At 43.6% G+C, this 72089-nt stretch overlaps 2 long non-coding RNA genes across 3 annotated transcripts; both read left to right on the top strand.

The window, feature by feature from the left end:
• Positions 1–32407: 32407 nt before the first annotated feature.
• On the top strand, positions 32408–39792 carry LOC309338118. Of its 2 annotated transcripts, none has more exons than XR_014154727.1 (4): positions 32408–32503; positions 32779–32877; positions 33796–33927; positions 39773–39792. It is a non-coding gene; the product is annotated as an uncharacterized lncRNA (long non-coding RNA). The 2 variants fall into 2 exon arrangements; XR_014154728.1 differs by having other exon boundaries at positions 39757–39783.
• Positions 39793–44943: 5151 nt separating this feature from the next.
• Positions 44944–46485, top strand: LOC309338666. Its single transcript, XR_014155001.1, has 3 exons — positions 44944–45039; positions 45316–45414; positions 46348–46485. It is a non-coding gene; the product is annotated as an uncharacterized lncRNA (long non-coding RNA).
• Positions 46486–72089: the final 25604 nt, after the last annotated feature.

Below are 72089 nucleotides of genomic sequence, written 5' to 3'. Positions count from 1 at the left end.
ATGCCCACCGTGGGGTGGATCACCAAGAGGTGGACTAGGCCTTGTAAAAGAGGACCAAGAGAACCAAGAACCATTATTACTATTAATTAACTTGGTTTTGTTGTTGTTTAGTCATGTCCGACTCTTCATGACCCCATGGACCAGAGCATGCCAGGCACTCCTGTCTTCCACTGCCTTCCGCAGTTTGGTCAAACTCATGCTAGTAGCTTCGAGAACAGGAATATTGCTGTCTAACCTGAGATCCCTTTTGAGCATCAGCTATGAAGGTTCAATGGCTTCTCCTTGCTGTCTTTTCAGGCCTATGCCTGGTTTCTGCTGGTAAGACATACATCTGTTTTTGAAACATTCAGACATAACTTATAGGATGGGGTGGTCAAGAGGTGGTCCTCCAGAGCTTAGAGGACTTCAACTCTCATCATCCCCATCAGCATTGTCAATGACCAGGGATGATGGGACAAAATGTAGAGGGCTAATCATTAGCCAGCAATGTTGTTGTTGTTGTTTAGTCGTTTAGTCTTATCCGACTCTTCGTGACCCCATGGACCAGAGCAGGCCAGGCACTCCTGTCTTCCACTGCCTCCTGCAGTTTGGTCAAACTCATGCTGGTAGCTTTGAGAACACTATCCAACCATCTCGTCCTCTGTTTTCCCCTTCTCCTTGTGCCCTCCATCTTTTCCAACATCAGGGTCTTTTACAGGGAGTCCTCTCTTCTCATGAGGTGGCCAAAGTATTGGAGCCTCATCTTCAGGATCTTTCCATACAGTCAGCACTCAGGGCTGATTTCCTTCAGAATGGAAAGCTTTGGTCTTCTTGCAGTCCATGGGACTCTCAAGAGTCTCCTCCAGCACCATAATTCAAAAGCATCGATTCTTCAGCGATCAGACTTCTTTCTGGTCCAGCTCTCACTTCCATACATCACTACTGGGAAAACCATAGCTTTAACTATATGGACCTTTGTTGGCAACAATGTCTCTGCTTTTTAGCCAGCCATGATACAGATGTTTAAAGCAATGGGCTTGAAGGAGTGACAAGTTCACATTTGGGGAGTAATCTATCCATTATGTTGAGTTCCATACCTCATTCTGCTACATTTTGGATTCAATGTATATCATCTCTCTGTGGGGGCTTCTCTCTACCATTACAGCTAACAGCCCCTGATAGATTGATTACTAAGAGATAGCATGGGTTTCTCAAAAAGAAGCCATACCAGATGAATATTATTTCTATAGAGAGTTTCACGCTTGGTGGATCAGGGGAATGCTATGTCATAGTATATCTTGATTTCAGCAAGGCTTTTGATGGCTTTCTGCATGATATTCTTGTGGAGAAGCTGGTAAGATGAGGTTCCCCATCGTCCTAGAAGAAAGTGACAAGTCAGGTTCTGCAGGGTTCACTCCTGAGCCTGTTATTGTACAATGTCTTTATGAACGACTTGGATGAAGGAATTGCGGGGATGCTCAACAAATTTGCACTTGACACCAAACTGGGAGGATAACTAATGCTACAGAAGACTGAATCAAGATTCAATATGGCCGTAACAGATTGGGACAAGTGTAAGGTTCTACTGTTAGGGAGGAATGATCAACTGCACCAATATCAGATGAGGGGCACTTGGTTTGTCAGTAGTACATGCGGAAAGCATCTAGGGATCTTAGTAGACCACAAGATAAACATGAGTCAGTAGTGGGATGCAGAGGTATAACATAATGTTATTCCAGGCTGCATTAACAGAAGTATAGTGTCCAGATCAAGAGAACTAATAGTGCCGCTCTATTCTGACTTGGTCAGACCCCAGCTGGTGTACTATGTCCAGTTCTGGTCGCCACAGTTTAAGAAGGATATTGACAATCTGGAACCTGTGCAGAGAAGGGTGACCAAGATGATCAGTGGTCTGCAAACCAAGCCTTATGAGGAACAGTTGAAGGAGTTTGGTATGTTTAACCTGGTAAAGAAGACTGAGTGGAGATATGATAGCTATTCTTCCACCACAGGCCGTGCTTATGCATCAGTGCTTAGGCATCATTTATAAGAGAGCTGAATAAATGAGAGGACTTTTAGCCTTACAGAAGACACAGAAGACACAGAACTGTCACAGAGTTGTGTTGTCATTTTCCTGTGCAGAGAAGGCTGACCAAGGTAATCAAGCTTCTGGGACAAAGCCTTACAATAACTGGTTGAAGGAGCTGTGTATGTTTAGGCTGGAATAGAGGAAACGTAAAGGAGATATGATAGCCATCTTCAAATATATCAAGGGCTGTCATATGGAAGAGGGAACAAGCTTGTTTTCTCCTGCTCTGGAGAATTGTTCCCATTTTCTTCCCATGTAGCAAAACTTATGAGATTTCAACTTGTACCCATTGCTTTCAGGGCATACAGCCCAATGGGTTTCTCTTAGTGTGAGAGGGAAGGTAATGTGTAATTCAATGTATATTGCCTAGGACTCCAACCAATGAAGATTTTGTAATGCCCAGAAGGGTATAACAAAATACCCTTCTGGGCAGAATAAAATTGGACTTTTCTGCAGTTGAAAGTGTCTGTGTGTGCTTCTTCCCTTTCTACTCATTTTACTTATTGCTCTTATAACTAACTATCTAGCTAAGGGACAATCATGTTTTGCGTTGAGAACAAATAACGTTATAAGGTATAAGGAAAGCTTGGATGGAGAATGGACTTTCCTGCTAGTTCAATGATTCTGTGAAGCATATCAGCTACATCAGCTCACTCCATACCTAATCCAAGATCAGGACAAGAGGTTCAACTCTGCATGGCAGCTATGACATTGCTCCAATAAATTCCCATAACCACTCCCCAAATTAGTAAATTCGAGATATGGTCTGCTCACGCATGGGATCCCTGTGCCTTGCAGGAATGTTGATCTTACCAGCACACGCTCCCTCTGCATCACTGAATCTGCTCCCTACTATAGATGTTGCAAGTTGCATTGGGTTGCCTAGAGCAAAATAAATTGACTAACAGATTGGAGAAGATCAGTCTACATCCCAATCCCAAAGAAGGGCAGTGTCAAAGAATGCTCCAACTACTGCACAATTGCACTCATTTCACACGCTAGCAAGGTTATGCTTAAAATTCTACAAGGCAGGCTTAAGCAGTATGTGGACCGAGAACTCCCAGAAGTGCAGGCTAGATTTTGTTTTTGTTTTTTTTTAAAAAATATATTTTTTATTGGTTTTACAGATCATAGAAAAACAGCTAGAAAAACAGATAAGAAGAAAAAAAAAGAGCATATACAATTTCCACTTTTCCATAATCCTTTTTTCCCATATCTACTGGACTTCCCCACATCCTCCCGACCCTGCATTATTTATAATACTAACTTCAGCAATTTGTTAACTTATTTTCAACCTTAATGTATCTTTCATTTATCATGTTACCTCGTTTCTTGTATCCTGTAACCCAATTTTTGTATGTTTTAATTTTAACACAATAAAGTTGTTTCATTTTCTATCTCTGACTTCTTGCGCCTTAATTTCCATTTCATTAATTTACTGTTTCTGAAGCTGGGCTTTCCTAAAAAAATGCATTTTTTAACATTCATACAGCTTAAAGTATTTTTGCAAATAGTCCTTAAATTTTTTCCAGTCCTCCTCGATTGTTTCTTCGCCCGTGTCTCGGATTCTGCCAGTCATCTCGGCCAGTTCCATATAGTCCATCAACTGCGTCTGCCATTCCTCCAGCGTGGGCAAATCTTGTGTCTTCCAATATTTTGCTAACAAAATCCTTGCTGCTGCAGTGGCGTACATAAAGAAAGTCTTATCCTTTTTTAACACTCTCTGGTCCACAATGCCCAGAAGGAAGGCCTCCGGTTTCTTAGGTAAGGTAAATCTAAGTACCTTTTTTAATTCATTATGGATCATCTCCCAGAAGGCCTTTACCTTCGGACATGTCCACCAGGGGTGAAAAAATGTCCCTTCCGCCTCTTTACATTTCCAACACTTATTGTCAGACAGGTGATATATCTTAGCTAGCTTGACTGGGGTCATGTACCACCGGTATATCATTTTCATAATATTTTCTTTCAAGGCGCTACACGCCGTGAATTTCATTCCGGTGTTCCATAACCTTTCCCAGTCTTCAAACATGATGTTATGCCCAACATCCTGTGCCCATTTTATCATGGCGGATTTGACTGTTTCGTCCTGTGTATTCCACTTAAGCAGCAGGTTATACATTCTCGAAAGTAGTTTATCTTTTGGTTCTAATAATTCTGTCTCTAATTTCGATTTTTCCACCTGGAACCCAACTTTTTTATCCACTTTAAATACCTCCTGAATTTGAGCATAGTGTAACCAGTCTCGCACCTTGTTGTTTATTTTGTCCAGACTCTGCAACCTCCAATTGTCACCAATTTTTTCAATTATTTCCCAATATTTGGGCCAGTAGGCCTCCATGTTAAGTCTCTTGCGTGCCTTGGCCTCCACCGGTGAAAGCCACCTAGGAGTCTTGCTCTCTAATAAATCCTTATACTTTAACCAGACCTTCAAAATTGCCCTCCTGACAATATGGTTTTTGAACAATTTGTGAACTTTAACCTTGTCATACCACAAATATGCATGCCACCCAAAAGCATTATCAAACCCTTCCAGATCTAGGACGTCAGTGTTCTCAAGCAAAATCCAATCCTTCAACCAGCAGAAGGCTGCCGATTCATAATATAGTTTCAAGTCTGGCAGGGCAAATCCCCCTCTTTCTTTCGCATCTGTTAAGATTTTAAACTTTATTCGGGGCTTTTTGCCCTGCCAGACAAACTTGGAAATATCCTTCTGCCATTTTCCAAAACATTCCACCTTGTCCACGATCTGTAAGGCCTGGAACAAAAACAACATTTTAGGCAATACATTCATCTTTATAGCTGCTATTCTCCCCAACAAGGAAAGTTTCAGTCTTGACCATGTTTCCAAGTCTCTTTTAATTTCTACCCAACATTTCTCATAATTGTCTTTAAACAAATTCAAATTTTTGGAGGTCAGATACACCCCTAGGTATTTAACTTTTTTAACCACATTTAGTTCTGTTTCTTTCTGGAACTCATCTGTTTCTATAGTTGTCAAGTTCTTTGCTAGAACCTTAGTCTTTTGTTTGTTTAATTTAAATCCCGCCACCCGACCAAAATCAGAGATTAATTCTAACGCTCTTTTCGTACTAGATACTGGCTCCTGTAATGTTAATACCAAATCATCTGCAAATGCTTTCAGTTTATATTGTTTCACTCCGACCTCAATTCCTTGCACCAACCGGTCCTTTCTAATCATACTCAATAGCACCTCCAGGACTGAAATAAACAATAGGGGGGATAGGGGGCACCCCTGACGTGTCCCTTTTTCAATATTGAACTCCTCTGTCACCACATTGTTTACTATCAGTTTGGCTTTTTGTTCTGAATAAATTGCTTCTATTCCATTTTCAAACCCCCGCCCCACTCCCATCCCTTCCAAATTTTTCTTCATAAACGTCCAAGAAATGTTGTCGAAGGCTTTCTCCGCATCAATAAAAATTAGAGCCGCTTTAGTATTAAGATTTGTTTGAAGAAGCTCCAATATATCAATAATATTTCTTGTGTTATCAAACAAATGCCTACCAGGGAGAAAGCCAGCCTGGTCCTTATGAATCACTTCGTTTAGAACTTTTTTAAACCTACTTGCCAAAATATCTGCAAAAATTTTGTAATCCACGTTTAGGAGTGAGATGGGGCGGTAGTTCTTGAGTTGCGTCTTTTCAGTTTCTGATTTAGGTATCAATGTGATGAAGGCTTCTTTCCACGTTTCGGGTGCCTTCCTCCCCTCCATAATCAAATTACAAACCTCCAACATAGGTTGTATCAAATATTCCTTCAAAACCTTATAATATTTGGAGGTAAGTCCATCAGGGCCCGGAGATTTGCCTAATTGAAGATTCTGAATGGCACTTTCAATTTCTTGCCGTGTGATTTTATCATTCAGGATTGTTCGCATGTCCTGGGGTATTTTTTGTAATCCATTGGTTTTAACAAATTGTTCCACCTCCGAGTCTTTCTGTGGCCCTTGTGCATAAAGTTCTTTGAAATATCTCTGGAAACACCTTCTAATTTCCTCGGGTTTCTGAATCGTTTTCCCTTCAATCTCTAGGTTTGTAACTGTATTAAATTTTTGTCTCTTTTTCAACTGCCATGCTAGCAGTTTCCCACATTTATTAGCTGATTCAAAGGATCTTTGTTTCATTTGTTTAATTCTCCATTCCACCTCCTGATTTATCAGTTTCGCATATTGTGCCTGGAAAAATTTTACTTCTCTCAATACCTCCTTCGACTTGGGCCTAGACCTCAGTTTTTTCTCTCCTTCTCTTATTTTCTCCAAAATCTTCTCCTTCTTTTCATTCCAGAGCCTTTTCTTAATAGTATTTTGTTGGATTAGAAACCCTCTCATAACTGCTTTACTTGCGTCCCAGATTATTCTTTTTTCCAAAGTAGTGTTTAAATTTATATCAAAGTAGTCCTTTAAAGTTTTTTGGGCCTTCTTAACAATCTCCTGATCTCTTAATAAGGTGTCATTCATTTTCCATCTAAAGGATCCGGTTGTGTTTAATCTCAGTTCCACTTTCAAAGCATTGTGGTCGGAGCAGGTTTTTGGGCAGATTTCCACTTTTCTAGTCTTGGGGGCCAGTCCTCTAGATGTCCATATTTGGTCAATTCGTGTCCATGTCAGATGAGCTTCAGAAAAGAAAGTTCCTTCTTTCCCTAGAGGGTTCTTAACCCTCCATATGTCAATTATATCCATATTGTCAGTCATTTCGAAAAAAGTTTTAGGTAGTCTGCCATCTTTCGATACGTTGGCACTTTGCGATTTGTCCATGTTTACAGACACGATCCCATTCATGTCACCCAACATAATGATGTTATTGTAGTGTAAGTATTCCAACATAGCCTCATGCAGTTTCTTGAAGAATTCGGATTTTCCCTCGTTTGGAGCATATATTCCTAATATCAGAAATTTTTCTCCTTGTGTCTGAATTTCAATCGCCAAAATACGGCCATATTCATCTTTAAATAAAAGTTTCGGTGACAGGCTCTCTTTTGCATAAATCACTACTCCTCGTTTCTTAACTTTGTCTGAAGAAATAAATTCTTGGCCTAGCCTTTTATTAATTAGCACTTTTCTGTGGAGCCTTGTCACATGTGTTTCTTGTAGGCAAATAACGTCCAATTGTTCTTTTTTCAAAATATGGAAAACCCTTCTTCTTTTTTCCGGGGAATTTCCGCCATTTATATTCCAACTAAAGAGCTGCAGAGACATCTTGGTTCAATTAGCGGGTTCTACGATGGGGTGTCTAGTTTTCCCTCCAATCCCGGAGGTGGTAATGCTGGTCCAGCTCCCGAAGGTGTAGCTTTTAAAGGTGATCCCGATGGTGGTGGTGGCCAAGAAGCTGCGGCTCCTTTTTGAAGATCCTCCTCGTGGTCGTGTAGGAACTTCTGCTGGTCCTCAGGTGATTTAATTTTGATTTTCCTTCCTTTATATGTGAACGATAATCCTTGTGGAAACTCCCACCTATAGGGGATTGCGTTGTGTCTCAGCAGTTTGGTCAAATCTATATATGTAATCCTAAGGTCCAATAAGTGTTTGGGTATATCCCTATAAATTTCAGCTCTTTTGCCTTCTATCTCCAAGGATTTTTTAAAATGTAGGCCTAGTATCTTATCTCTTTCCTCTCTTGATCTCAAGATGACCAAACAGTCCCTGGGCCTGTCTTTCTTTGTTAGTCTCCCCAGTCTGAAGGCTGTCACTATTTTAAAATCTTTATCTTCCTCAATTCCCCAGAATTTGGAGAATAGAAGTGTCAAGAATCCCTCAAGATTTCCTTCCTCCAATTCTGGGATAGCCCTCAGCCTCAGGTTGTTTTCCTTACTTTTCAATTCCACCAATGACATATAGGCTTGTTGTTCCCCTACTTGTCTTTTCAAGGGCCTTACTTCCTCCTTGACTTCCTCAACTTTTTTATCAGCCTGCTCTGCTTTCAAATTGGCTTCCGCAGCTAATTTATAGTTTTCAGCCGTAGCTCCTTGCAATTTTTCAATTGCCTGAGTATGCTGCGAAACCTGATCGGTTAATTTGCCAATGGAGGATGTGGCTTGATCAATTTTTAATGATTGAGAGTCTACCTTTTGGTTTAGAATTGCCAGTTGTTCCAGAATTTGTTTCAAAACTGGTTCAGATCCTCCTGTTGCCATATCTTCTACTGCAGGCTGTTCTGCTTCCTCCTGTGTTTTGAAGGGGCAGAGGAACCAGAGACCAAATTGCAAACATGCGCTGGATTATGGAGAAAGCTAGAGAGTTCCAAAAAGGCATCTACTTCTGCTTCATTGACTATGCAAAGGCCTTTGACTGTGTCAACCATAGCAAACTATGTCAAGTTCTTAAAGAAATGGGAGTGCCTGATCACCTCATCTGTCTCCTGATAAACTCCTCAATGCCTTCTTTGCCTCAGTCTTCTCCGATAAAGAAAACAATGCCCGACCGGAAGAATTTGGAGCAAATGATTCAGCAGAGGAAACACAGCCCAGAATAACTAAGGAGATAGTACAAGAATACTTGGCTAGTTTAGATGTATTCAAGTCTCCAGGGCCAGATGAACTGCATCCAAGAGTATTAAAAGAACTGGCAGATGTGATCTCAGAACCACTGGCAGTCATCTTTGAGAATTCCTGGAGAACAGGCGAAGTCCCGGCAGACTAGAGGAGGGCAAATGTTGTCCCTATTTTCAAAAAGGGGGAAAGAGAGGACCCAAATGATTACCGCCCAGTCAGTCTGACCTCAATACCAGGGAAGATTCTGGAGCAGATCATTAAGCAAACTGTGAGCACCTAGAAAGGAATGCTGTGATACCAATAGTCAGCATGGATTTCTGAAAAATAAGTCATGTCAGACTAACCTGATCTCATTTTTTGACAGAATTACAAGCCTGGTAGATGAAGGGAACGCAGTGGATATAGCCTACCTTGATCTCAGCAAGGCATTTGACAAGGTGCCCCATGATATTCTTGTAAAGAAGCTGGTAAAATGCGGACTTGACTATGCTACCACTCAGTGGATTTGTAGCTGGCTGACTGACCGAACCCAAAAGGTGCTCATCAATGGTTCCTCTTCATCCTGGAGAAGAGTGACTAGTGGGGTGCCACAGGGTTCTGTCTTATTCAACATCTTTATCAATGACTTGGGTGATCGACTCAAGGGCATCCTGATCAAATTTGCAGATGACACCAAACTGGGACGGGTGGCTAGCACCCCAGAGGACAGGATCACAGTTCAAAATGACCTTGACAGATTAGAGAACTGGGCCAAAACAAACAAGATGAATTTTAACAGGGAGAAATGTAAAATATTGCACTTGGGCAAAAAAAATGAGAGGCACATATACAAGATGGGTGACACCTGGCTTGAGAGCAGTACATGTGAAAAGGATCTAGGAGTCTTGGTTGACCACAAACTTGACATGAGCCAACAGTGTGACGCGGCAGCTAAATAAGCCAATGCAATTCTGGGCTGCATCAATAGGAGTATAGCATCTAGATCAAGGGAAGTAATAGTGCCACTGTATTCTGCTCTGGTCAGACCTCACCTGGAGTACTGTGTCCAGTTCTGGGCACCACAGTTCAAGAAGGACACTGACAAACTGGAACGTGTGCAGAGGAGGGCAACCAAAATGGTCAAAGGCCTGGAAACGATGCCTTATGAGGAACGGCTAAGGGAGCTGGGCATGTTTAGCCTGGAGAAGAGGAGGTTAAGGGGTGATATGATAGCCATGTTCAAACATATAAAAGGATGTCACAAAGAGGAGGGAGAAAGGTTGTTTTCTGCTGCTCCAGAGAAGCGGACACGGAGCAATGGTTCCAAACTACAAGAAAAAAGATTCCACCTAAACATTAGGAAGAACTTCCTGACAGTAAGAGCTGTTCGACAGTGGAATTTGCTGCCAAGGAGTGTGGTGGAGTCTCCTTCTTTGGAGGTCTTTAAGCAGAGGCTTGACAACCATATGTCAGGAGTGCTCTGATGGTGTTTCCTGCTTGGCAGGGGGTTGGACTCGATGGCCCTTGTGGTCTCTTCCAACTCTATGATTCTATGTTTCTATGTTTCTATGATTTTATGATATCTCTATGAGTTAGAACTGGATATGGAACAACTGATTGGTTCAAAATCGGGAAAGGAGTACGGCAAGGCTGTTTGGTCAAATTTGAAGCTTTTCCTTGTTGGGTCAAATCGCAGTTATAAAAATGAATGTACTGCCTAGAATGTTGTTTTTGTTTCAAACATTGCAAATTGTGGACAAAATGGACTGTTTCAAGAAGTGGCAGAAAGATATCTCTAGATTTGTCTGGCAGGGCAAAAAACCCAGAATAAAATTTAAGATAATATACTGGTGGTGACATTTAGATCTGGTTGCAATAATAGCATTTGCATGACTAGCTTCATTTTCCTGTGTGCATAATTGTTCTCTCATAATGCTTTGATACCTTCCTGCTGAAAGTAGTTGTTGCCGGTGTCCACTAGACTTAGTAAGGCAGCTTGCAAAGATACTGTGATAATTTAAGAAATTGCATTTGCCCTGCCAGACTTTAAACTTTACTACGAATCAGCAACATTTTGCTGGCTGAAAGAATGGCTACTCCTTGAGAATACAGACATTTTGGATTTAGAAGGTTTTAACAAAGTTTTTGGGAGGCATGCATATTTGTGGTATGACAAGGTTAAAGCACATAAAGCATTTAAAAACCATATTGTCAGGAAAGCATTGTTTAATGTTTGGATGAGATATAAAAACTTATTGGAAAACAAAACCCCAATGTGATTGTCGCCAATGGAAGCAAAGGCTTTGAAAAAACTCAATATGGAGTCCAAATGGCCCAAATATTGGGAAATTTTGGAGCAAGAAGGTGATGAATTGAAATTGCAGAGCTTTGAGAAATTAAAAGATAAAGTGCGAGACTGGCTTCATTACCATCAGATAATGGAGGCTTTTAAACTGGATAGGAAAATTGGCTTCCAGATGGAAAAATCAAAACTGGAAACAAAATTGTTAGATCCTAAAACCAAGAATTTGTCAAGGATGTATAACTTGCTGTTGAAATGGAATACTCAAGATGAAACTGTAAATTCTGCTATTATTAAATGGGCACAAGATGTTGGTCATAACATTATGTTTGCTGACTGGGAACAGTTGTGGACCACAGGTATGAAATTTACGGCATGTAATGCCTTAAGAGAGAATATAATGAAAATGATATATAGGTGGTACATAACCCCAGTCAAGCTTGCAAAAATTTATCACTTGCCCGATAATAAATGTTGGAAATGTAAAGAGACTGAAGGTACATTCTTTCACCTTTGGTGGACGTGCCCAAAGATTAAGGCTTTCTGGGAAATGATCTATAATGAACTGAAAAAGGTATTTAAATATACCTTCCTTAAGAAACCAGAGGCCTTTCTCCTGGGCATGGTCAGCCAATTGGTGCCAAAGAAAGACAGAACATTTCCTATGTATGCAACAATAGCAGCAAGAATACTCATTGTGAAGTACTGGATGACACAAGATCTACCCAGTCTGGAAGAATGGCAGAAGGTGATAGACTATATGGGACTAGCAGAAATGACCAGCAGAATCCGAGACCAGGGAAAAGAGTCGGTGGAAGATGACTGGAAGAAATTTAAAGACTATCTGCAGAGGCATTGTAAAATTAATGGACATTAGAGTGATGTTGGACAGAAATTGAGTGGTTACCAGCTGTAATGTAAAGGTTGAGCAATAAGTTATAATAAGTTACAATAAGGATTTGCTGAGTTAAGAATTTGAACTGGAATACAAAAGGGGGACGTGAGAGGAGGTCTGGGAAACAAGTTAATGGAAATAAGTAATGGAAATTGTATTTGTTTTAACTGTTTTTTAATTTTGTATTTTTGTATTTTTGTTATTTTTTGTGTATTTTTGTTTTTGTATTAATTTGGAAACTTTAATAAATATTATTTAAAAAAAGAAGTACGGCAAGGCTGTATATTGTCTCCCTGCTCATTTAACTTATATGCAGAATTCACCATGCGAAAGGCTGGGCAGGATGAATCTCAAGCCAGAAATAAGATTGCCATAAGAAATATCAACAACATCAGATATGCAGATGACACATATGACCTTGATGGCAGAAAGTGAGGAGGAATTAAATAACCTTTTAATGAGGGTGAAAAAGGAGAGTGAAAAATATGGTCTGAAGCTCAACATTAAAAAAAAATCCAAGATCATGGCCACTGGTCCCATCACCTCCTGGCAAATAGAAGGGGAAGAAATGGAGGCAATGAGAGATTTTACTTTCTTGGGCTCCATGATGGTGACTGCAGTCATGAAATTAAAAGACGCCTGCTTCTTGAGAGGAAAGTGATGACAAACCTAGGCAGCATCTTAAAAAGCAGAGACATCACCTTGCCAACAAAGGTCCATATAGTTAAAGCTATGGTTTTCTCAGTAGTGATGTATGGAAGTGAGAGCTGGACCATAAAGAAGGCTGATCGCCGAAGAATTGATGCTTTTGAATTATGGTGCTGGAGGAGACTCTTGAGAGTCCATTGGACTGCAAGAAGATCAAACCTATCCATTCTGAGCGAAATCAGCCCCGAGAGCTCACTGGAAGGACAGATCCTTTTTTTTTTTTTTTAAATATTTTTATTGGATTTTCAAAATTTTTTAAACAAACACAAACATATATCATAAACACAAAACACAAAACAGAATATCTGTAGTTTCATACCCTTACAATCATTACCCTCTTTCAGTGACTTCCCCCCACCCCCCCCAGCCACCTTCCCATTTCATTAAATATCTCAGCAAGTTATTTGTTCAAATCTCTTAAATATTATTCATATCTTTTCTTATAATTTATCCTTTATCCATTTTTACTTTAAATCCCATTATACATATTCAGTTGTTTCTCTAAGGTCGGCCTAATTTCTCTCCCACAAATTCCTTACTCTTTATATTAAATCAAAAAACAATAATATTTCTATTCTAAACCCCAGACTTTTACCACTCTGCACTCCCCTCCCCCTCTGTCCCGGTATTTGCCCCTTCCCACATTAATTTCCCAAAGAAAAAAAAGACAGATTTAACCCGGATTTCTCACATCAGAGGCCCTTAGGCCCCCGTTAATCACTCTCCAGCAATTTTGTTTATAGTCCTTTTTATTGATCTTCTCTTCTCGAAGGAATTCTGTCACCAGTTCCTCATATTTTTCAAACAAAAACAGTCTTTGTCCAGGATCAACAGATCTCCCATGTTGCAGCTTAAAGAAGAAGTCTCCATCATACTTATTCGTTCTTTCGTAGCTTAATGTTTCAGTTGTTCCAGGGACTTCCATCTTTCTCTCTCTTTGCAGGTTTATGATCCATTGGTTGTCTTTTTCACTTCTTTTCCTCCCAAAAGTTACAGATATTTGATTGCTCTCTTCCTCCTGAACTCCTTCTTCTTTTTCTTCTTTTTCCCCCAGTTCTGAAGTTGTCTCTTTTTCTGCAGCTGCAGATTCTTTTTCCATCCGGTTAGCTCCACCAACAGATTTGTTTAGTTTAAGATTGAAGGTCATCAGTTGATCTCTCATGGCTAAGCTCTGCTCTTGCAGAGCTCCCACCAGGGAAAACATTTTTTTTATCTCTGCCAGTAGTTTTCCTTCCGCAGCCATTGCAATGTCTTTAGTTCCCTCCAGGGGGATTTCCATCATAGTTCTTTTCCAACAGTTCGTTACTTTGTTATTCAGAATTTGGAAGGACAGATCCTGAAGCTGAGGCTCCAATACTTTGGCCACCTCATGAGAAGAGAAGACTCCCTGGAAAAGACCCTGATGTTGGGAAAGATGGAGGGCACAATGAGAAGGGGACAACAGAGGACAAGATGGTTGGACAGTGTTCTCGAAGCTACTAGCATGAGTTTGACCAAACTGCGGAAGGCAGTGGAAGACAGGAGTGCCTGGCATGCTCTGGTCCATGGGGTCATGAAGAGTCGGACATGACTAAACAACAACAAAACCAAGTTAATTAATAGTAATAATGGTTCTTGGTTCTCTTGGTCCTCTTTTACAAGGCCTAGTCCACCTCTTGGTGATCCACCCCACGGTGGGCATTCTCCCTATTCACTCCTTTCTACAAGCTGATTTAACATTCAGGTCATATGTCTATCATCAATCACAATGTAAATATTTTCTATCAAGTGGGAGCTCTTAGAGCGGGAGTTAATCTGTCAATTCTTCTCCCAGAAGTGTATATCTCTCATGGACTGGTTGGATGCAGAAGAAGGGGGGGGGGACCAGCTGTGGAACCCACAAGGGATGAAACATGGATCAGTGGCTATGATGAATAAGTAATGCTTCAGGGGATATGATACCATTTTCCCAATTCAGTGAATCTTGAATGCATCATGAGGTTAATGTACTGTACAGAACTTCTTGAACAGCAAGGAAAAACCAGCAAATCAGTGTTGCTTGACAAGGATCTTGGTTATTAGTGGGATCTGAACCACATTGAAACCATATTTCCAACTGGGTGAATTGTGAATGCATTGCCAGATTAATGTACTCTGCCACAATTTCCTCTCTCTGGAATACCACAGCCTCTGGAAGGGTAACACAGGGAAGGCATTTTGTAATCCATTGTGTAATGCCTAGGGCTCCAATCACTGGAGAGTTTGTAATCCCTAGAAGGGTGCACATTGCCTCTTCATTACGTCTCAGGTTGGGGTACAAGGAGCATCCACCTTGACCTTCTCAGAGCTATGAAGACCATATAGTTTTTCAATGTTGTGCTTGCTCTGCTAGTCATTCCCAATCCAGGCAAGAAATTACTTGAGGAGAGGAATGAATCATATCACCGTGTAGGGCCAAAACGTATCCCAGATTCTTCGCCTCTTCCATTTTTGTTTCCAAGTTCTGCCTTTCCAATTTCCATATGCAGTAGCTTTGCACCTCATGTAGGTGCTTGCTTCCAAGGGTAAAGCACATGTGCAAAATTTTGCATATCGACAAAATTAGGTTATCTTTTGATTCTGCCCTCAGCTACCTAACCTGCCTTCCATAAGGTGGCTTATGAAGCGGGGAGAACCCGACACACTGCAGGTTGAAAATGCCTTTCCAGGGAAGCAAGGTGAAGAGCTCAAAAGCTGTTTTTACACTGGTCTGCTTGGGTTTACTTGCTGCGAAGTAACCACTCAGCTTTAAGCAAAGGCCTATCATCATGCAGCTCTGGGACAGGTAGGGATGCTCTTATATGGTGTCACAGGATAAACTGACTTCCTGTTACATCTCACAACAGCATCCTCACCTTGCCCTTTACAACTGAAACTGCACAGGTTAAATGCACATGTCATGCAATTTTCAACAATGGCAGAGGCCTGAGTACACTGGGTACCAGTGGTAGGTTTGTGTAGGGATTGTGGTAGCTTAAAGTTGGGTTTCAGTACAGCAAGAAGGAGTCTGTTGTATTCCTTTTCTTTCACTGCGCAGTGATCCCTCTTGTTGTTCTGGCTTCTGAGATTCAAAATATTTTTTTTTTCTTGTTTTCCTCCTCCAAAAACTAGGTGCGTCTTATGGCCTGGTGTGTCTTATAGAGCGAAAAATACGGTATATATTTTAACTTATAGTGTTATTTCTTAGATTCTATTTTCCTAACCATCCAGCTTGAAGTCTCATGAAGGTGGAGAGGATGGATGTTTCCAAAGGGTGATGCTTGGGTAATATTGGCCAGGCGGTACTGGGTGTCAAGAGCTGAGGTGGCCTCAGAGTACACAAGTGGGTGAGGGAGCCCAGCCAGCCAGCCAGTTTGCCTGCCCTTGGTGTTGGGAAAGGGCATACAAGTAGGAGGCTGGGCAGACAGGCAGTTGCCACGCTGGCCTTTCTTGTCCTTGTCTGGTAGCTGAGTGGCCAGTGCCAAAGGGGAGCCATTCTGCCACACAGGCCTGGTGGCACCAGCTGCTGCCTCCCAAGGTGAATAAGGAACTGGCCTCATGTTCACCTTTGGCCACTCTCCGTTGGGACACTAGGGCTGGGCGCATCCTCTTCCTAGGCCTCTGTGGGGTGGCATGCTGAGGCACCTCTCTTTGGGGTGGGCAGGAGACCAAGGCTGTGGATGCCCAGAGTAGACCCAAGGAGAAAAGAGAGGAAGCTGACCTATATAGCCTTAAATGCCTTTAAATGACTCAGGACTGCAATACCTCAAACACTGCCTCTCCCCATATCAACCGACCCAAAGGCTGCCAACTTCCTCTTACGTCCTCCTTTGTCTGCCTCCTCCACAAGAGGGTGGTAACATAAGAACAGGTCTTTTCTAGGGTGAATTCCCATTTATGGAAGGCTCTCCCCAGGCAAAATAGATGTGTCTTTATGAAAAGGTCTTTGGCTGATAAAATCATATGTGACATTTGAAATAAGTTTGAGAGAATGGGTTCTGTTTTTTATTATTGGTTTTGTATTCTCATTTTATATTTTTATGTTGTAAACCACTCTGTGATCTTCAGATAAAAAATGGCATACACAAGTAGTAAATAGATGGCTTCAATTTAATTTAATTGACTATTAAAACCTAAACAGAGTTTCGTACTAACAGCAAGAAATAAAACCCACTCCTCCCTTGTAGAGTAGAAATTTGCCTCTGAGTAATATACCACTTCTGTCCAGTTCTAAGTTTTCACAAAGGTTACCAAAATATTTGCCATTGCAAAATGTCATTTCAAAAGGATAAGAATGGGAAATGCAGAACATGAAAGAAAGCGAAATGGATAAAACAGTAAATCCTTGCTCAAAGCTGAAGTTACCAATATTATTGCCTGCTGGACCTCTACTGGTACCCAGAAAGTCTTTGAAGACCACACTCTCTGCCCCTTCATCAAGAGTAAACATCCCACCTGGAAGTTTAAGTGAGGAAGAAGTGGATTGAGCCCTTAAATTTACAAATACTCTTCTGCTAGATAACTTTTGCTAAATCAACGTAGAATAAGAAATATTGGTTTAGTGTGTTAGATTCAGATGGCATTTAACCTGCGTTCACATATCAAACTGAATGAGAGAGCGAGCGATGGAATGAAGACTTGTGCAATATATTTTTTCTCTCTGGGTTTATCTGCAGGACAAGATCTTGTAAGAAATGAAGGGCAATGTAGGAGGAAAAAGGTGTTATGTTTCAAAACCCGATGCAATGAGCATTACCGTCCTATTGGAAAATGTGCAAAGAATGTTGAATGCTGCCGCTTAATGTAAGTATACACCTCCTAGACATTGGGGGGGGGGGGTTTGGACCTGATGACCCTTGGCATACCCCAGCTGTTCGATTCTATGATACTATGAAAAATACTTGGTATTTAACGTATTAATTCGCTTACAGGTGAATTGAAGATGGTGCGTTTGAAATATTCTTGCTGGCGGCTTGCACACACATTACACTTGCCCCAGATATTGTCAAGGCAGACAGGTCCAGCAGGTGGTTGTTCCTGCATTTGTTGTTGTGAATTATAATATCAATATCAATAATACTTTATTTTATAAATATAACAGCACAAAGTACCAACAGATGGAGTAGTGTGGTTGTTCAAGGGCCAGAGGTTAAATTTGACTTTGTCTTTCTTCTTCTTTTTATTCCTATTCTCTCACAGAGCAATAGGCTGAAGGACGTATCTACATTTGCTCTTACACTCCTGCTCACTGGAATGCAGAATAAAATTGTACCTGTCTGCAGCGAAAGTATCTGTGTGTGCTTTTTCCCTTTCTGCTCATTTTACTTATTTCTCTTAAAAGCCCCGTTCCATGCCCAATAAGCATGGGGCACCTTTGCCTGGAGGCACTGTGGCCCATAAATTGCAGCAAAATCTCCTCTGTGTAATGGGCTTATGGGAAAAAGCTGTCCCTGAGCAATGCCAGATTTACATATAAGCTAAACAAGCCATAGCTTAGGGCCCCACTTTCTTGGGGGCCCCCAAAAAAATTAAAGGGGAAAAAAACCGGATGTACATTTCCAATACAGTGGTACCTCGGGTTAAGAACTTAATTCGTTCTGGAGGTCTGTTCTTAACCTGAAGCACCACTTTAGCTAATGGGGCCTCCTGCTTTTGCTGCGCCGCCAGGGCACGATTTCTGTTGTGATCCTGAAGCAAAGTTCTTAACCTGAGGTACTATTTCTGGGTTAATGGAGTCTGTAACCTGAAGCATATGTAACCTGAAGCATATGTAAACTGAGGTACCACTGTATATAAGATAAAAAATAAATAAAATAAAACCTACATGCAGCAACAGTGTTTTGTCTTGGGTAGGCTCCATATTAGTTCCATAAATTACCATATAGCATATATTCAACACAAAAAACAGTGACAATTTATTGTTGACAAACGACAGCTGGACATATAAAGGGCCCCATTACCTTCATTAGCTTAGGGCCTCATGAAATCTAAATTCAGCCCTGTGCATGAGCCTTTGCTGTGGAGGGGAAGGGAAATCCTATGTAGGACTGCTTCCCCTGGAGCTCACAGCCATTTTGCTTTGAGAATTTCCCTCTCACCTACCCTCAAATTAGAGCCTTTACAGAGCAATTTTGGGATGATAGTTGACAGGGCCAGAAATGATTTTTCTCTCTAAAACTGAGACACTAGGTTATTGTTGTTTTGCCTTTCCCTCAGTGAAACTATGCCTTTCGTTTGTTAGGTGGAAGAACATTGTTTGTATGAGGGCGGAAATGGCCTTGTGTAGGATCAACATAGTATAGGGGAGAACCTATAAGGGGTCTGAGGGGTGGATAGACCACAGCAAACCCAAGCGTGGGTTCGGTATCTGCTTGCTTGGAGTCTGCACCCTGGTCTCCCAGTGAGACCTCACTTGCCTGGCTTGCACCACAGCAAACCTCAAAACCTTCAAACCCAGCAGAACCATTCCACCAACACGGAGCTTGTGGGATGATGTACTGATACTTTGAGCCAATGCCATGCCTACCCTTGCCCTGCCTGCTGCTGTCAAGAAATATTTGGCCTGACTTTAATCCCATCACCATTGCATCATCTGGTGATTTGCCTGCTCTCATGGGTCACATCATTTTTTTTTTGTTTTGTTTTTGTGTGTGTGTTTTTTATAAATATTTATTAAATTTTCCACAACAAATCCAAATCACAAACAATAAACAGAATAGAACAACACACAAAAAAAACAAAAAAATACAAAAAAAGAAAAATTGTTGCTTGTATTATTATCTTCATGACCCTCTTTTCTTGACTTCCTCACATCTCCCTTTTCTGTGTTCCCCTTTACACAATCAATTTAAGCAATTTCCTACCCTCTTTCCAATCTTATTCAATATTGTATATTTCAACCTATTATGCAATTAATTTCCTTCTCTTTTAAAAACTTTTATCACATATTCTTTACCAGTTAATCCTTTATGTCATTTGTTTAGTCTCAACATAATAATATTCTGATCTTACCCCTTCTTTTCCACATCTTTTAACCAAATCCCTAATGCCATATTATTTTTATATCCAACAACAATTTAACATTCAAACATTTTACAATGTTTTTGTAGGTATTCTTTGAATTTCTTCCAGTCCTCTTCCACCGATTCTTCTCCCCGGTCTCGGATTCTGCCAGTCATTTCTGCCAACTCCATATAGTCAATCACTTGCATCTGCCATTCTTCCAAGGTGGGCAAATCTTGTGTCTTCCAATGCTTTGCGATAAGTATTCTTGCTGCAGTTGTTGCATACATAAAGAGTGTTCTATCTTTCTTTAACACCGCTTGGCCGACAATGCCCAAAAGGAAGGCCTCTGGTTTCTTAGGGAAGGTATATTTAAATACCTTTTTTAGTTCATTATATATCATTTCCCAGAAGGCCTTAACCCTTGGGCAGGTCCACTAAAGGTGAAAGAATGTTCCCTCAGTTTCCTTACATTTCCAACATTTGTTATCAGGCAAATGATAAATTTTTGCCAGCTTGACTGGGGTCATGTACCACCTATATATCATTTTCATAATATTTTCTCTTAGGGCATTACATGCCGTAAACTTCATATCGGTGGTCCACAACTTTTCCCAGTCAGCAAACATGATGTTATAACCAATGTCCTGAGCCCATTTAATCATGGCTGATTTAACTGTTTCATCCTGAGTGTTCCATTTCAGCAGCAAGTTATACATTCCTGACAAATTCTTAGTTTTAGGTTCTAACAATTCTGACTTCCCCTCGTTTGGTGCATAAATTCCTAAAATCAAAAATTTTTCTCCTTGTAATTTAATTTCGATTGCCAAAATTCTCCCTTGTTCATCTTTGAATAAAAATTTTGGTGATAGGCTTTCCTTTGCATAAATGACAACTCCTCTCTTCTTCACTCTGTCCGATGAGATAAATTCTTGGCCTAATCTTTTATTAATTAAAACTTTCCTGTGTAGCCTAATCACATGCGTTTCCTGTAAACAAATTATGTCTAATTGTTCCTTTTTTAATATATGAAAGATCCTCTTCCTCTTCTGAGGGGAGTTGCAACCATGAATGTTCCAGCTTAGGAGTTGCAGAGACATGTTGAAGTACGTCTATTCTCCTCCAACTGCTCCCAAGAGTTCTTCTTTTGACGGTGGTATCACTTTCTCCGGTTCGTCAAGACCCAAGGGTGTGAGTAAAGAGCTCAGTGGGCCAGATCCTAAGGCTCTTAGTTCTTTTTCAATCTCTTTCTGAAGGTCTTCTCCGTGATCACTCAAAATTTTTTCCTTGTCTTCAACTGTTCTGATTTTAACTTTTTCCCCTCTAAAGTTAAAAGATAGTCCCTGGGGGAACTCCCATCTGAAAATAATTCTGTTACCTCTCAATAGCTTAACCAAATTTCCGTAGTTCGATCTCAAGTCCAAAAGGTGTTTCAGGATATCCTTGTAAATTTCCACTCTAAAATCGTGAATCTCCAAGGCCTTCTGAAAATGTGCACCCAGTATCTTGTCTCTTTCTTCCTTTGTTCTGAGGGAGATCAGGCAATCCCTTGACCTGACCTTCCTCCCACCTTTTCCAAGTCTGAATGCACTTGTGATTTTAAAATCTTTTTCCTCTTCCAAAGGCCAATATTTTGCAAATTCTTTTGTCAAAAACTCAATTAAATTCTCACTCTCAAGTTCTGGGACTGACCTCAATTTTAAGTTATTTTCCCTAGATTTCAATTCTAACATAGACAGATATGCCTGGTGTTCGCCAATCTGTTTACGCATAGGTTTAATTTCCTCTTGCACGGCCTCTACTTTCTGTCTGTTCTCCTCAGCTGTTTTGCAATTCACTGTAGTAGCCTCAAATAATTTCCCAATAGATTCTGCATTTGACCTGACTTGTTCGGTCAAGTTATTTACACTGGCTGTGTCTTGGTCAAGTTTAGCTGATTGTTCAGTCACTTGTTTGCTCAGGCCGTCTAGTTTTTCAAAAATTTTGTCTAAAGCTGCAGTAAGGTCTCCTCCTGTGGCCATTCCTTCAGGCCTTATTTGCTCTAAATCCTCCTCTTGTGCCACAGGAATAATAGGAACAGATGATCTGCGCAGCTGTGAGATTATGCTAGGCTGTTGTGTTTTGGCTTTACTTGATCTTGTCCTCCCTCTCATTCCACTGCTGTCTACGTGTCAAGGTCAGTCACACAATTTGTAATTCCCATGGAAAATCCCCAAGTTCAGAGATGGAAAAAAAACCCCAGTGCCTACACAGCTTCAATCTTCCACTAGAGGGACACAATGTTTATAACCAAAATCTTAACTGAGATCTTTTCAAAGTCTTTTAAACTTTACAAAATGTCCCTTCAAAAATTTGTAACAGTTTCCAATATCCAAGGAAGGCTCAAATCTTTTAACTTGCAGAGTAAATCATAAAAAGGTTACAATGTCCCCAAAAGTGCGAATTGCAGTGTAACAGTTCCTGCAGCCTGGCAGCTCAAAAGGTCTGGCAGCCCGGTCTCCGGGGATTCAATAGGGTTCAACAAAATTTTGTAAATCCACACAAGAAGAGGGAAAGCCAAATTCTTCCTCTTTCACCTTAAAACAAGGTGAGATTCTGTGTCCGATGTTCAGATAGTTATCTTTTGCAACATAGTTCAAAGCAAAGGTATCTTAAATGTCATTGCTTTAAATCCTTAAACAGAGCTGAGAGACGGACTTCCTGGTTGCGTCTCCTGCTTCAGTGTCCAAATTAGTAATTGTTTTTTCAAAAGTCCAAATTTCTTAAACTTCACCTACTCACGGTGGTTGTTTCTTAGCCGAATTGTCCCAGGAAAAAGGTCAGCGCTCACCGACAGCAGCTTCGTGGCTTCACTCCGCAGAAAGAGTGATCGACTCTCAGCACCGCGCCACCCCTGTCACCTTCCGGAGCCCCTTACGGGGTTCCTTTCCAGTTCTGGGGAGCGCTTAAGGTGCCCGCTGAGTCCCACGGCCACAGGCTTTCGCTGCCTGTGGGTTTCCAGAAGGGGTCTCCGCTTCGCCGCAGCGGACGACCCGTTTCCACGGAGCTCCCTCTTCCCGGTTAGAAGAGGGCAGCCATTGCCACTCGCGCCGCCTCCGGAAGTCTCATGGGTCACATCATGCTCTTGCCTGGGCAACTAACTACCTCTATGAGGAACATTCTTTTTTTTAATGGCAGAGGCCTTAGTACACTGGCTACCAGTGGCAGGTTTGTGTGGGGATTGTGGGTTAAAGTTTAAAGTTGGGTTAAAGCTTAAAGTTGGGTATACGTACAGCAAGAAGGGAGGTGGAAGGAGTCTGCCATATTCCTTTTTTGATGTGTTCTTCTGTGTTACACCCATCTCTGCTATTTCTTCTTGTTAGAATAGGTGTTTGCCTGCCTGCTTGCTTGTTTTTTAAAAAAACATCCACCCGAGTTTCTCTGCATTCTCTGAACTATTTTTTGCTGATATTGTTATTTATTAGATTTTATCATACCCACCATTTTACTTGAATTCTCTTGTAAGTGGATAGGTAGCTAAAGGTCATTTGCTGCTCTGTTACTACAGGATTCACTGGTGTTTCAGATGAAGAATCTTGCATGTATGGCGATCGGCCAGGGCACTGTGTGTTGAAGGAATGCATTCGTGGCTATGAAGACATTGGAAGTTGTGGAGAAAAGCTTCGCTGCTGTTTTTACCGTAAGAATAAAGACCCTATAACCGGATCTGATTTCCGTCCCAGTTTGTAATTTAGATTGTGCCTGATTCTGGACCAACCCAGCCCATCCTGTATCCATGAAATTAAAAACTTTGGCAGCCCTATTGACTTGTATTGGGAAACCAGGGAGCCTATTCTAGAGAGGGGATATTGCCTCCCAACTTGGATGGATGTTTGCAAAGGGTAATACTTGGGGAGTATTGGCCAGGGGTGCAGGGTGTCAAGAGCTGAGGTGGCCTCAGAGTACACAAGTGGGTGAGGGAGCCCAGCCAGCCAGCCAGCCAGTTTGCCAGCCCTTGGTGTTGGGAAAGGGCAGACGTGGGAGGCTGGGCAGACAGGCAGTTGCCACGCTGGCCTTTCTTGTCCTTGTCTGGCAGCTAAGTGGCCTGTGCCAAAGGGGAACCTTTCTGCCATACAGGCCTGGTGGCACCCGCTGCTGCCTCCCAATGTGAGTAAGGTGCTGGCCTCAAGTTCACCTTTGGCCAGTCTCCGTTGGGACACTTGGGCTGGGGGCATCCTCTTCCCAGGCCCCTGTGGGGTGGCGTGATGAGGCTCCTCTCTTTGTGGTGGGCGGAAGACCAAGAGAGGTGGCAGTTGGTGCCCACAGTAGACCAAAAGAGAAAAGAGAAAAGGCTGACCTATATCGCCTTAAATGCCTTTAAATGACTCAGGACTGCAATACCTCAAATACTGCCTCTCCCCATATCAACCGATCCAAAGGCTGCCAACTTCCTCTGAGGTTCTCTTTCTCTGCCTCCTCCACAAGAGGGTGACAACCCAAGAACAGGTCTTTTCTGAGGTGAATTCCCATTTATGGAATGCTCTCCCAAGGCAAAAAAAAAAGTGGCTTTATTAAAAGGTATTTGCTTGTTTTCTTATGAAAAATAATTTGGAAATGATAGGTCTGGCATGCCTGGCTCTCCCCCCCAAATACAAACCTATTTAAGGATAACTACAAAACACCATGGAAAGAAGTAACAACAAATCTGGAAATATGGGATAGATTGAAACTACCTTTTTTGTGGAAGAATAACAGCCATTAAGATGAGTGTCTTACCTAAGATGCTCTTAGGTATCTATTTCAAACCATCCACATAGTCACAGGACAAGGTCAATTCAACGAGTGGCAAAAAATGATCTCAAAGTTTGTATGGCAAGGGAAGAAGCCTAGAATAAAATTTAAAATTCTAATTGACAGAAAGGAAAGAGGAGGTTTTCCACTACCAGATCTTAAAATATATTATGAGGCTGCATGTATAACATGGCTAAAAGAGTGATTCAGTTTGGAAAACACAGATGTATTGGATGTGGAGGGGTTCGGAAACAGATATGGGTGGCATGCATACCTTTGGTATGACAAGGTTGGAGTGCATTTAAATCATATTATAAAAAGCCCATTATATGAAGTCTGGATAAGATCTAAAGAGTGGTTTGAAAGAAAGACACCATGGTGGCTGTCACCCCAGGAGGCCTTCTCAGTGAAAAGATTAAATATAAAAGGAGAATGGTTAACTTATAGAGACATGTTGTTGGAAGAGAATAATGTAATTAAGATCAAGCCTTATGAGGAATTAAAAGATAAATTATCAAGCTGGATGGAATAGCACCAGATGAATGACGTTTTCTCAAAAGATAAAAAAGCAAGAGATTTGAACAAACAAAATCAATATTAGAAACTGCAGTACTACAAAACAACATCAAAAATACTGTCTAAGGTTTACGAGTTTTTACTAGAATGGCACACAAAAGATGAAGACATCAAAAGTGTCATGATTAAATGGGCAATGGATGTTGGCCAAAACACTGAGTATGAAAAGTTGATAAAATTATGGAACACTGGGCTAAAATCCACAGCATGTACATTGTTAAAAGAAAATCTGTTAAAAGTGATGTACAGGTGGTACTTCACGCCAATTAAATGAACAAAGATGTATAAAACAGGAAATAAGAATTGTTGGAAGTGTGGGATGAAAGAAGGCAGTTTCTTTCACATGTGGTGGACATGTGACAAAGTGAAAACTTATTGGGAAAACATATACAATGATCTAAAGAAGACCTTCAGGTATACAGTTTTGAAAAAAAAAACAGTCATTTTTGTTGGGGATGGTAGGGGAGTATATTAATAAGAATGACCAGAAATTGTTCCTGTACACAACAACAGCGGCGAGGTTATTGCTGGCCCAGGTGTGGAAACAGCAACAAATGCCAACAGTAGAAGAGTGGCAGTACAAGGTTATGGAGTATGCAGAAATAGCCAACCTAATAGGAATATTTGACATCAGGGCGATAAAACATTTCAAAAAGAATGGGAAAAAATTGTGTCATACATAGGGAGGATGAGGTGAAATAGGGAAACCAGTAGAATTGAAATAAACCTCATAATGGGAAACTAAAGAAGAAGAAGAAGAAGAAGAAGAAGAAGAAGAAGAAGAAGAAGAAGAAGAAGAGGAAGAAGAAGTGTTTGGATTTGATATCCCACTTTATCACTACCCTAAGGAGTCTCAAAGCGGCTAGCATTCTCCTTTCCCTTCCTACCCCACAACAAACACTCTGTGAGGTGAGTGAGGCGGAGAGACTTCAAAAAAGTGTGACTAGCCCAAGGTCACCCAGCAGCTGCATGTGGAGGAACGGAGACGCGAACCCAGTTCGCCAGATTACGAGTCTACCTCCCTTAACCACTACACCACACTGCTCTTATTGGACAATAATAACAATAAGAAGTAAAAATGTATAATATGGCCAATGTAACAAACAGTATATGTAAATGAATATAGACAGACAACAAGAATCGTATATATAGAAAGATTTATTTGTTTACAGACATCTTACGGACAGAAATGGAAGAACAACAACTATATACAAAATGGATAAAGACAATGAGAACAAACAGAGATGACATAAAAAAGCCACAAGAAGGAAGGAGGGAAGTCTGCTCTTATGAGCAAGTATAAATGTAAAAAGCAATGTAATATGTGTATGTACAGTATGTAAATAAATAAAAAAACTAATAAAGGTAATCATGGAAAAAAATAAAAAAAGAATAAAAAAGGTATTTGGCTGAAAAACCATATGTGACCTTTGAAACAGGTTTGCAGGAATGGGTTCTGTTGTTTTATTTTTTGTTTCGTATTTTCATTTTGCATTTTTATGTTGTAAACCACTCTGTGATCTTCAGATGAAGAATGGTAGTAAATAAGTAGTAAACAAGTAGTAAATAAAGTAGTACAGAAGTAGTAAATAAATGGCTTCAATTTAATTTAATTGGCTATTCAAACCTAAGCAGAGTTTCATTCTAACAGCAAGAAATAAAACCCACTCCTCCCTTGTAGAGTACGGATTTGCCTCTGAGTAAGATACCACTTCTGTCCAGCTCTAAGTTCTCACAAAGGTTAGTCAAATATTTATCTTTGCATAGTGTCATTTCAAAAGATTAAGAATGCAAAATGCAGAACATGAAAGAAAGCAAAATGGATAGAACCGAAAATCTTTGCTCAAAGCTGAGGCTACCAAGGTTAGTGCCTGATGGACCTCTACTGGTACCCTGGAAGCCTTTGAAGACCACACTCTCTGCCCCTTCATCAAGATAATAATAATAATAATAATAATAATAATAATAATAATAATAATAATAATAATAATTTATTATTTGTACCCCGCCCATCTGGCTGGGTTTCCCCAGCCACTCTGGGCGGCTTCCAACAAAGATGAATAATACACTTTCCACCTGGAGGTTTAAGTGAAGTTGACTGAGCTCTGAAAATTACAAATACTCTTCTGCCAGATAACTTTTGCTAAATTAATGAAGAATTAGAAATATTGGTTCAGGGTATTATATTTAGATGGCATTTCACTTGCTTTCTCTCTGTGTGTACATGCAGATCAAGATCCTGTAAGAAACAGAAGGCAATGTGAGGAGATCCATGCGTTTTGTCACAAACCCGAATGCGCACTTGGATATTCTTTTAAAGGAAAATGTGCAGAGAATGTTGCATGCTGCAGACCTGTGTAAGTATGAAGCTCCCAGATATAGTGGTAGGTTGGACCTGATGACACTTGGGGTCCCTTCCAGCTTTACGATTCTATGATTCTATGAAAAATACTTTGTAATTAATGTATTGATTCACTTGCAAGTGAATTGAAGATGGTGTGTTAGAAATATTCTTGCTGGTGGCTTGCACACACATTACACTTGCCCCAGATATTGTCAAGGCATACAGTTCCTGAAGGTGGTTGTTCTTGCGCTTGTTGTTGTGAATAATAATATCAATAGCAAGAATACTTTATTTTAAAAATAGAACACCACAAATCAGCAACAAATGGAGTAGTGCGCTTGTTCAAGGGCCAGAGGTTAAATTTGACTTTGTCTTATTTATTTTCTTTTTATTCCTTTTCTCTCACAGAGGATTTGGCTGAAGGAGGTATCTACATTTGCTCTTACACTCCTGCTCATTGGAATGCAGAATAAAATTGTACCTGTCTGCAGCGAAAGTATCTGTGTGTGCTTCTTCCCTTTCTGCTCATTTTACTTATTTCTCTTAAAAGCCCCATTCCCTGCCCAATAAGCATGGGGCACCTTTGCCTGGAGGCACTGTGGCCCATAAATTGCAGCAAAATCTCCTCTGTGTAATGGGCTTATGGGAAAAAGCTGTCCCATGAGCAATGCCAGATTTACATATAAGCTAAACAAGCCATAGCTTAGGGCCCCACTTTCTTGGGGGCCCCCAAAAAATCAAAGGGGGAAAAACAGGGATGTACATTTCCAATACAGTGGTACCTCGGGTTAAGAACTTAATTCATTCTGGGGGGTCTGTCCACTTTAGCTAATGGGTCCTCCGGCTGCTGCTGTGCCACCAGAGCACGATTTCTGTTGTCATCCTGAAGCAAAGTTCTTAACCCGAGGTACTATTTCTGTGTTAGCGGATTCCGTAACCTGAAGCGTATGTAACCTGAAGCGTGTGTAACGCAAGGTACCACTGTATACACACACACACACACAAAAAAAAAAAAAAAAACCACACACATACATACACATACATACATACATACAATCATACAGATGTCTGCCTTCAGATGTCTTCTAAAGGTTGCATAGTTACTCATCTCCTTGGCTTAGGGTCCTCATTACTCCCTACCCTCTAACATTTCTCCAAGGAAAATCGGGATGTCCTAAGGAGAAGTGGGGCATTCTGGGATCAAATCAGAAACTGGGGTTGCTTCTGTGAATCTGGGATGTCCCTGGAAAATAGGGACACTTGGAGGGTCTGTTATTTCCAACCACAGTGTTCATATTGTTTCAATACAATGAATATAGTATACAGTGTTGGAAAACTTGCCCCCTTGGGAGAGGCTGGCCCCTCTCCCAGGCTCCCAGGGGTTTGTTTACCAGTGATCTACTCTGGCTGTCGATGCCCCGGCAGTCCAGGAAGATCTTGATAGGCGACATCTCCCTGTGTGGAAGATGCACACCCCCTTCTTCCTTGCATACCAGCAGGGGAAAGAAGATAGTCAGAAAGTCTTTTACATCTTGTTTATTTCTGACTGTTCAACTCTACAAAAAACATGTCCGATCAGTTCAGTCTCCTCTGAGCAAGTGGCACAGACTTCCTTCACATACGCAACAGGAAGGTCTCATATTACACACAGAACAAAGTCCTGTGAATCCCGGGAACTTCCGGGAACATTCTTTCCCACAGCCAGACACATCATGTGATGTAAACACCGAGCTGCCAGTGGTACCTCTGGTTTAGTACTTAATTCGTTCCGGAAGTCCGTTCTTAACCTGAAACTGTTCTTAACCTGAAGACCACATTAGCTAAAGGGGCCTCCTGCTGTTGCTGTGCCACCAGAGCACAATTTCTGTTGTCTTCCTGAAACAAAGTTCTTAACCTGAGGTAATATTTCTGGGTTAGCGGAGTCTGTAACCTGAAGCATATGTAACCTGAAGCATATTTAACCCAAGATACCACTGTATATAAGATAAAAAATAAATAAAATAAAACCTACATGCAGCAACAGTGTTTTGTGTTGTGTAGGCTCCATATTATGTCCATAAATTACCATATAGCATATATTCAACACAAAAAACAGCAACAATTTGTTGTTGACAAAGGAAAGCTGGACATATAAAGGGCCCCATTACCGTCATTAGCTTAGGGCCTCATGAAATCTAAATTCAGCCCTGTGCATGAGCCTTTGCTGTGGAGGGGAAGGGAAATCCTATGTAGGACTGCTTTCCCTGGAGCTCACAGCCATTTTGCTTTGAGAACTTCCCTTCAACCACCCTCAAATTAGAGCTTTTACAGAGCAATTTTGGGATGATCGTTGACAGGGCCAGAAGTGATTTTCTCTCTCTAAAACTGAGACACTTGGTTGTTGTTGTTGTTTTGCCTTTCCCTCAGTGAAATTATGGCTTTCCTTTGTTAGGCAGAAGAACATTGTTTGTATGAGGGCGGAAATGACCTTGTGTACGATCAACATAGTATAGGGAAGAACCTATAAGGGGTCTTAGGGGTGGATTGACCACAGCAAACCCAAGTGTGGATTTGGTATCTGCTTGCTTGGAGTCTGCACCCTGGTCTCCCAGTGAGACCTCGCTTGCCTGGCTTGCACCACAGCAAACTTCAACACCGACCGATTCCCATTGTTCTGGTTTGGAGGGGTTCAAACCCAGCAGAACCACTCCACCAACATGGAGCTTGTGAGATGATGTACTGATCCTTTGACCCAATGCCATGCCAACCCTTGCCCTGCTTGCTGCCACCAAGAAATATTTGGCCTGACTTTAATCCTATCACCATTGAACGGTCTGGTGATCTGGCTGCTCTCATGGGTCACATCATGCTCTTGCTTGAGCAACTAACTAACTCTATGAGGAACATTCTTTTTTTATTGCTTTGAGATCAAAGAGGTATAAGAAAAGATTGGATGGAGGGAGGGCTCTCCTGCTACTTAAATGATGCTGTGAAGCGTATCAGCTGCATCCACTCACTCCATGCACAATCCAAATATATGCAATGCTTGCAAACAGAACATGATGACAGAGACTCTTTCTTGGAAGTAAGGGGCAAATATTTCCTGAACAAGAGAGTTATTCCCCTCCAACCCCCAAAAAAGTTATAACTGGTGAAAGGATGGTGGGACCACCCAGGAGTCAAAGCCCAAGAGTCCAAGATCAGGACATGAGCTTCAGCACTGCATGGCAGCTACGACATTGACCCAAGAAATGCCCATGCCCCCTCCCCAAACTATTAAGCTCAAGATATGGTCTCCTCACTCATGGGATGCCTGTGCCTTGCAGGAATGTTGGCCTCACCAGCACACGCTCCCTTTGCATGGTAGGATCTGTTCCTTTCTATGGATGTTGGAAGCTTCATTGGGTTACTTTAGACAAGGTAAATTGACTAATGAAATTAATTGACCTTGACCTTCAACACGAATGGTTGATGATAAAACCACCTGTGCCCCAAGGCCCTTCCGATTCCTACCCATAGTCTCATAGGCCCTTCCTATATGTTACACACTGTGTCTGGCAGTCTTCATTTCTATCTACATGAATCAGAAGGAGATTGTTTCTATGTTATCTCTGGGGCAGAATTAGAGAAACATTCCCAGAGTTCTGGCAATGCCGATTTGAGACAGCACTTTATGTTGAAGAATATGAAATCGAAAAGAGAGCTTTTTAAAAATAGAATGGGGGGAAATGATTGATTATTTGAAGATGCACTATAAACAAAGCACAACATTAGCAGGCCTGATATAAACATGTGCAGTAAATGATAATTAAGGGGAAAGATGAAGGCAAATTAGTAAATAGATTTAAATTGGTTATGCAGTAATGAAAAGATATAAAATATAAAATAAATAACCACAGAAAGGAGGGGAGAGAGAGGGAGTGCACTGTATATTTTGTACTATGCGTTATCGCTGATGCTGTCCATTTGAGAGCAGCTGGGCCACATGGGGTGCCAGAAAGAGGTTTATAAAGCACCGTTTGACAGCCTTGGGACTCCACTCTGGATTTGTGTAGACGTTTTGAAAGAAGATATGGATTATTCCTTGGGGATCACAAAGCAGTGAAGGTAGAGGATCAAAGATTTTCTTCTCCTAGATGGGCTCCCATCCCTGGTTAATGAGGCCCACCTGCCTCACATTTCCTCCATAGAATAATAATAATAATAATAATAATAATAATAATAATAATAATAATTTATAACATCCCTAAACAGGGCTGCTGTTAGATGTCTTCTAAAAGCCAGATAGTTGTATATTTCCTTGACATCTAATGGTAGGGCATTCCACAGGGCAGGCACCACTACCAAGAAGGCTCTCTGCCTGGTTCCCTGTAACCTCACTTCTTGCAGTGAGAGAACCGCCAGAAGGCCCTTGGAGCTGGACCTCAGTGTCCAGGCTGAACAATGGGGTGGAGATGCTCCTTCAGGTATACTGAGCCAAGGCCGTTAGGGCTATAAAGGTCAGCACCAACACTTTGAATCGTGCTTGGAAACATACTGTGGGCCAATGTAGGTCTTTTAGTATTGGTGTTATATGGTTTTGGCGACCACTCCCAGTCACCAGTCTAACTGCTGCATGTGCAGAAACTGCCTTCTTGACTATTGGGCCCAGTATTAGTCTTGTCCGCTCAATTCTTTGAAGCTTGCCTACATTTGCAGGGGACAGACAAGTCCCTAATTTACTCTGGATTTGAGACCCATCAGCTACCCTCACCTGGTTTAGCCAGCCATTAGACAGCTTTTAGGAACCACAGGTAGAGTTGAGTGCAGGTAGGGGATCAAATGTTGAAGAACTACTACAGAGGGAGAACAATATCTCCCCCTGCCAGAGGTACTACCCCTCCCCTAACACCCCATACATAGGTCAGGAGAACTTGAGATATAAGGCTAAATGTACATTCTCTATCTTCCTCATTTCTCTTTGTGAGAGAAACAAGCCTGTCCTCTTTAACGTTTTACTTTCTCTCTCTCTCTACAAATTTCTGTGGACACCCATGCTTCTACCTTTGAGGTTACAATTTTCTCTCTCTCCATAGAAAGTGGCTGTAATATTGTGGAAAACATGCATGTGAAATGTGGCCCTGGTTCAGTCCACTGAGTTGTGTCTCCATGCTTATTCCTGGTTCTGGTTGCAACTGGTACTTTTTAATACATGGGAAAGGTGGGTAGAAGAAAGAGGACTAATAGAAAAACAGAGACGGTTGATGGCTTAAATTATTTTTAAAAGGAGATGGAAGAGACTTTGCTCAGTGGCTATGATGGTTGAGTGGATCTATAGGTGCTTCTGGGGGTATGAAACCATATTTCCAATCCAGTGAATCTTGACTGCATCGTCAGGTTAATGTACTGTACAGAACTTCTTCTGCTGTACAGAACAGCAAGGGCGAACTGGTGCTGCTTGATAGGGACCTCAGTTATCCGTAACATCTGAGCCACATTGAAACCATTTTTCCAACTGGGTGAACCACGAAGGCATTGCCAGATTAATGTACTCTTGAGCAGTGATACTTAAAGGCAATTTATAATTAAATGTATAATGCCTAGGGAGATTTTTTTAATACCCAGAGGAGTATAACACACACCAAACACATTCCCTCTTCATTTCCTTTCAGGTTGGGATACAAGGAGCATCCACCTTGACCTTCTGGGAGCTATGAAGACCATATACTTTTTCTATATTGTGTGTGCTCTGCTACTCATTCCCAATCCAGGTAAGCAATTATATGAGTACTAAATGGGAATGGAATGAGTAATACCACTGTGTGGGGCCAATGCTTACCCTATTCCTCTCCCCCCCCCCCCGTTTCCCTGTTCTACATTTCCAATTCCCATATACAGTGTCTACTTGCACTTGTGCTCTTGTGAACTGGTGGGTTGACAGCGGGAACTCACCCCACTACGGGGATTTGAACTGCTGACCTTACAGTCAGCAAGTCCTAGAGGCTCAGTGGTTTAAACCACAGCACCACCCACATCTTTTTCAACTAAACACCTGGCACACTGAAAAGGCGTTGCCGTGGAAGAAAGGTGAACAGCTAAATGCTTACTTGGTGCGTAAAAAGCTTTAAACTCTCAATCTTTCTTCTTGGGCAAAGGCCAATCATCATGCAGGTCAGGGACTGGTAGGGATGCTCTTACATGGTGTCACAGGATAAACTGACTTCTTGTGACATCTCACGACAGCATGCTCACTTTGTCCCTTACAATGGAAATCACGCAGGTTAAATGCACATGCCATGCAATTTTGAACCATGGCAGAGGCCTTAGTACACTGGCTACCAGTGGCAAGTTTGTGTGGGGATTGTGGGTTAAAGTTTAAAGTTGGGTTAAAGCTTAAAGTTGGGTATACGTACAGCAAGAAGGGAGGTGCAAGGAGTCTGCCATATTCCTTTTTTGATGTGTTCTTCTGTGTTGCACCCATCTCTGCTATTTCTTCTTGTTAAAATAGCTGCTTGCTTGCTTGCTTGCTTGTTTTTTTAAAAAAACAGCCACCTGAGTTTCTCTGCATTCTCTTAAATATTTTTTGCTGATATTGTTATTTATTAGATTTTATCATACCCACCATTCTACTTGAATTCTCTTGTACGTGGATAGGTAGCTAAAGGCCATTTGCTGCTCTGTTACTACAGGATTCACTGATGTTTCAGATGAAGAATCTTGCATGTATGGCGATCGCCCAGCGTACTGTGTGTTGAAGGAATGCCCTCGTCACTTTAAAGTCATTGGACATTGTGGAGAAAGGCATCGTTGCTGTTTTTACGGTAAGAATAAAGACCCTATAACCGGATCTGATTTCTGGTCCAGTTTGTAATTTAGATTATGCCTGATTCTGGACCAACCCAGCACATCCTGTATCCATGAAATGAAAAACTTTGGCAATCCTATTGACTTGTATTGGGAAACCAGGGAGCTGATTAATGCCTATTCTAGAGAGGGGATATTGCCTCCCTGCTTGAAGGAGGCAGTGGTAAGACCACAAGTTCAGAAGTCCTCCCTAGATTCAAAAGATCTAAGTAATTACTGGCTAGTTTCTGCTATCTCCTTATTACGCAATGTTCTTGAGTAGATGATCATGGACCAGATCCAGACGTTCTTGGAGGGAAATGATTTTCTAGATCCATTTCAATTGCAGTTGAGACCAGGTTTTGGCACAGGAAATCCCCATATGCTGATCTCTGTCAGGAGAGAGACAGGGGAAATGTGTCCTTGTTAATTCTCCTCAACCTCTGAGGGTCTTTTGATACCACTGAGCATGGTATGCTCCTGAAGAGACTGTCAGAGTTGGGTGTGGGTGGCACTGCTTTGTGGTTGTTCTGGTCCAACTTGGATGGATGTTATGCGGAAATCGATCTCTGAGCTTGATCGATGGAGCCGCGATCTCAGACAGCTTTACGATCCCAATCAATCACTTACAGCGGTCCGGCACGCTTCTTCTGCTGTCTCTTCAGTCACGGCTTTAAGCAGAGTGAAACACGCAGCGTTGTAAAGCAGCCTTACTTCTCCATGCAAGCATACATAGACAGTGTGTCTATTTACAGATCTTTATTAAAACATTACAGCATCAAAGTCCGTCACTGCTGGCAGCCATTGCTGCAAAACATGTCTCCCTCTCCGGATACACAGAGGGAACTGAACAATACAGGAAAAAAGTCTCCTCCTATTCTTCTGTCTCCGCCCAGCTTCTGTAAGCTGACGTCAGCAGGTGACACACACCAGGGAATTTAACCAGATAAATTCTGAACTCTCACACCCCCCTTTGTGTCCCTGCGTGATACCTGTGCAACATCTTCAGTAACACCTTGTGAGATCAATCCCTTCCCCAATGCCTTGTGTCCCCTCTTGGCAAACTTGTCAGGCATTTGTGGTATTACCTCACAACTCTCAGAATCGCACTGTGCGAAACTTACCCACGCACCTGTGGCCTGGTACCTCTCTGGTGGAATACCCTTAGTTGTGCGACTGGATCTCCTAGGCACAAACTCAGGTGTTCCCTCTGACTCACTCTGATCAGCAGGTGTGTCCTCTGCATCCCAGGACTCCCCCTCTGACTTAACGCGTCTTCGAATCCTCTCCATTACACTCACAGGAGAACTAGGCTCACTCTTGGGCAATCTCTTAACAGCTTTTGGAGATTCCCTATCCTGCTCCTGACCCTGGTCAGTGACCTGGTCGTCATCAGCAGCCTCAGCCCCTTCTTCCTCTGCCTCATCAGAACTGTCTTCTGGATCAGAGAGACATTCTGAGAGAACATCACGCCTGACAGGAGTCTTTGACTTTACATCCTCCTCACAGAACTCAGCGTGTTTACTGATCAGCACCTTACTCTGATCACCTGACGGGTACGCAAATCGCCATGCACGGGCTTCTGGCTCATACCCACAGAAGATCATTTTCTGGACTTTGGCTCCATCTGGCCCTTGCAAAGCTTTGGGCACAGTAACATACACAGGAGTCCCAAACGTGCGCAGAAAGTGAACCTGGGGTTTGTGGCCATTTAACAAAGAATACGGTGTGTCACCTACCAGTGAGTTGTAGACACGATTCCAGGTGAATGACACAGCCCTAGTAGCCTCCAGCCAAAACTCAGGAGGTAACCTAGCTTCTTTCAGCATCACCTGTGCAGCTTTAACCAGAGCTCCACTCCGCAGCTCTGCCACCCCCCCTTGCTGGGGAGAAGTAACTGTGTGAAGTATCCCTTTCTGTCGAAAGAACTTTTGCAAAGCAGAACCAGTGTACTTAGCATTTCTGTCACTGATGATCGCTTGAACCCTGGTGGAGAATCTCTGTTCCACCCCCTCAATCCAGCTCTTGATCAGCTGTGCTGCATCCTCCCTGGATTTGAGACCAAGAGTCCAGGAATTCTGTGAGAAATCATCCAAAAAAGTTAGCAGAAACCTGGCCCCTCCCAGACTTGGTTCCTTGACAGGACCGGCCAAATCTATGTGAACCAGCTCAAAAGGTTTAGTGGCAACCCGTTCCACCTTTGGGTAACTGCACCCTCTCACCTTTGCTTGCTTGCAAGTGTCACAGTTAATGGCACTTCTGCAATCTCGAATCTTACAACCTGTGGAAACCTCGGGTAGAACCTGCAAGTCTTCTACAGAACCATGAATGGCTCTCCCATGCCAAACACAAGCACATGACACATGAGCGGGAACTGTAGCACGCTGGTTGGGAACTGTAGCACGCAACGCTTGTGCTTTCTCAACCTTCCCCTCACCCCCAAGAGACGTCTTAAGAATGAAAAGATCATTCTGTCCCTTCCGTACTTTGGCCAGTAACCTCCCTCCTCTGGAGATTGTGCAGACATCATTTTCAAAACAAACTTTGAACCCCTTATTTAACAAATAAGGCACAGATAATAAACAGTGATGAACCTCCGGAACAATACAAAAATCCACCGACTCCTGTAAAACAGAAAGAAATACATTAGTGCTCTTGGAAATTTTAGTTCTCTGTCCATTTGCGAATGTAACAGTCTGTCCCTTCGGAACTGCCGTGCAATTCCACATCCCGCCTGCAGGGGTCTCTGGAACCATGTTGCGGTTAGCTGCAGAGTCGATTACAAAAGCCATTTCGAAATTTTCCATTCGGCCGTCTTCGAACAATGCCATACTCGCAGAGACTTGATAAGCCTCTTCCTGTTGTTTACCACGACCACCTGGCTCAGTTCCACGCCTGCCTGTCTTCCCAGGCCTGTTGCCATGGAAACCCGCTTGATTCCCATGGGAAGTGTCCTTGCAAACATCCTGCATCGGCTCTCTGCTGCGGTGGGGGCAGTTGCGACGCAGATGATCTGGTGAGTTGCAGATGTAGCAACGGAGAACAGACAAGGCTTGAACCGTGCATTCCGCTGGCCTGGCTCCGCCCTTACTCCCAGAGCTCCCGGTGCCAGCTTTGCACTCTTTCTGTCGTCGTAATTCCTCATCCTGCAAACGTCCTGCTACGTAATTCAGAGTCAAATTCTGGGGATCCATCGATTCCAGAGTTAGACACAGATTGTCATAACTCTTGTCCAGAGAGCTGAGCAGAATGTACACTTTCAGCTCCTCTGAAAAGTTGACTTGTAACAGTCTCAGCTGATTAAAAACAGCTATCATATCAGTTACGTGCTTTCTGATGCTATCCCCAGGACGTAACTTCATCTCAAACAAGCGTCTGGTGGTGTGTATCTTTGCCCCAGCAGTGGTTCTGTGGTGCACCCTTTCCAACGCTTGATAGGCTTCACAAGCATTTTCCAGCCCCTCTACTAAAGGCAGCTGTGAGCCATCCAAGCTCAGCACAATAGCTCCTAGAGCTTTGTGGTTACGTCTCTGAGAGGCATGGGCGTTTGCTATATCTGCCGCTGAAGCTCCTGCCGCTGGTGTGGGTAGGGGGGGTCCCTGGACAGCCTCCCACAGCCCCTTCGCCACCAGCCAAGCCTTCAGCCTCCTGCTCCATTCCTGCCAGTTCTTCCCGTCCAATTTTTCAAAGAGAACCGACCACGATTCGTGGCTGTCTGCCATGTCTTCCCATTCTCCCAAGGGGGCCCAAGCTTACTTACGATCAGGTACAGCTTCTCTGCCTCACCCTTCCGTGGAGAAACGACAGCAGCTGCGTCTCAGCTTCCAGCTCCAGCCAGCTCTCTGTATCAGAAGCTCTCACTGTCTCTCGGAAGCAGGCAATTAATCATTCTTGCTCACCGGCATCCACGCTGACTTCAAAGCGTTCCTGGAGCTCACACCGACTGCTTTACGAGCGTTGTCTGACCTTCCATAACCTATGCGGAAATCGATCTCTGAGCTTGATCGATGGAGCCGCGATCTCAGACAGCTTTACGATCCCAATCAATCACTTACAGCGGTCCGGCACGCTTCTTCTGCTGTCTCTTCAGTCACGGCTTTAAGCAGAGTGAAACACGCAGCGTTGTAAAGCAGCCTTACTTCTCCATGCAAGCATACATAGACAGTGTGTCTATTTACAGATCTTTATTAAAACATTACAGCATCAAAGTCCGTCACTGCTGGCAGCCATTGCTGCAAAACATGTCTCCCTCTCCGGATACACAGAGGGAACTGAACAATACAGGAAAAAAGTCTCCTCCTATTCTTCTGTCTCCGCCCAGCTTCTGTAAGCTGACGTCAGCAGGTGACACACACCAGGGAATTTAACCAGATAAATTCTGAACTCTCACAGATGTTTCCAAAGGGTGATACTTGGGGAGTATTGGCCAGGGGTGCTGGGTGTCAAGAGCTGAGGTGGCCTCAGAGTACACAAGTGGGTGAGGGAGCCCAGCCAGCCAGCCAGTCTGCCAGCGCTTGGTGTTGGGAACGGGCAGACAAGTGGGAGGCTGGGCAGACAGGCAGGTGCCATGATGGCCTTTGTTGTCCTTGCCTGGTAGCTGAGTGGCCGGTGCCAAAGGGGAACCTTTCTGCCACACAGGCCTGGTGGCACCCGCTGCTGCCTCCCAAGGTGAGTAAGGTGCAGGCCTCACGTTCACCTTTGGCCAGTCTCCGTTGGGAAACTTGGGCTGGGGGCATCCTCTTCCCAGGCCCCTGTGGGGTGGTGTGATGAGGCTCCTCTCTTTGTGGTGGGCAGAAGACCAAGAGAGGTGGCAGTGGGTGCCCGGAGTAGACCCAAAGAGAAAAGAGAGGAAGCTGACCTATATAGCCTTAAATGCCTTTAAATGACTCAGGACTGCAATACCTCAAACACTGCCTCTCCCCATATCAACCGACCCAAAGCTGCCAACTTCCTCTGAGGTCCTCCTTTGTCTGCCTCCTCCACAAGAGGGTGGTAAGCCAAGAACAGGTCCTTTCTGAGGTGAATTCCCATTTATGGAATGCTCTCCCCATGCAAAAAAAAAAAAAAAAAAAAAACACACTAAAACTAATAAAGATCATCATGGGGAAAAAAATAAAAAATATATAAAAAAGGTCTTTGGCTGATAAAACCATACGTGACCTTTGAAATAGGTTTGAGGGAATGGGTTCTGGTTTTGTTTTGTTTTGTTTTGTATTCTCCTTTTGTATTTTAATGTTGTAAACCACTCTGTGATCTTCAGATGAAGAATGGTATAGGTATACACAAGTAGCAAATCAATAACTTTAATTTAATTTAATTGGCTATCCAAACCTAAGCAGAGTTTCATACTAACAGCAAGAAACAAAACCCACTCCTCCCTTGTAGAGTATGGATTTGCCTCTGAGTAAGATACCACTTCTGTCCAGCTCTAATTTTTCACAAAGGTCAGTCAAATATTTATCTTTGCATAGCGTCATTTCAAAAGATTAAGAATGCAAAATGCAGAACATGAAAGAAAGCAAAATGGATAGAACCGAAAATCTTTGCTCAAAGCTGAGGCTACCAAGGTTAGTGCCTGATGGACCACTACTGGTACCCTGGAAGCCTTTGAAGACCACACTCTCTGCCCCTTCATCAAGAGAAAACTTTCCACCTGGAGGCTTAAGTGAAGTGGATTGAGCTCTGAAAAATACAAATACTCTTCTGCCAGATAACTTTTGCTAAATTAATGTAGAATTAGAAATATTGGTTTATGGTATTATATATAGATGGCATTTCACTTGCTTTCTCTCTGTGTGTATATGCAGGTCTAGTTCCTGTAAGAAACAGAAGGCAATGTGAGAGGATGCTGGGGAATTGTTACCAATCCAATTGCGGTTTCGGATATCGTGATATAGGAAAATGTGCAGAGAATGTTTCATGCTGCAGATCTGTGTAAGTATGAAGCTCCCAGATATTGTGGTAGGTTGGACCTGATGACACTTGGGGTCCCTTCCAGCTCTACAATTCTATGATTCTATGAAAAATACTTTGTAATTAAAGTATTGATTCACTTGCAAGTGAATTGAAGATGGTGCATTTGAAATATTCTTGCTGGCGGCACACACATTACACTTGCCCCAGATATTGTCAAGGCAAACAGTTCCAGCAGGTGGTTCTTCTTGTGCTTGTTGTTGTGAATAATAATAGCAATATCAAGAATACTTTATTTTAAAAAATAGAACACCACAAATCAGCAACAAATGGAGTAGTGCGCTTGTTCAATGGCCAGAAGTCAAATTTGACTTTGTCTTACTTTTTTTCTTTTTATTCCTTTTCTCTCCCAGATATATTGGCTGAAGGAGGTATCTACATTTGCTCTTACACTCCTGCTGATTGGAATGCAGAATAAAATTGGACCTGTCTGCAGCAAAAGTATCTGTGTGTGCTTCATCCCTTTCTGCTCATTTTACTTATTTCTGTTATAAGCCCCGTTCCGTGCCCAATAAGCATGGGGCACCTTTGCCTGGCGGCACTGTGGCCCATAAATTGCAGCAAAATCTCCTCTGTGTAATGGGCTCATGGGAAAAAGCTGTCCCATGACCAATGCCAGATTTACATATAAGCTGAACAAGCCATAGCTTAGGTCCCCACTTTCTTGGGGGCCCCCAAAAAAATTAAAGGGGAAAAAACTGAATTTACATTTCCAAAATATAAGATAAAAATCAAATCAAATAAAAAGTACATACATGAACAGTATGTACTTTCAGCTGGACATATAAAGGGCCCCATTACCTTCAGTAGCTTAGGGCCTCATGAAACCTAAATCAGGCCCTGTGCATGAGCCTTTGCTATAGAGGGGAAGGGAGAGCCTTTGTAAGGCTGCTTCCCCTAGAGCTCACAGCCATTTTGCTGAGAGAACTTCTCTCTCGCCCACCCTCGGGTTCGAGCCTTTACTGAGCAATTTTGGGTTGCTCGTTGGCAGGGCCAGAAATGATTTTCTCTCTCAAAAACTGAGACACTTGGTTGTTGTTGCTGTTGTTTTGCCTTACCCTCAGGGAAATTATGGCTTTCCTTTGTTAGGCAAAAGAACATTGTTTGTGTGAGGGTGGAAATGGCGTTGGGTAGGATCAACATAGTATAGGGGGGAACCCATTAGGGGTCTGAGGGGTGGATTGACCACAGCAAACCGAAGCGTGGGTTCAGCATCTGCTTGCTTGGAGTCTCCACCCTGGTCTTCCAGTGAGACCTCGCTTGCCTGGCTTGCACCACAGCAAACTTCAACACTGACCGACTTCCGACTTCCATTGTTCTGGTTTGGAGGGGTTCAAACCCAGCAGAACCATTCTGTCAACATGGAGCTTGTGGAATGATGTACTGATCCTTTGTTTTTTTAAAAAAATCATTTTTATTAAATTTTCCACTTTTACAATCCAATCAAATCACATTAAATATTCCAAATTATACATATACATATCAAATAGTCCAAATGTTCTGCCAAATTGTCAAATTTTTAATAGGACTTCTCATGCTTCAAGTGCGAGGGTTCTGATCATCTCATATCTCTACTTCTTTTCATAGTCATTTCCGATGGTTCCTCTAATTCTTCCTGTTGTTAACCTTCCTTCTTCCTTGGCCTCTTAGTTGTTCCCACAAGCAGGTTGAAATAAGCAATGATGTATTTCTGTGTGGATTTTATGTCTATGATTCCCATCTATAAGTTTGCAGCCTCTCCTCACACGCTGGTGTTTCTGCCAAATCAATCCAAAGGTCTTTTCGCTGCTGGCAGCTGCCATCTTCACTCAGTTCTGATGAAATCAAGTCTAAGTGTCTGCTCATTAATTTTCCCAGACTGGTTGTATCAAACATTAGCCTTTACAGAGGAGGTTTACAAAATCAAACTGGAAATACTAATATTAAAGGCTCACCCACCCCCCTATGGTTGTTTGTAATTCTGCAGCTTGGTCTTGACTTCCATCATGGCAGATTTCCAAATTAAAAGTGTGACACAGCTTCCACACAAATTCTAGGAAACTATCCAAAGTTTTTTAACATCTCTCCAGCGGCTAATGAGATCCTGCTTCTGTCTAATCTCAGCAAACTGGAGAATCTTTTATCCTCTTCCAAGCAAATCAAAGATCAAAAGCCTTAATTAGATAGTATTATTATTTCCAGTTTATAGTTTTACAGCCATATTTATATCAACAAATACAAAACAATCCAGTCTCGCTTGTTATAGATAATGTAAATGGTTCTTCTGGGGTGACTCTTTCCAGCCAGTGCCCCCAGACCCTCCTTCCTTATGAAATTGGAGCTGGTTTGTTGGGCATCCGTGGATGAGACTGTCTTCCCATACCCCGGGAAGATTTTGGGAGGCTGATTACTCCCATCTCAGCCTCTAATTACCCTGTGGGAGCCGGAGCGATGGAATTTTCAGCCATCTTCCATGGCGCCTCAAGCAGAAGTCCTGATGTACTGATCCTTTGACCGAATGCCATGCCAACCCTTGCCCTGCCTGCTGCTGTCAAGACATATTTGGCCTGACTTTAATCCCATCACCATTGAATGGTCTGGTGATCTGGCTGCTCTCATGGGTCACATCATGCTCTTGCCTGGGCAACTAACTACCTCTATGAGGAACATTCTTTTTTTTTATTGCATTGAGATCAAAGAGGTATAAAAAATATTGGATGGAGGGAGGGGCTCTCTTGCTACTAAAAAGATGCTGTGAAGCATATCAGCTGCATCCACTCACTCCATACGCAATCAAAATATATGCAATGCTTGCAAACAGAACATGACGACAGAGACTCTTTCTTGGAAGTAAGGGGCAAATCTTTCCTGAACAAGAGAGTTATTCCCCTCCACCCCCCAAAAAAGTTATCACTGGTGAAAGGATGGTGGGACCACCCAAGAGTCAAAGTCCAAGAGTCCAAGATCAGGACATGAGCTTCAGCACTGCATGGCAGCTACGACATTGACCCAAGAAATGCCCATGCCCACTCCCCAAACTAGTAAGCTCAAGATATGGTCTCCTCACTCATGGGATGCCTGTGCCTTGTAGGAATGTTGGCCTCGCCAGCACATGCTCCCTTTGCATGGTAAGATCTGTTCCTTTCTATGGATGTTGGAAGTTTCATTGGGTTACCTTAGGCAAGGTAAATCGACTAATGAAATTAATTGACCTTGACCTTCAACACGAATGGTTGATGATAAAACCACCTGTGCCCCAAGGCCCTTCCGATTCCTACACATAGTCTCATAGGCCCTTCCTATATGTTACACACTGTGTCTGGCAGTCTTCATTTCTACCTACATGAATCAGAAGGAGATTGTTTCTATGTTATCTCTGGGGCAGAATTAGAGAAATGTTCCCAGAGTTCTGGCAATGCTGATTTGATACTGCACTTTATGTTGAAGAATATGAAATCGAGAAGAGAGATTTCTAAAAATAGAATGGGGGGAAATGATTGATAATTTGAAGATGCACTGTAAACAAATCACAACAATAGCAGGCCTGATATAAACACGTGCAGTAAGTGATAATTAAGGGAAAAGATCAGGACAAATTAGTAAATAGATTTAAATTGGTTATGCAGTAATGAAAAGATATAAAATATAAAATAAATAAGCACAGAAAGGAGGGGAGAGGGGGGTGCACTGTATATTTTAAACTATTTATTATCGCTGATGCAGTCCATTTGAGAGCAGCTGGGCCAGAGGGGGTGCCAGAAAGAGGTTTATAAAGCACTGTTTGACAGCCTTGGGACTCCACTCTGGATTTGTGTAGACGTTTTGCAAGACAGAAGATATGGATTATTCCTTGGTGATCACAAAGCAGTGAAGGTAGAGGATCAAAGATTTTCTTCTCCTGGATGGGCTCCCATCCCTGGTTAATGAGGCCCACCTGCCTCACATTTCCTCCATAGAATAATAATAATAATAATAATAATAATAATAATAATAATAATAATTTATAACATCCCTAAACAGGGCTGCTGTTAGATGTCTTCTAAAAGCCAGATAGTTGTATATTTCCTTGACATCTAATGGTAGGGCATTCCACAGGGCAGGCACCACTACCAAGAAGGCTCTCTGCCTGGTTCCCTGTAACCTCACTTCTTGCAGTGAGAGAACCGCCAGAAGGCCCTTGGAGCTGGACCTCAGTGTCCAGGCTGAACAATGGGGTGGAGATGCTCCTTCAGGTATACTGAGCCAATGCCGTTAGGGCTATAAAGTTCAGCACCAACACTTTGAATCGTGCTTGGAAACATACTGTGGGCCAATGTAGGTCTTTTAGTATTGGTGTTATATGGTTTTGGCGACCACTCCCAGTCACCAGTCTAACTGCTGCATGTGCAGAAACTGCCTTCTTGACTATTGGGCCCAGTATTTGTCTTGTCCGCTCAATTCATTGAAGCTTGCCTACATTCGCAGGGGACAGACAAGTCCCTAATTCACTCAGGATTTGAGACCCATCAGCTACCCTCACCTGGTTTAGCCAGCCATTAGACAGCTTTTAGGAACCACAGGTAGAGTTGAGTGCAGGATGGGGATCAAATGTTGAAGAACTACTACAGGGGGAGAACAATATCTCCCCCTGCCAGAGGTACTACCCCTCCCCTAACACCCCATACATAGGTCAGGAGAACTTGAGATATAAGGCTAAATGTACATTCTCTATCTTCCTCATTTCTCTGTGTGAGAGAAACAAGCCTGTCCTCTTCAACGTTTTACTTTCTCTCTCTCTCTACAAATTTCTGTGGACACCCATGCTTCTACCTTTAAGGTTACAATTTTCTCTCTGTAGAAAGTGGCTGTAATATTGTGGAAAACATGCATGTGAAATGTGGCCCTGGTTCAGTCCACTGAGTTGTGTCTCCATGCTTATTCCTGGTTCTGGTTGCAACTGGTACTTTTTAATACATGGGAAAGGTGGGTGGAAGAAAGAGGACTAATAGAAAAACAGAGACGGTTGATGGCTTAAATTATTTTTAAAAGGAGATGGAAGAGACTTTGCTCAGTGGCTATGATGGTTGAGTGGATCTATAGGTGCTTCTGGGGGTATGAAACCATATTTCCAATCCAGTGAATCTTGACTGCATCGTCAGGTTAATGTACTGTACAGAACTTCTTCTGCTGTACAGAACAGCAAGGGCGAACTGGTGCTGCTTGATAGGGACCTCAGTTATCCGTAACATCTGAGCCACATTGAAACCATTTTTCCAACCGGGTGAACCACGAAGGCATTGCCAGATTAATGTACTCTTGAGCAGTGATACTTAAAGGCAATTTATAATTAAATGTATAATGCCTAGGGAGATTTTTTTTAATACCCAGAGGAGTATAACACACACCAAACACATTCCCTCTTCATTTCCTTTCAGGTTGGGATACAAGGAGCATCCACCTTGACCTTCTGGGAGCTATGAAGAACATATACTTTTTCTATATTGTGTTTGCTCTGCTACTCATTCCCAATCCAGGTAAGCAATTATTTGAGTCCTAAATGGGACTGGAATGAGTAATACCACTGTGTAGGGCCAATGCTTATCCTCTTCCTCTTTTTTCCCCGTTTCCCCGTTCTACATTTCCAATTCCCATATACAGTATCTCCTTGCACTTGTGTGCTTGTGAACTGGTGGGTTAACAGGACCTGGGACAGATCAGTGGGAACTCATCCCACTGTGGGGATTCGAACTGCTGACCTTACAGTCAGCAAGTCCTAGAGGCTCAGTGGTTTAGACCACCGCACCACCCACATCTTTTTCAACTAAACACCAGGCACACTGAAAAGGCGTTGCCGTGGAAGAAAGGTGAACAGCTAAATGCTTACTTGGTGCAAAAAAAGCTTTAAACTCTCAATCTTTCTTCTTGGGCAAAGGCCAATCATCATGCAGGTCAGGGACTGGTAGGGATGCTCTTACATGGTGTCACAGGATAAACTGACTTCTTGTGACATCTCACGACAGCATGCTCACTTTGTCCCTTACAATGGAAATCACGCAGGTTAAATGCACGTGCCATGCAATTTTGAACCATGGCAGAGGCCTTAGTACACTGGGTACCAGTGGCAGGTTTGTGTGGGGATTGTGGGTTAAAGTTTAAAGTTGGGTTAAAGCTTAAAGTTGGGTATACGTACAGCAAGAAGGGAGGTGGAAGGAGTCTGCCATATTCCTTTTTTGATGTGTTCTTCTGTGTTGCACCCATCTCTGCTATTTCTTCTTGTTAGAATAGGTGTTTGCCTGCCTGCTTGCTTGTTTTTTTAAAAAAACATCCACCCGAGTTTCTCTGCATTCTCTGAACTATTTTTTTGCTGATATTGTTATTTATTAGATTTTATCATACCCACCATTCTACTTGAATTCTCTTGTAAGTGGATAGGTAGCTAAAGGTCATTTGCTGCTCTGTTACTACAGGATTCACTGATGTTTCAGATGAAGAATCTTGCATGTATGGCGATCGGCCAGGGCACTGTGTGTTGAAGGAATGCCCTCGTGGCTATGAAGACATTGGAAGTTGTGGAGAAAAGCTTCGCTGCTGTTTTTACCGTAAGAATAAAGACCCTATAGCCAGATGTGATTTCTGTCCAAGTTTGTAATTTAGATTGTGCCTGATTCTGGACCAACCCAGCCCATCCTGTATCCATGAAATGAAAAACTTTGGCAGCCCTATTGACTTGTATTGGGAAACCAGGGAGCTGATTAATGCCTATTCTAGAGAGGGGATATTGCCTCCCTGCTTTAAGGATGCAGTGGTAGGACCACAAGTTCAGAGGTCCTCCCTAGATTCAAAAGATCTAAGTACCATATTTTTCGCCCTATAGGACACACTTTTTCCCTGCAAAAATGAAGGGGAAATGTGTGTGCATCCTATGGGGCGAATGCAGGCTTTCGCTGAAGCCTGGAGAGCGAGAGGGGTTGGTGCGCACCAACCCCTCTTGCTCTCCAGGCTTCAGGAAGCTCTGCACAACCCTCGGGAGACCGGCTCCGAGGGTTGCGCAGAGCTGCCTGCAGTCCCGGCCTCAGCGCAGCTCTGCGCTGCCACCGGGAGTCAGGCCCTGCTCCCAATTGCCATGCAGAGCTGCCTGCAGTCCTGGGCTCAGCGCAGCTCTGCGCTGCCACCGGGAGCCGGGCGCGAAGTCCCGCCCCACTCCCGATGGCCACGCAGAGCTGCGCCTAGCCCGGGACTGCAGGCAGCTCTGCGCGGCCACCGGGAGCCGGGCGCGAAGTCCTATATAGCCTTAAATGCCTTTAAATGACTCAGGACTGCAGTACCTCAAATACTGCCTCTCCCCATATCAACCGATTCAAAGGCTGCCAACTTCCTCTGAGGTTCTCCTTTATCTGCCTCCTCCACAAGAAGGTGGTAACCCAAGAACAGGTCTTTTCTGAGGTGAATTCCCATTTATGGAATGCTCTCCCAAGGCAAAAAAAAAGGCGGGGCTTTATAAAAAGGTATTTCCTTGTTTTTTTTATGAAAAATGATTTGGAAATGACGGGTATGGCATGCCTGGCTCTCCCCCCAAAATACAAAGCTATTTAAGGATAACCACAAAACACCATGGAAATAAGTAACAACAAATCTGGAAATATGGGATAGATTGAAACTATCTTTTTGTGGAAGAATAGCAGCCATTAAGATGAGTGTCTTACCTAAGATGCTCTTGGGTATCTATTTCAAACCATCCACATAGTCACAGGACAAGGTCAATTCAACGAGTGGCAAAAAATGATCTCAAAGTTTGTATGGCAGGGGAAGAAGCCTAGATTAAATTTAAAATTCTAATGGGCAGAAAGGAAAGAGGAGGTTTTTCACTACCAGATCCTAAAATATATTATGAGGCTGCATGTATAACATGGCTAAAAGAGTGGTTCAGTTTGGAAAACACAGATGTATTGGATGTGGAGGGGTTCAGAAACAGATATGGGTGGCATGCATACCTTTGGTATGACAAGGTCGGAGTGCATTTAAATCATATTATAAAAAGCCCATTATATGAAGTCTGGATAAGATCTAAAGAGTGGTTTGAAAGAAAGACAGTATGGTGGCTGTCACCCCAGGAGGCCTTCTCAGTGAAAAGATTAAATATAAAAGGAGAATGGTTAACTTATAGAGACATGTTGTTGGAAGAGAATAATGTAATTAAGATCAAGCCTTATGAGGAATTAAAAGATAAATTATCAAGCTGGATGGAATAGCACCAGATGAATGACATTTTCTCAAAAGATAAAAAAGCAAGAGATTTGAACAAACAAAATCAATATTAGAAACTGCAGTACTACAAAACAACATCAAAAATACTGTCTAAGGTTTACGAGTTTTTACTAGAATGGCACACAAAAGATGAAGACATCAAAAGTGTCATGATTAAATGGGCAATGGATGTTGGCCAAAACACTGAGTATGAAAAGTTGATAAAATTATGGAACACTGGGCTAAAATCCACAGCATGTACATTGTTAAAAGAAAATCTGTTAAAAGTGATGTACAGGTGGTACTTCACGCCAATTAAATGAACAAAGATGTATAAAACAGGAAATAAGAATTGTTGGAAGTGTGGGATGAAAGAAGACAGTTTCTTTCACATGAGGTGGACATGTGACAAAGTGAAAACTTATTCGGAAAGCATATACAACGAACTAAAGAAGACCTTCAGGTATACGCATTTTTAAAAAACCACTCATTTTTGTTGGGGATGGTAGGAGAGTATATTAATAAGAATGACCAGAAATTGTTCCTGTACACAACAACAGCGGCGAGGTTATTGCTGGCCCAGGTGTGGAAACAGCAACAAATGCCAACAGTAGAAGAGTGGCAGTACAAGGTTATGGAATATGCAGAAATAGCCAAACTAATAGGGAAAATTTGACATCAGGGCGATAAAACATTTCAAAAAGAATGGGAAAAAATTGTGTCATACATAGGGAGGATGAGGTGAAATAGGGAAATCAGTAGAATTGAAATAAACCTCATAATGGGAAACTCTAGAAGAAGAAGAAGAAGAAGAAGAAGAAGAAGAAGAAGAAGAAGAAGAGGAGGAGGAGGAGGAGGAGGAGGAGGAGGAGGAGGAGGAGGAGGAGGAGGAGGAGGAGGAAGAGTTTGGATTGGATATCCTACTTTATCACTACCCTAAGGAGTCTCAAAGCAGCTAACATTCTCCTTTCCCTTCCTCCCCCACAACAAACACTCTGTGAGGTGAGTGAGGCTGAGAGACTTCAAAGAAATTTGTCTAGCCCAAGGTCACCAGGAAGCTGCATGTGGAGGAGCGGAGACACGAACCCGGTTCGCCAGATTACGAGTCTACCACCCTTAACCACTACACCACACTGGCTCTTATTGGAAAATAATAACAATAAGAAGTAAAAATGTATAATATGGCCAATGTAACAAACAGTATAGGTAAATGAATATAGACAGACAACAAGAATTGTATATATAGAAAGATTTATTTGTTTACAGACATCTTACGGACAAAAATGGAAGAACAACAACAATATACAAAATGGATAAAGACAATGCGAAAAGATAGAGATGACATAAAGAAGCCAGAAGAAGGAAGGAGGGAAGTCAGCTCTTGGGAGCAAGTATAAATGTAAAAAGCAATGTAATATGTGTATGTACAGTATGTAAATAAATAAAAAAACTAATAAAGATCATCATGGAAAAAAAATTAAAAAAAGAATATAAAAATGTCTTTGGCTGATAAAACCATACGTGACCTTTCTAATAGGTTTGCGGAATGGATTCTGTTGTTTTATTTTTTGTTTCGTATTTTCATTTTGTATTTTAATGTTGTATTTACATCATGCGAAAGGCTGGGCTGGATGAATCCCAAACTGGAATTAAGATTGCCAGAAGAAATATCAACAACCTCAGATATGCAGATGACACAACCTTGATGGCAGAAAGTGAGGAGGAATTAAAGAACCATTTAATGAGGGTGAAAGAGGAAAGCGCAAAATATGGTCTGAAGCTCAACATCAAAAAAACGAAGATCATGGCCACTGGTCCCATCACCTCCTGGCAAATAGAAGGGGAAGAAATGGAGGCAGTGAAAGATTTTACTTTCTTGGGCTCCATGATCACTGCAGATGGTGACTGCAGCCACGAAATTAAAAGACGCCTGCTCCTTGGGAGAAGGGCAATGACAGGCCTAGACAGCATCTTGAGAAGTAGAGACGTCACCTTGCCAACAAAGGTCCTTATAGTTAAAGCCATGGTTTTCCCAGTAGTGATGTATGGAAGTGAGAGCTGGACCATAAAGAAGGCTGATCGCCGAAGAATTGTTTATACAATTTTGTTTATACAATAGAGAAAGACAGAATAAACAGAAAATAGACAGGAAAGAAACAAACATAAAATTTGACATCTTGTAATACCCATTTTTTCTTCATTTTTGGACTTCCTCACATCTCTCGCTCCTGCGTTCCAAATTTATAAAACTTTAGCCAGCAACTTATCCCCTTGTTTCCATTCTTATTATACACATTTCCAGTATTTTGTCCCTAACTTTGAATATTTTTATCTAGGTCTTAAATACCTAATTTTAACACAATGTTTATTCAAAATTTATTTTTCTCATAAAATTCACTCATTCTCATAATCTTTTCATCTAACTTTATGGTGCCTTGTTGTTTTCAAATCTCTCATCCTTCTTAGCACTCATATAGTTTACAGTATTTTTGTAGATAGTCCTTAAATTTCTTCCAATCCTCTTCCACTGCTTCCTCTCCCAGGTCTCGGATTCTGCCGGTCATTTCTTCTAGCTCCATGTAGTCCATCAGTTGCATCTGCCATTCTTCCAGCGTGGGCAAATCTTGAGTTTTCCAATATTTGGCGACAAGTATCCTTGCTGCTGTTGTTGCATACATAAAAAATGTTCGATCGTTCTTTGACACCCTCTGGCCAACAATGCCCAAAAGGAAGGCCTCTGGTTTCTTAGGGAAGGTATACTTAAATACCTTTTTCAGCTCATTATATATCATTTCCCAGAAGGCCTTAACCCTGGGGCAAGTCCACCAGAGGTGAAAGAACGTTCCTTCAGTTTCCTTACATTTCCAACACTTATTGTCTGACAGGTGATATATTTTTGCTAGCTTGACTGGGGTCATGTACCACCTATATATCATTTTCATAATGTTTTCTTTCAAGGCATTACATGCCGTAAACTTCATACCGGTGGTCCATAACTTTTCCCAGTCAGCAAACATGATATTATACCCAATGTCCTGTGCCCACTTTATCATAGCTGATTTAACCGTTTCATCCTGTGTATTCCACCTCAGCAGCAAGTTATACATTCTTGAGAGTAATTTAGTCTTAGGTTCTAACAGTTCTGTTTCCAATTTCGATTTTTCCACCTGGAATCCTAACTTTTTATCCAATTTAAAAGCCTCTTTAATCTGAGCATAATGTAACCAATCTCGCACTTTATCTTTTAGTTTCTCCAAACTCTGCAATCTCCAATTGTCTCCATCTCTTTCTAGTATTTCCCAATATTTCGGCCATTCGACCTCCATATTGGGTCTTTTCACAGCCTTAGCTTCCATAGGTGATAACCACCTTGGGGTCTTATTTTCTAATAAGTCTTTATATTTTGTCCAGACATTAAACACTGCTTTCCTTACAATATGGTTCTTGAAATTCTTGTGAATCTTAACCTTGTCATACCATAGATATGCATGCCATCCAAAAGCATTGTTAAATCCTTCCAAATCTAAGACCTCAGTGTTTTCAAGAAGCAGCCAATCTTTCAACCAGCAAAAAGCTGCTGATTCATAGTACAACCTTAAGTCTGGCAGGGCAAACCCCCCTCTTTCTTTAGCATCAGTTAATATTTTAAACTTAATTCTGGGCTTTTTGCCCTGCCAGACAAATTTAGAGATATCTCTTTGCCACCTCCCGAAACACTCAGTTTTATCCACAATCTGTAAAGTCTGAAAAAGAAACAGCATCCTTGGCAATACATTCATTTTTATAGCGGCAATTTGGCCCAACAAGGAAAGTTTCAATCTTGACCAACTTTCTAAATCTCTCTTAATTTCTGACCAGCACTTTTCATAATTGTCCTTAAATAGATTCAGATTTTTTGCTGTTATGTTCACCCCTAGATATTTTACTTTTTTAACCACGTTTAACTCTGTCTCCTTCTGAAACCTTTGATCGACGAAGAATTGATGCCTTTGAATTATGGTGCTGGAGAAGACTCTTGAGAGTCCCATGGACTGCAAGAAGATCAAACGCATCCATTCTTAAGGAAATCAGCCCTGAGTGCTCACTGGAAGGACAGATCGTGAAGCTGAGGCTCCAGTACTTTGGCCACCTCATGAGAAGAGAAGACTCCCTGGAGAAGACACTGATGCTGGGAAAGATGGAGGGCACAAGGAGAAGGGGGCGACAGAGGACGAGATGGTTGGATAGTGTTTTCGAGGTTACCAGCATGAGTTTGACCAAACTGCGGGAAGTAGTGGAAGACAGAGGTGCCTGGCGTGCTCTGGTCCATGGGGTCACGAAGAGTCGGACACGACTAAACGACTAAACAACAACAACAACAACATTTTAATGTTGTAAACCACTCTGTGATCTTCAGATGAAGAATGGTAGTAAATAAGTAGTAAACAAGTAGTAAATAAAGTAAATAGTACAAGTAGTAAATAAAGTAAATAGTAAATAAAGTTTTACACAAGAGGTTGTGGGGCAAGATGGCGCCGAAGGTAGCAGCCTAGTTAACCTCGTCTGCTTTTAGACAAAGTTTTAAGTAGTTTTAAGTAGTTTTTTCAAACCCTTTGGGGGTTTATCTTTTAATTCTAATGAGTTAGTGGCTGCGTTATCTCCTCAACACTGCCTTCGCTTTTCTTAGCATTAGCGTTTTATTGTTTTATTGTTTTATCACCGGACTCGAGCTTTAGCCTTGCTGCCTTGCCGCACCCCCCGCTGTACTTTGATGCTGTGGAGCTGAGTAATCTCTTGAAACGAGTGAGAGGGGAAGGAAAAGAGGCCTGGCCTGACTCCCCTGTCGTGAAGGGACCCCGTCACTGAGAAAGGAAAAACTCAAGGTGGGTGATCGGAAACACCGTAAAATGGGGTTGAAACAAGTCCCCGTTCGAGTCCTGCCGGAATGAGTAAGAGCGTCTTCAGCAAATTAGGCTGATAAGAGGCGCAGCTTGGAAAACCCCCCAGCTTCTATCAGCTTCTATCAGTAAAAGGACACTGGGAGCCGACGGAAGAACTCTCAAGCTTTCCTCCCTTCCTTCCCTTTCCAGCCCCACCAAAGCTGCCTTAATAACTCACGGATAGTATTCCCTCTTGGGGCTGACAGTTCCTCTCCCTCGAAGCTCCGGAGCAGCACGCACAAGTGACCTGCATGAAGGTGGCTGCTGGACTCTGGAACAGACCCTGAGACCCAAGCACCTTATTAAAACCTATACCCTATAACAGAAGAGCCATTTCTTTCCCCTCTTTGTTGACCTCCCGCCTGCCTGCTGCAGCGGCGCCAGTCCTCCTGCCTCCCCGGAGAGAGAGAGAGAGAGAGAGAGAGAGAGAGGAAGACCCCCGCCTCTCCACCCTCACCGCCTCGGGCCGTGGCTTCACGGAACACCCGCCCCCCCTCCACACTGAAATAATTAAAGAAAAGAAGAAGAAGAAGAAGAAGAAAAAAAAAACCCAGCGAGGAAGAAGAGCCTTGACGCCGGAGTTGTGCGATCTTTGCGGGAGCGGACACCATTTTGTGGCTAGCGGCTGCCTGACTTGCTGCATGCGGAGGAGAGGTGGGCAGCCAAAAGGGGAACCTGTTGGGCGCCGCGATCGGGAATTCGCCCAGCTGCGGCACTTCTTCGCCCTGGAATTGGGGGTTGCAGCAGCGTCCCTGGGAATCGAATCGTGCGCGGCAGCGGCAGCCTTGGGAAGAGGAGGAGGAGGAGGGAATTCGGAGGTTTTGCAGCAGCAGCAGCAGCAGCAACCGCAGCGTCGGCAACAGCAGCAGGCGGCGAAGGGAAATTGGTAAAGACTAAGCTAGGGCCCGAAATACAAGGTTATCATAGCTGCGCACGCGCTATAGCCAAACTCCACTATTATCCTTTTCCAATGGCACATAAATTGCCTAAAAAAGGCAATTTTAATTTTAATGTACTTTTTAGCCGTTTTATTACTGCTGTCCCTTTGGCAGCATTGTTTTATTATTATATTCTGACTAGGTTGCAGCATTTGTGAAACAGCGCTGGTCGCATGATTGAGGTGAAAACTACAGGCTTAGGACAATCGCCAAGACCTAAAAGTAGAGAACTCAAATTAGAGAAATATACTGAGGCTGTTGATGAGCACATCAGGAAGCTGCTGTAGAGAGCAGGTGGGAATATAGATTGATACCCCCACTTGCCCCCCAATTTAAGGCAGTTGCACCTGGGGTAAACTGCCCTCTCTCTATATCAAGACAACTTTTACCATGGTTTTTACTAGAAGAACATATAAGGAGTTGGGTATACTGCCTGACTTGGCAATCAGCCCCCCCGGGCCCTGGTAAAAGACAAAGCAAAATCACAAATTACTTCCCTAAGATGGAGGAGGGTAAGAGTCCACAAAAAGAGTTAATTCTTGATGAAGTAATACCCCCCTCTCTAACTGTTCTTGAATGGACGTCTTACTTTAAAGAGACATATCAAGATACTGGAAATATTAACTCTCCATGCAGCCTAGCGCAAGAACTAGCTTTAGCCGAGGAACTTCAGGAGGGAAATACCTCTATTACTAAGGAACAGCGGCCCACGGAAGAAATTACATCTACCCATCAAAAAATACTTATTCCAAAATACTCTCAAACAGAACTGAGTGACGGCTGCCCTTTGGATTATTCCCTAGCAATAAGTACTGATCTAGCTAACATAAAAAATTATCTAATAATAACAAATGGGCTATTGCTGACGTTAGTAGAAAACTTCACACCTCAATTAAAAGAGATAAAACTAAATGATATGCCCCAAGAGCATAAAACAGTTGAGCTAGTGGGGACGAACAAACCAGTAATAAATAAGAGTCTGCAAAGACATAACTCAAGGGTAAAAGTGAAGAAAAGTAAAAATATCAAAGCAACAAGGAAAGCCAAGTATACCTGCAGTAATCGAAATATACACTGGCAGAAATTGTTTAAACTTCTTCCCTCGGCTCCAAATAAATCGACCACACGGGGCAGTAAAAAGAAGGGTAAAAAGAGAGAAACAAAGATAGTTACACAGCAACCGGCTAAGGAGGACTCGCCAAGGCTGACTCCAGTAGCAAGTGAGAAGGCAGAAGTAACAATTCAGTCCCTGGATAACCAACTCTTTAACAAACCTGATGCTGCGGAAGTAGAGACCTCTACCTATGAAGGCAATAAAACACTTAGCAAATTGAACAGCGGGGAAGAGGAAGCGTTTAGTAGAGATGATACCCCCCTTCAGACCTGGCAAGCCTCCAGTCAGGAAAGAGATTGGAATTTGATTCTAAATCCCCAAAAATTGGTATTCACGAACTTCCCGAAGCCTAAGGGCTTCCTTACAGGGAAACAGCGAATAATGAACTTTGTATCTAGTCTAAATGATATACTACCAGGAATGGTTAATTCTAATGATATCACCTCGGTGGAATATCTACATTATGATGGTCACTCAGTGAGAGCACTGACCACTTTTGGGGATCAGAACCTGGCCAAGTTTATTTTTAGGTCAAGACCTGCCTTTTTAAAAGCACGGATGACAATACTTAGGCTCTTTGAAAATAAGGCTCCTTTGAGCCCCCTTTTGAAAACTAAGCAGGCAAACCTTAGAAAGGGGAAACAACTCCCAAAATCCTGGCCTGACAAACAGAACCCGCAATGCCTTGTGAGCAGAGGTGAGGATTTCTTTACTATGGAAGAAAATATCCTAATTGACCAGTTCTGGACGTTGCGTGGCTATTCCCGCCCCCCCACAGGTGGAATAAATAAAGACACCGGACACAATAATTTAGGTTAATGGGCGAAAATGGCCACAACTTTATTGATTACAGGTAAGAGGGGTATTGGCTTTAGGCATTGGCCCCTAAGAGACTATCCAGTCTAACCGGGAAGGGTTAAGCACCAACAGGGGGAGCCACCCAAGATGCATATCCCTGGGCGCTCCCCAAGGGGTTACCGCTCGGGGGCGCGCTTTAGGCCCTAGCCTCCGTAGGTTTCGGACGAGGCGACGCCCCTCGGAGTCCTTTAACGAACTACCCTTCAAGCCTTGGGGGAGGTGATGGCAATCCTCCCCCCCAACCTCATTTGCATGACAATACCCCGGCCAATGCCTAACCGCCAAAACCAAGGAGTTGTGACGTTTTGCTACGAGGTAGGCGAAAAAACCAAGTGGCTTAAAATTTCAGCCAATTAGCCAAATGGAAAAACTCCTACCAGGCCCCTTGCGGCGACCAGCCGAAGCCCATAGCAAAGTCAAGGGCAAACCTAAAGGGCGGGTGGGTGGGAAACTGCAGCTGCTGAAGTGGAGAAAAGGGGCGAGCCAGGGTCGCCCCGACCTTAAGTGGCCTTAGATCGGCCCGCCCCTAACGCCAGCCGATTGGCTGATGCTGTGGAGAATGCTAATTAAGGGAAATCCCTGCTTCCCGCGAGGCTGGCGCCAGCCCCGCGGGAGTGTGGGTGGGGACGTGAGCCCGCAACCCCTCCCCCTCCTGAGGGTCAGTTCGGTAGCGGCATTGCGTGGCTATTCCCGCCCCCCCACAGGTGGAATAAATAAAGACACCGGACACAATAATTTAGGTTAATGGGCGAAAATGGCCACAACTTTATTGATTACAGGTAAGAGGGGTATTGGCTTTAGGCATTGGCCCCTAAGAGACTATCCGGTCTAACCGGGAAGGGTTAAGCACCAACAGGGGGAGCCACCCGAGATGCATATCCCTGGGCGCTCCCCAAGGGGTTACCGCTCGGGGGCGCGCTTTAGGCCCTAGCCTCCGTAGGTTTCGGACGAGGTGACGCCCCTCGGAGTCCTTTAACGAACTACCCTTCAAGCCTTGGGGGAGGTGATGGCCCCTCGGAGTCCTTTAACGAACTACCCTTCAAGCCTTGGGGGAGGTGATGGCAATCCTCCCCCCCAACCTCATTTGCATGACAATACCCCGGCCAATGCCTAACCGCCACCCGAGCCGGCCTCACCGGCTCGCCGCCAATACCCTCAGACCTGTAACCAATCCCTCACTCCTTGACAAATGTCGGACAACCAAAAGCCCATAGCAAAGTCAAGGGCAAACCTAAAGGGCGGGTGGGTGGGAAACTGCAGCTGCTGAAGTGGAGAAAAGGTGCGAGCCAGGGTCGCCCCGACCTTAAGTGGCCTTAGATCGGCCCGCCCCTAACGCCAGCCTAACCGCCACCCGAGCCGGCCTCACCGGCTCGCCGCCAATACCCTCAGACCTGTAACCAATCCCTCACTCCTTGACAAATGTCGGACAACCAAATGTCGTTACCTGCATCAGAGAGATGCACACCATCCCAGCGATAGAGTGTTTCCTTGCTAAACTGGATGCATGGGTGCTTTATGACACGCCCGCCCATAGCAACCACTCTACGCGCCACTGAGCGTTCCACGATCCTCCTGGCTCTATCCACAGCCACGGGATTCTCAGCGTCCCGCCAACACCGCCTTTCCAGCAAAGATGACCAAATTATTGTAATGTTTGAATGGGCAGTAAGCAAAGCCTCCAGGTCATAGATAATGTTCCACATTAAGTCTACCCCTTTCCTATAAGCCAGGTCGTTCTCGCCCAGTTGGATGACCAAGGCGTCGGGTGCGCCTTCCACTGCAATTCTACCGGTTAGTGTCGGGAAGAATTCATCCCAGCGCATTCCGCGCCTAGCAATCCACGACACTTTGACATTGCTGGGAAGTAGCAGGTCAGCACCCCAGCCCTTCATATCTGCTCGCCGTTTTGCCCAGTGAACAATACTGTGGCCGATGATCCACAGGCGTACCACCCCGTTGCCTGGAATAAGAGAAAGAGAGGGCCAGGTCAGTGGGGTAGAGGGGGGAATAAGGAGGAATTAAAGCGACTTGCGGATGTAACCCTTGTAAGCGTTAGACTTCCACCGCCCCATTTCCATTATCCTTTCAGCAGGCAAACCCATGTGGGCAGCGGTAGTCGCTGCCCCGATGCGAAAGGAGTGCGCGGCGTATACTTCATGCGGGAGACCAATGGCCGCGATCGCCTTGCGCATGACCCTCGTGAACTGATGTTTTGACAAGAAAGAACCGTCGGAATGTACGAAGAAGGGGCCGTTTGATTTTGATCTTAAGCAGAGATATTTTCTGGCATCTTTCACCGGGCAGGGGCCAGCCTTCTGAGTTGCCTGAAGGCGAATCAAGGCCCCTCTGCCCACTTGATCGGTCTTGGAGCTGCGAATTTTTAACATCACGTGCGAGCTAGCTACGGTTACATCCTCGCACAGTAGTCCCCTATTGTTCCCGGATGGGCGGTCTTCGCAGACCACCTCGCCTATGCGCAAGGCGCCAAAGAAGGTGAAGGAAAATGCTGCGGAGAATAACCTGGCTTCATATTTGGACCAACAGATGACCCTGAGCTTCTTACGGATTTGCGTGAGTAAGTCAAATGTTATGGGCCTTCTACTATCAGGGCAAGGAGGCCGACACCTGCGCCAACCTTCCAGCATTTTCCGCACCACAAAGTGTGCACAGGGATCCACAGAGAAAAGAGCTTTTGAGAAGAAAGATATCGCAGCTGAATGGATATTGAGGGTTTTGGGGGCCCGGCCTAGATCACGGAGGTGAACCATATATTCTATGACCTCGGACTTGGAGGGCGGCCTGCCTGGCTTAAACCGTTCCTTTTTTCTGCGAAAGGATGTAAAATCTGACCACGCCTTATTGTATGATCTTAGAGTTGACGGTGCAACGGCTGACAATACTCCCTTTATTGCTTCTCGTTGCCAATACTCCAGAGGTGCTCCGGAAACGGTTGCGGCGGCAGCTGCGCATCCGGCGCCAATGAGCGAAAGCGCTCCATCTGGAAACGAGATAGAGCGTCAGCGATGTTGTTATCTACACCCGGTACAAACCTAGCAGAGGCGTGAAGATTTATCCGGAGGCAGGAAAGGACAAAGTACCGTAGCAGCGACGCTACCCTGGGGGAATGTGAGGACTGCTTATTCAGAACCGACACCACTGCTTGGTTGTCCGTCCAGAAACACACCCTATGGTCCTTGAAATGTTCAGCCCAGATGTGAATTGCCACTAAGATCGGGAAGAATTCCAGGAATGTCAAATCACGTAGTATTGATTTCCCCTGCCACGAAGAAGGCCATCGTTGAGCACACCACTGCCCCCTAAAATAGACCCCGAAGCCCAGTGACCCGGCTGCGTCAGAATGCACCTGGAAATCTGACTGCAGGGACATGCAATCCTGCCACAATGAGACGCCATTATAACCATCCAAGAATTGCAACCACACCCGGAGATCTGCCTTTGCCGTCTTAGATAGGCGAACCCTATGATGTGGAGACCGTAAGCCCGCGGACAGCCTTGCTAGCCGACCGCAAAAGGGGCGACCAGGGGATACTACACGACAGGCGAAATTGAGGTGACCCAATAGTGATTGAATTTGTCTCAGTGTGACCTTCTTTAAAGGCAGTATCTGTGCGATAAGTTCTCTTAGGGCCTCTAACTTCTCGGCCGGTAGGCGTGAAGTTTGAGCGAGAGTGTCGAGTTCAATGCCCAGGTAAGTCAAGGTGGTGACCGGGCCCTCCGTCTTCTCATTTGCTAAAGGGACCCCCAGCTCCTTCGCCAATGATTCGAAGGCCTGCAGCAGGGTCTTGCAATCGCTCGCGTTGCTCTCCACCAGAATAAAATCATCCAAATAATGCCCCACACCTTCGAAACCAGTTTTAAATTTCAGGGCCCATTCCAAGAAGGTGCTGAAGGCCTCAAAAGCGGCGCAGGCGATCGAGCACCCCATAGGCATTGCCTTATCGATGAAGTAAGCGCCCTGGAATTTAAAACCTAGCCAACGATAGTCCTCTGGGTGAACTGGGAGAAGGCGAAAGGCGGACTCTATGTCGCATTTTGCCATGAAGGCGCCCCTACCAAATCTCCTGACCAACTTAACTGCTTGATCAAAGGATGCATACTTCACCGTGCACATTTCTTGAGGAATGGCATCATTAACTGAAGCCCCTTTGGGGTAAGAAAGGTTGTGTATCATTCGAAATTCCCCAGGAGCCTTTTTTGGGACGATGCCCAGCGGTGAAATATGCAGCCCATCAATGGGTGGTACAGCGAAGGGACCGGCCACCCTCCCGGCGACAATCTCCTTATGGATCTTTTTTATGGCAATGTCGGGTTTCTCTAAGACTGATTTCTGATTTGGGGGGCAACCAGCATTGGGTGTGAAGATGACCGGAATTCTAAACCCCTGGGAAAACCCTTCACCTAGAAGACGGGCAGCTTGCTTATTAGGATATAGATTCAGCAGTGTTCTTAAGGGCTGTAATTTTATCGGAGAGTGCGCTAGGCCTAAGGACAAATTAGAAGCGATTTCCAGCCGGCCCTTGTGCAGGTCCTGAAGGTCCAGCGGGGGCACCCCGGTTACCCTGATTGAGGTGACCCCGGCCTCCACGAAAGGGCTGTTGTTTCCCTTTGAAGCAGTTGATGGCAGGGTGGCTGCCTAAGCACCTATCACACTCGTGTAAGTACTTACAGGCGGTGCGCTGACATGCTCCCTTATTGAAATCCCAGCACTGTCTACGGCGTTTTGCCTCTACCTTACCAGACTTTGGCTGATCATGGGTTTTCTTTTCGATGTTCGTCCCCACGTGCTCCATCCAATAGTTATTGTCCCTCTGGTCCCAGCGCGTTGAAGACAGCAGCGAGGCATTCCTCCGGAAGTCCTCATTGTACGAGATGGCAGCTTCATCTCCCGCGAGCTCCCGCGCCCTCCTCACATGCGCAAGGTAGGACGCGAGGTGCATGCCTCGTTTAGGATAACCCCCCGACACTACCGCCATGAAGACCTGGTAGCCGTTAAGCCAGTTCTCGAACGTGCGCTCGATCCGAGGAGTCCTGTATCTTTTCCTCCCGTAATATCTCCTTTTCTCCCCTTTACCCTTAATTTGTGTTGGGGGCAGCAACGTGAACATGTCTACGTAGTCGCCATTCAATATCTTATCCCTCTTCCTCTTAGTGAGGTGGTTACCCAAGATAAAGTCAGTGGAAGAGTTGGTTGATACTTTAACATCCTCAACTAGGGCCCCATCTTTCCACTCAAGGGTGCCATTGAAGGTTTTCCGGTGCGAATTGGCCCTCCTTTCGTGAACCCACAGGGGGACACCTGTCTCTTCGCCCTCCCCCCAATAAGTCTCCATTGGCGCATCACTATCCCCCTCAGACGAAGAAGTACCTGTCTCTTCCTCGGAGTCTGATGGGTCCCTCCTCCTGCTCTTCTTAGACAGATGCTTCTTCTTAGCCTTCTGCTTCCCACCCCGAGAGCTGGCGTCTCGTGGTGCAGGGTCATTGGCAGCCGTGGCTGCCTGCTGTGGGGGCAGCTCCTCCTCCGATGATGACCCCTCCGAAGAGCTCGGCTGGGCCGGGTTGTCCTGAAAAACACTCGGGACATCGATTACCTCCTGTCGTGCCACTGCTGGGGTGGCCACCGACGGCTCGGACTTCTGAGTTTTAGCCTTAGACTTATGAGCAGTCGCCTTACCCTTCTGTGCACCAGATTTAGACTTCTGTGCCCGCGCAGTTTGCAGACGTGTCTGAGGCCTGTTTGAGGCCTGGCGATCTGTGCTAGCCCCACTTGTAGAGGGACCTGCTTGTCCCTGCTGGCTGGGGGGGGTGTCAGGTATACAGTCCTGAGACACCTCTACTATGTTTGGTGAGGGGGTCACCGGGGACCTGCATTGTGCGTAGAAGGATTGAAGCGCAGAGAACAGTTGTGCCAGCGCCTGAGGGTTGCAAGGCGCCACGGGCACCAGCGCATTGCCCGGGAGTGGTGCTTGGGCATTGCCATTGCCCTCCATGCTACCCCCAATCTGTGTGTTGTACAGACTATATACAGACTATAAGCAGGTTGGGTTAACCACCTTTTGTAGGTATGTGTGTGTGCGTGAGCTATATGCAGGTATGTGTATGCGTGCTAAAAAAAAATTAATAATAATAATAATAAACAACTATTTTTTATTTTATTTTATCTTATTTTATTTTATTTTTTATTTTATTTTTATTTATTTTTATTTTATTTTATTTTAAATTTATTTATTTATTTACTGTTTATCAATTATTAATGCAATACTATTATTATTATTATTATTATTTAATTGTATAGTTAGTCCTATTGGTTATGTCCCATAAACGTATTCAAATGATTATGGCACTGCCGCTGCTAAAATGCGGTTCCCAGTGAGGCAGCAAGGACAGCAGCGTACCCTTTAAAACTTGCACAGATTATCCCAATAACAAAAAAAAAAACAAAACAAAACAAAAAAAACAGATGAGAAAACAGGGGCCACGCTAGTGGGACAGGAATGCAAAGGAAGTAGGCTTTAAGCGGAAAGTAATAAATTCCTAACAAGGCTAGGCAACGAAATGTAATCCAATTTTTTATAATACCTGGTAATTATTTATTTTATATAATCAGGCAACCGCAATGGGAATTAGGCAAATACTGTATATCTGCCAGCGATCAGTGGCTGCTGCTGAAAATAAGGGATCTAAATTGCACTACCCAAAAGCGCTGCAATTATATTTCCTGCCGCTAGATGGCAGTGTTTGCCAGGAATTCACTAAAACTACACAAAAGCGCTGCAATTATATTACTTGCCGCTAGATGGCAGTGTTCGCCAGGAGTTCACTAAAACCCTCTGCAGAAGACGGGAGCCTAGATCTAACAACGCAACCTAAAATAAAAATTTGATGCACACCAAACGCTAAATAAACAGTAGCTGCCAAATGCAGAAGCGATGTAATTGAATTGTATACTAGATTAGTACTAATTAGCAGTTAGGAGTGTAAGCATAAGGCTGCACAACTCCCGGCTATCCGCGCTGGCAGGGAGTTCCCTGCTGGGGGGGTTAGAGGCGCGCAGTTAGGAAACCCAAGTATATAAAAAACTAGAACCACAGGGAATATAAATAAATTCAAAACAAAACAACGGCAAGAATATCTAAAAGTTTTTAAATGCGGTTGCCAGGCCCCTTTCCCTTAAACAAAATGGCTGCCGTAGCCTCACATGTGGCCTCCCAAGATGGCGACTGGCAGGGGAACAAAGAACACTACTCTGCCCTTACTCAAAATGTCCTTCCTGCCTTCACCACGTGGCTTCGCAGCAGAGACGCCCGGTGGCTTCTCTAGCAACCGGCAATGGAAAGAGACCCTCCCCCAAGGCACTGCAGACGGGCTGCAAGCGGTGTGCCGGGATTACAATTGGAATTAACGACGTTGCAACAGGAGGACCGTGTAGGAAAAGGCTGGGAGATAATCTAATGCAGGGAAGGGATGCAGGAAGCAACAAGGAAAAATACAGGGACAACGGCTGAAAGCAAACCAGCGTAACAGGCAGGGTCGTGCAGGAAAGGATGAAGGGGGGGAAGGGCTATAGAGAGCTCTAGGCGGAGAGGACCAGCCGCCGACGGTAGAACCCCCGGGAAAAAGCGCACGCTTTTTGCAAAAACGTTACCCCTTTTCTTGGCGGCACCCGATCCCAGACCTCTGCCGATCCCAACGTCTGCCCCACGATCCCTCTGCTGGACGTTGTGCTTGTTCCGAATCTGCCACTATGAACAAGGTAAGCTCCTTTTACTCTAGACCCCTGAGTTTCCTCACTAAACTGCAGCTGCTGAAGTGGAGAAAAGGGGCGAGCCAGGGTCGCCCCGACCTTAAGTGGCCTTAGATCGGCCCGCCCCTAACGCCAGCCGATTGGCTGATGCTGTGGAGAATGCTAATTAAGGGAAATCCCTGCTTCCCGCGAGGCTGGCGCCAGCCCCGCGGGAGTGTGGGTGGGGACGTGAGCCCGCAACCCCTCCCCCTCCTGAGGGTCAGTTCGGTAGCGGCATTCCCACCATTAATACAAACTGACATCTTGGGAAGACTAGACAAGCTAAGAGATAAGCTGGCCGAGAGAGCCTCAGGCAACGAGGTTATTAAGGGGGACCAAAAAAAGACCACAGCACGTAACCTTCAGATTAAAGCGGAGATTAACTTTCCACCAAGAGAGAATGTGCCACCCTCCAAAGAGAGCACTCCATCACCCCCCCGGAGGAGAAATATCCTTAAGGTGACCCCACCAGACGTATGGGACAAAATGAGATACCTAGATGAAACAGAATTGGGCCAAAATCAGGCCGTAACAGAATATCCACAGAAGGAATATATGCATAATAAAGATCTGGTGATCACAAACGTGAGCACTTTGCATCCACCTATTGAAATCATGGAGCGGCTGGATAGCCCGCCATACAAAGACGATAGGCGACCGATACATAAAGCGACAAACCCTAAAAGTACGTTAGCTAATAATTGACAAAGACTCGACTGCGATAAAGCCAATCTTAAATTTTTATCATGGAACATTGCTGGTTGGCTCAACAAGGCGACTGACCAATCATTTGTCAATTTCATTCAAGATCATGATATAGTCTTCCTGCAAGAGACATGGCTAACAGGGGATTTAGATGTAAATGGTTTTGCCTCATTCTCGCTCGCAGGTTCACCAAGCAACAAAGGGGGACGAGTTAAGGGTGGGCTAGGCATTCTAATATCCACAAGGCTGAGAGCATCTTTCGTCGAGCTGGAGCCTCTGAGCAGTGTGGCCATGGCATTATTAATGAAATGCAGATATTGCACACTTCTATTGATTAATATATACGCCCCTCCCCAAAGAGGCAAGCAGCTTATCAAAAATATCTGGCATAGGCTAGAATCATATGTCAATGAGCTAATGAATCAAACTCCTGCAGCGGCAGTGCTGCTGGCTGGGGATTTAAATGCCAGAATTGGCCAATCAGACGAAGTGTTATATGCTCATTTCCATGACGTACCTCCCATTTCTGAAGAAGCCCATTTTATTCCCCCAAGGCTCTCAAAAGACAAGGGCTGCAACTACGCAGGCCTATGCCTTCTACGTTTTCCCAACAATTTGGATCTGACCATATTAAATGGTCATGTCGACAGAGAACCCAGTGGGGAATTCACATTTATATCCAACATGGGAGCCTCCACTATCGATTACGTCCTAGTGTCATCTAACCTTTTGAGCAGAGCACGGGAATACAAAGTGGTGGAGAGGGTTGACAGCGACCACCTACCGCTCTGTTTAATACTGGACGTAAGAAAAGATTTATTTTGCTCTGATAAACTTGAAGCCCCATGTTACGAAAACATGGAGCTAAGATACTCGCGTATTAAATGGTCCAGCAAATTGAGTGATGAAATATCGGAAAGACTTCACTCAGATACTTTTCTTGCTAGAAAGGAGAACCTCGTTAATTCCCCAACTCCTGAGGCTAGACTAGACATGTTCCGGGAACTGATTTCGTCCCTACAACCTTATCTGACTAACAAAAAAATGCCACGGCAATCTCTACACTCTAATAAATCCAAACCCTGGTTTGACCAAGAATGCATGGCTATGAAACACCTCCTGCTGGATAAGTACAGGAACTATAGAGCAGCGAACCTACCTTCGCTTCCATTAGACTGGTTTGAGTTAAAACGCAGTTATAAAGCTTTGATTAACAAGAAAAAGCTCCAGGCACAAAGGGAGGAATGGCAATGCCTAGTGGAGGCCTCCCGAAGGAAAGATTCTGCCATGTTCTGGAAAACAATTGCAAAAAGCTGGAGAGACTCCCCGATCGAAATCGAATACTCTATACCTGCTGGAGCATGGGAGGCCTTTATCCTCTCATTATATTCATCAAATCAACTGGTCCCAGCTCTGCTTCCCGCTTCAAGTGAATTTGGCAAGGAATGGCCCCCTGTAACCACAGAAGAAATTACTGGCCTTATTCAATCTCTTAAATCAGGGAAAGCCCCGGGTGCTGACAATATCCCACCAGAAATTCTTAAGGCAAATGTTGAATGGTGGGCCCCTGTGCTAGCCGCCTTATTCACTAGTATAAATCAAACAGCTATTATCCCTGAGGACTGGGGCTTAGCCATCATCATTCCAATATTCAAGAAAGGAAACAGATCTGAGCCAGCTAACTATAGACCAATCAGTCTATTAAGTATTATCAGCAAACTATACGCTGCTCATTTATGTGACAAATTAGTGGAGTGGATGGAAAGAGAGCATATTCTATCAGAAGCTCAAGCTGGTTTTAGAGCAAAGCGTTCAACTATAGACCAGGCCCTTATCCTTCAACACCTGGCAGACAAATACTCTAGAAAAGGGGGATCTTTATATGCAGCTTTTGTGGATTTCAAATCGGCCTTTGATCTAATACCAAGGGATAGACTCTGGGAAAAGCTTGGCGCTACAAACATAGATAAACGCTTATTACGCCTTATCCGTGGTCTATACGAAAACACCAGGGTGAGGGTAAGATGCGATCGGTCAGGCCATCTAACTAAAGAAATTAAAACACACTATGGGGTTAAACAAGGATGTGTCCTCGCGCCAATGCTATTTAATTTTTATATTAACTCTCTAGCAGTAAATATGGCGAAAGAAAATGCCCACCCTCCCAAACTGGCAGGTATGCCCCTCCCGGTGCTTCTGTATGCGGACGACGCAGTCCTACTCTCCTTTTCCTGCGTTGGCTTGAGGAAGGTTTTGAGATCACTTGCTGATTATTGTCAAGCGGAACAACTATTAATAAATTACAGCAAATCTAAAATTATGGTGTTTTCAAAAAAAAGAAGGAAACACAAATGGAGAATTAATGGTCAACCTATTGACCAGGTAGCAACTTTCAAATACCTGGGAATAACTTTTCAGGAAAGGGTCTCGTGGCACCAACAGATGAAAAACGCCATTGCCAACGCAGGAAGGGCCAACAAAGCCCTTACAAGATTCTTTCATGGGAAAGGGGGAAAATACGTTCCAGCGGCCTCCCAGGTTTTTGCTGCAAAAATACTCCCACAACTCACCTATGGATCCCAGGTTTGCAGTTTTAAAAATTTTGCGCCTATGGAGGCATTTCAAGCAAAATTCTATCGGTGTTTATTGGGGATCCCTCCCTGTGTATCTAATATAGCTGTCCGCTTAGAAGTTGGACAACTACCCGTTAACGCGCGTTTGTGGATTCTAAAGATACACTACTGGTTAAAACTTATTTTTTCCCCGGCCGGTTTGGCGCCCTTAACACTCTTAGACACCTTTCATTCTACCTGGAAAGCTTCCCTGTTTGAAAAGATAAGAAGCTTGGGATTCTCCCCGCAGATCTTGATAGCGGCAGGATATGAGAGAGCCAGAAGTCAAGTGCTCCAGCGCATTAGGGACATAGAGCTGCAATGTCATATGGGCAAAATGGATAAACACGCCACAATTAGAGACTTTGGGAGAGGGTTCTCACCCGCAAACTATCTGGCTGATTTACAAATACCTAAGTACAGACATTCCTTTACCCTGGCCAGATTAAACGTTCTGCCCTCTGCCCTGCTGTTAGGCAGATATGAGGGCAAACCATATGAGTCACGTGTTTGCCCATGTGGCTCATCGGAAGTGAAAACAAGTTTGCATGTATTGCTGCACTGTAGCTATTACGAGGATCTACGCCTGACCTTTATTGCCCCAGTTCTACAAAGCTTAAAAATGAATCAGAACTTCAATGTATGAGAGCCTTGGTAGAAGATAAGGTTCCTGTAATTACGATCAATGTTGCTAAATTCTGTGCAGCCGCTATCAGGCGCAGAAAACAAGAGCTTTCCAATGTCAACATGCAGGCGAAGGCAAATACTTAATCTTATTCATGCTGTCCAGTCTTAAATTGTTGTTATGGCCTAATCTGTATTGAAATTGTCCTTTGTTTTTTCCGGTGTTATGTTTCGCTGACTAGCTGTACGAACCAATCTGGTCTGTGACCGTTTAATAAAATTTGATTTGATTTGGAAAGTTTTACACAAGTAGTAAATAAATGGCTTCAATTTAATTTAATTGGCTATTCAAACCTAAGCAGAGTTTCATACTAACAGCAAGAAATAAAACCCACTCCTCCCTTGTAGAGTACGGATTTGCCTCTGAGTAAGATACCACTTCTGTCCAGCTCTAAGTTCTCACAAAGGTTTGCCAAATATTTATCTTTGCATAGTGTCATTTCAAAAGATTAAGAATGGAAAATGACGAACATGAAAGAAAGCGAAATGGATAGAACAAAAATCTTTGCTCAAAGCTGAGGCTACCGACGTTGGTGCCTGCTGGACCTCTACTGATACCCAGGAAGCCTTTGAAGACCACACTCTCTGCCCCTTCATCAAGAGAAGACTTTCCACCTGGAGGTTTAAGTGAAGTTGACTGAGCTCTGAAAACTACAAATACTCTTCTGCCAGATAACTTTTGCTAAATTAACGTAGAATTAGAAATATTGGTATAGGGTATTATATTTAGATGGCATTTCACTTGCTTTCTCTCTCTGTGTGTATATGCAGGTGGAGAACCTGTAAGAAATGAAAGGCAATGTAAGAAGATCCATGCATTTTGTATCAAACCCTATTGCATAATTGGATATTCTACTAAAGGAAAATGTGCAGAGAATGTTGCATGCTGCAGAGCTATGTAAGTATGAAGCTCCCAGATATTGTGGTGGGTTGGACTTGATGACACTTGGGGTCCCTTCCAGCTGTACGATTCTGTGATTCTATGAAAAATACTTGGTAATTAATGTATTGATTCACTTGCAAGTGAATTGAAGATGGTGTGTTAGAAATATTCTTGCTGGTGGCTTCCACACACATTACACTTGCCCCAGATATTGTCAAGGCAAACAGTTCCAGCAGGTGGTTGTTCTTGTGCTAGTTGTTGTGAATAATAATATCAATAGCAAGAATACTTTATTTTAAAAATAGAACACCACAAATCAGCAACAAATGGAGTAGTGTGCTTGTTCAAGGGCAAGAGGTGAAATTTGACTTTGTCTTATTTATTTTCTTTTTATTCCTTTTCTCTCACAGACCAATAGGCTGAAGGAGGTATCTACATTTGCTCTTACACTCCTGCTCATTGGAATGCAGAATAAAATTGGACCTGTCTGCAGCGAAAGTATCTGTGTGTGCTTCTTCCCTTTCTGCTCATTTTACTTATTTCTCTTATAAGCCCCGTTCCATGCCCAATAAGCATGGGGCGCCTTTGCCTGGCGGCGCTGTGGCCCATAAATTGCAGCAAAATCTCCTCTGTGTAATGGGCTTATGGGAAAAAGCTGTCCCATGAGCATTGCCAGATTTACATATAAGCTAAACAAGCCATAGCTTAGGGCCCCACTTTCTTGGGGGCCCCCAAAAAAATTTAAGGGGGGGGACTGGATGTACATTTCCAATACAGTGGTACCTCGGGTTAAGAACTTAATTCGTCCTGGAGGTCTGTTCTTAACCTGAAACTGTTCTTAACCTGAAGACCACTTTAGCTAATGGGCCTCCTCCTGCTGCTGCTGCTGTGCCGTCAGAGCACGATTTCTGTTGTCATCCTAAAGCAAAGTTTTTAACCTGAGGTAATATTTCTGGGTTAGCGGAGTCTGTAACCTGAAGCGTATGTAACCTGAAGCATACGTAACCCAAGGTACCACTGTATATAAGATAAAAAAATAAATAAAATAAAACCTACAAGCAGCAACAGTGTTTTGTGTTGTGTAGGCTCTATATTAGGTCCAAAAACACACACACCCATATAGCATATATTCAACACAAAAAACAGCGACAATTTGTTGTTGACTAAGGACAGCTGGACATATAAAGGGCCCTATAACCTTCATTAATCTAAATTCAGCCCTGTGCATGAGCCTTTGCTGTGGACTGGAAGGGAAATCCTATGTAGGACTGCTTCCCCTGGAGCTCACAGCCATTTTGCTTTGAGAACTTCCCTCTCACCCGCCCCCAAATTAGAGCCTTTATAGAGCAATTTTGGGATGATAGTTGACAGGGCCAGAAATGATTTTTCTCTCTAAAACTGAGACACTTGGTTGTTGTAGTTGTTGTTTTGCCTTTCCCTCAATGAAATTATGCCTTTCCTTTGTTAGGCAGAAGAACACTGTTTGTGTGAGGGTGGAAATGGCGTTGGGTAGGGTCAACATAGTATAGGGGGGAACCCATAAGGGGTCTGAGGGGTGGATTGACCACAGCAAACCCAAGCGTCTGGTCGTGGACAGAGGGTGGCGCTTGGGGGGGAATTGTCATCACGCCACTCCTTGGTGTGTGGAGTACCTCAGGGTGCGATACTCTCCCCGATGCTTTTCAACATCATTATCCGCCCCCTCGCCCAGCTTGTTCGGAGTTTTGGGTTGGGTTGCCATCAGTATGCCGATGACACCCAACTCTATCTGTTGATGGATGGCCATCCTGACTCGGCCCCAGACACACTGACCAGATGTTTGGAAGCTGTGGCTGGATGGTTACGTGGGAGCCGGTTGAAGCTAAATCCTTCGAAGACAAAGGTCCTTTGGCTGGGATGGGGCGATATGGGATTGAGGGGGGGGGCAACTCCCATCTCTTGCAGGGGCGCAATTAGTGCCAGCACCATCTGTTAAGAGTTTGGGTGTAATCTTCGACACCTCCCTTTCCATGGAGGCGCAGGTTGCAGCTATAACAAAGGCGGCATTTTTCCATCTCCACCAAGCTAAGCAGTTGGCTCCTTACCTCTCTTGCCCTGACCTAGCCACTGTGATCCACGTGACGGTCACCTCCAGACTGGATTATTGTAAAAAAAGCACTTCCGGAGGCGGCGCGAAGGGTAATGGCTGCCCTTTCCTAACGGGAAGGGAAGCTCCGCACGAGAAAGGGTCGTCCGCTACGGCGCAGCGGAGACCCAAAAACGGAAAACCGCAGGCAGCAGAAGCCTGCGGTCCCGGGACCCGGCGGGCGCCAGAAGCGGCCACCGAAACGTTGAGGGAGCCTCGTAAGGGGCTCCGGATCGCGGAGGAGGCTGCGGCGCTGTGGGTCGTTCCGCAATCGGCGGAGTGAAGCCGCGTAGCTGTTGCCAGTGAGCGCTGACCTTTCTTCCTGAAATTTATGCTTTAAAAACAACAACCCGTGAGTAAACAACTGACTGTATGTAATTCGGGACTTTAAAACATTAAATTTGGCTGAAAGCGGATTGACGAAAAACAGGAAGTCCGTCTTCCGCTCCCATTGAACTTGAACGCAAAGAGCGTGGAGGAGTGGAGGCAAAGAGAGACCTTTTAAACTATTTGATCTGAGCACCCATTGAACTTTATTTTAAGTGGAATAAATAACTTCATGTGCTGGACTCTTATGAATTTTAGTTATATTTTAATCTTTCTCCCTTTGGAGCTACATTTTAACTAAAAACCCCAGGCGCTGGAACTGCCTGAGAAACTGAGCTGTCAGCTTGCAGTTTGCAGCTTGGATACTTTGAATCTGAACTTTGAAACAATCTGAGAGAGTCTGAACTTGTTACTTTGAAGCATTTGGATTACCAGCTTACACCATCAGAAATACTGTTGTTGTACTAAACCTTAACTCTGCTGAAAAATCTTTTTATTGAAGGTTCTTGGACTTAGAAATTTGACTTTATTTTAACTGAAATTGATTTCTTCCCTGAAATATTTTAAACTCCCCCTAGAGGATTTGGGACTTATAACAGTGACTTTTATTTTACTTTCTTTTTCCCGGCCCCTTATTGACTGTGACCATCTGTGCCGGGGCTTTCTCATGGGAACAACTCAGCTTGACCTTGAATTTTAGATAACTTTGGAATGAGTGGTACAAGAAGGAGAGGAAGAACTAAACAAACAACTTTGACAACTTTAACCGCAGCCTCACAGGCACGTAGATCATCTGTGCCTACTTTGCCCTCTGAGGTCGAAACTGTTTCTCTGCCACGGGCAGGGGAGGGAGAAACTGAGGAATTACAACTGGAAGATATGGCCTCAGGGGCAAGCACTACTATTTTAGAGAAAATTTTTGAAAAATTAGAATCTTTGGATAAGAAAGTAGAATCTTTGGACAAGAAAGCTGATGAGCAAACATATAAAATTGAGCAG

The sequence above is a fragment of the Podarcis erhardii genome (assembly GCF_964252035.2).
Source record: "Podarcis erhardii genome assembly, chromosome: 3".
Classification (NCBI taxonomy): Eukaryota; Metazoa; Chordata; class Lepidosauria; order Squamata; family Lacertidae; genus Podarcis; species Podarcis erhardii.
This window is presented reverse-complemented; position numbering and strand designations above follow the sequence as displayed.